At 40.8% G+C, this 72,089-nt stretch overlaps 3 protein-coding genes across 8 annotated transcripts in view; all 3 read right to left on the reverse strand.

Moving 5' to 3' along the window:
* Positions 1–3,041: 3,041 nt before the first annotated feature.
* Positions 3,042–14,235, reverse strand: rpf2 (ribosome production factor 2 homolog). Its single transcript, XM_079375499.1, has 10 exons — positions 14,143–14,235; positions 13,142–13,274; positions 12,679–12,716; positions 9,843–9,882; positions 7,747–7,828; positions 7,595–7,671; positions 7,393–7,492; positions 4,764–4,866; positions 4,542–4,686; positions 3,042–3,398 (listed from the first exon to the last, which is right to left on the reverse strand). Exons 1-10 carry the CDS (start codon positions 14,163–14,165, stop codon positions 3,174–3,176), a joined length of 966 nt encoding a protein of 321 aa, XP_079231625.1. The 5' UTR covers positions 14,166–14,235; the 3' UTR covers positions 3,042–3,173.
* A 4,459-nt stretch (positions 14,236–18,694) lies between these two features.
* LOC306843823 (mitotic checkpoint serine/threonine-protein kinase BUB1-like) lies at positions 18,695–46,014 on the reverse strand. 2 transcript variants are annotated; one of them, XM_079375502.1, is made up of 25 exons: positions 45,627–46,014; positions 44,038–44,097; positions 43,810–43,951; positions 43,531–43,727; positions 43,169–43,215; positions 42,998–43,080; positions 41,649–41,689; positions 41,343–41,518; positions 37,968–38,098; positions 36,648–36,889; positions 34,159–34,199; positions 33,925–34,041; positions 32,015–32,116; positions 31,051–31,132; positions 30,898–30,967; positions 30,628–30,802; positions 30,467–30,539; positions 26,242–27,095; positions 24,534–24,683; positions 23,691–23,791; positions 22,655–22,816; positions 20,468–20,625; positions 20,213–20,390; positions 19,384–19,490; positions 18,695–19,304 (listed from the first exon to the last, which is right to left on the reverse strand). In XM_079375502.1, exons 1-25 carry the CDS (start codon positions 45,647–45,649, stop codon positions 19,109–19,111), a joined length of 3,708 nt encoding a protein of 1,235 aa, XP_079231628.1. In that variant the 5' UTR covers positions 45,650–46,014; the 3' UTR covers positions 18,695–19,108. The 2 variants fall into 2 exon arrangements, with proteins under 2 accessions (XP_079231628.1, XP_079231629.1); XM_079375503.1 differs by having other exon boundaries at positions 41,657–41,689; positions 45,627–45,790.
* An 18,055-nt stretch (positions 46,015–64,069) lies between these two features.
* Positions 64,070–72,089, reverse strand: part of LOC306843824 (uncharacterized protein) — a 14,840-nt gene continuing 6,820 nt past the window's right edge. For 2 of the 5 annotated variants that reach the window (XM_079375505.1, XM_079375504.1), the window contains 2 exons: positions 69,376–69,432; positions 64,070–65,931 (listed from right to left, as the gene is read on the reverse strand). In XM_079375505.1, the coding sequence (XP_079231631.1) occupies positions 65,060–65,931; positions 69,376–69,432 (929 nt within the window). In that variant the 3' untranslated portion in view covers positions 64,070–65,059. The remainder of the gene's footprint in view (positions 65,932–69,375; positions 69,433–72,089) is intronic. The other 3 variants (XM_079375507.1, XM_079375506.1, XR_013781869.1) reach the window with 2 other exon arrangements.

A 72,089-nucleotide genomic window follows, 5' to 3' on the forward strand; every position in this document is an offset into this window, starting at 1 on the left:
TAACTCAACACACAGCCAACACACACCCCTAAGTGAAAATGTCCAAATTGGGCCCAATAGCCATTTTCTCTCTTATGTGTTAGTGTTACAAGGTCTCAGGTGTGAATGGGGAGCAGGTGTGTTAAATTTGGTGTTATCGCTCTCACTCTCTCATACTGGTCACTGGAAGTTCAACATGGCACCTCATGGCAAAGAACTCTCTGAGGATCTGAAAAAAAGAATTGTTGCTCTACATAAAGATGGCGTAGGCTATAAGAAGATTGCCAAGACCCTGAAACGGAGCTGCAGCACGGTGGCCAAGACCATACAGCAGTTTAACAGGACAGGTTCCACTCAGAACAGGCCTTGCCATGGTCGACCAAAGAAGTTGAATGCACGTGCTCAGCGTCATATCCAGAGGTTGTGTTTGGGAAATAGATGTATAAGTGCTGCAAGCATTGCTGCAGAGGTTGAAGGGGTGGGGGGTCAGCCTGTCAGTGCTCAGACCATACGCCGCACACTGCATCAAATTGGTCTGCATGGCTGTCGTCCCAGAAGGAAGCCTCTTCTAAAGATGATGCACAAGAAAGCCTGCAAACAGTTTGCTGAAGACAAGCAGAATAAGGACATGGATTACTGGAACCATGTCCTGTGGTCTGATGAGACCAAGATAAACTTATTTGGTTCAGATGGTGTCAAGCGTGTGTGGTGGCAACCAGGTGAGGAGTACAAAGACAAGTGTGTCTTGCCTACAGTCAAGCATGGTGGTGGGAGTGTCATGGTCCGGGGCTGCATGAGTGCTGCTGGCACTGGGGAGCTACAGTTCATTGAGGGAACCATGAATGCCAGCATATACTGTGACATACTGAAGCAGAGACTGGGCCGCAGAGCAGTATTCCAACATGATAATGACCCCAAACACACCTCCAAGACGACCACTGCCTTGCTAAAGAAGCTGAGGGTAAAGGTGATGGACTGGCCAAGCATGTCTCCAGACCTAAACCCTATTGAGCATCTGTGGGGCATCCTCAAACTGAAGGTGGAGGAGCACAAGGTCTCTAACATCCACCGGCTCCGTGATGTCATCATGGAGGAGTGGAAGAGGACTCCAGTGGTAACCTGTGAAGCTCTGGTGAACTCCATGCCCAAGAGGGTTAAGGCAGTGCTGGAAAATAATGGCGGCCACACAAAATATTGACACTTTGGGCCCAATTTTGACTTGTACTCACTTTTGAGGCCAGCGGTTCAGACATTAATGGCTGTGAGTTATTTTGAGGGGACAGCAAATTTACTCTGTTATACAAGCTGTACACTCACTACTTTACATTGTAGCAAAGTGTCATTTCTTCAGTGTTGTCACATGAAAAGATATATTTACAAAAATGTGAAGGGTGTACTCACTTCTGTGAGATACTGTACATATATTTATACACTGCAGTGACTTGATGTGTGTTTTTTTGTTCCTTCAAAAGAAATGTAATATTCACGTAAGAACTGAATATTTGCGACACTAATTTACTGTGCCAACTAGATTAACCATTTTGCATTTAATGACTTATACGATAAACTAATGACAATGTTTTGAGGGGTAAGACTATTGCACGGAGAACTAAATAATACACACTGAGCAACATGACATTAGCAACTGATAATGTAGGAAAACACAGACAAATGTACATAATCATTTGCATGAATGTACCAAAGCAATTGCAACTTGACAAAAGAATGAGAAACTGCTTTTATCATGTGCACAAGTGACTAGATGAATTTCATTTCTGATCTGAGAAATGCACCAAAGTGTTGAAATTAACATCAATAAATTCCGCAGAAGTATTGTTGATTCTTAATTCACGTTAACTAATGAACCTTATTGTGAAGTGTTACCATTTATATAGGCTAAATGTATCTGTATACAAGAAAGCCACAATATCAACTACTAATAGGAGGTTTCCAGCCGACAGCAAACATTTCTTTTGTCTAGTATGTCACAATATAATGTAAATCTGGCCCTGTATATGATACTGATTTGTGTTGCCAAATTGGTTTGGAACAGTTGTTGAATAAACAATTAACCTGAACTGTTACGCCTGTCTATCTGCTTGACTGATAGTTTTATTGATCACTGAGAGAGCATTGACTTGGTATGATGTTGGTTCAATAGAAAAATGATTTTATTTTTTAAATAGCTTGGATGTAGTAAGCTACTTTTGCCATGTTGCTGTAGCTTAGCTTGCTACATTTCCCAGGGCTGGAGCTTTAGTGTAGTGAAGCTTCATTTAAAGAAGAGTAACTGTTAGCTTACCTCACTACATCTTCCAAGTAGCTTGCCCAACACTGATTGTAACGAATAACGTAATGGAATTAAAATCTGAGAAATCTGAAAAGGCCAGTAGTAGCTTGCATTCCTGAAAATTAATGTCTTTCGTTTAACTTTTTTTTTCCATTGTAAACAGTTGGCAAATATTTCTGAATGGTCTCGTCATGTTTAGCTGATTACATCTTCAGCTCTCAAGTCTCGTGCAGCTCAGGGTCTGTGAATCCCCTTCTTCGATTTGATTGGCTGTTTCAAACATTTTGAGATTGAAGAGTGTTTCTGAGTCAGAGCACGCTGTATTAATTAGATTTTGAATCAAACGGGCTATTCATCTGGGCCGATGGAAGGATAGCCTATACGTACATTAACTACAATTCATTTTATATATATATATAAAAAGCTCCAGATGGTCAGTCCGACACTGGCTGTGAACAATGATGTCTGAAGGTCAGTGATGTTGCTATAAACCAGTTCAGCTCATCTGATCAGAGGATAACACTAAAACAATCAACTCGTTAACAAAGCACATTCATACTCACTGACCCGATGAACTCGGTATGATCTTCTCTCTAATATGATTCAATAAATCACAGCTAAACTGAAGCGGCTTATTAACCAATCAGTGAAGAATCAAGAGTGTTGAGGCTTTATAATCACACACATGAACAGCCTGATGATAATTAATACTGAGCACAGATGCAACTATGACAGCAGAGAAAAACATAAAACAGATGCCAAGCTTAGAATATGAATTAAATGCATTTTATTGTATAGGAAAGTCTAAATGAAATTTCATTAGGTCAGAATCTTAAACTAGCAGGAAACACAGTGGTTGATAGTTAAGGGCTAAGTGGACAGGTCGAGTCGGTGGAAGCTCGTCTCAGGCGTCTGCTGCTGCAGGAGGATCTTGCAGGACAGTCTCAGGCGTCTGTAGTTCTGTCCGCGGTGCTTTGGCCGCCGGCGTCTCGGCCTTCTGCTCTCCCCTCCTCTTCCTCAGGCCCTTCATCTTGCGCGTCTGGAGCTTGTCCAGGTTCTGTTTCTGCATGTGCAAGCGGCCCAGTCTGGTGCCGAAAGCATCATGGGAAATGTTCTTCTTCTTCTTGGGCTGCGAGTGAAACAGAGGCAGACGATCAGGACGAGAGGCTGGAGAAGATGTTTTACTCGCTGAGATGAGGTTTGATTTTAATCTACAGCATCAGATCTCTGTTCATTAACCTGACACTCAAACAGCTCTACGAGGCCAGGGACTAACACTCTCTGCTTTTATTAAATTTAATACTAAAAGCAGTTTTCGTTTGGTCAAAAAGCATGGAATTCCGTCAGCGCCACCTGCTGTCAGAGACTGGATTTACAGAGACTCACATTCAGTCTGTGTGCAGTTTCTGTCTGGACTCAACACAGACCGGATCTACATGCCCTGCTGTAATTTAGACCGGGTGATGAAAACAAGCTCATGGATTCTACATTTAAACAATTCAGATAAATTATCTAGAATTATTTATGGAGCAGATAAAATACATATAATCAATTATCATTTTGACTTGACCCTTTTCTTTAACTCTTTCCCCGCCAGCGTTTTTGTTTTAAGTTGCCAGCCACCGCCAGCAGTTTTGATGATTTTCACCTAAATTTGACGGCCTTCAGAATATTTTCTGCTATGAATATATGAGCATATTACATATCAAAATAAAGAACCAAGCTGCTTTTAATAAAAAAAAAAAAAAAAAAAATGTATTCTATCTTCATGTGTTCATGTTTTATCACCACTTGAAAGCACATAGGTTTCATCAGAAATACAACATTTCCAACATTTTTTCACCTGTAAATAATTATGAATAACTGAAATTGCATTCAATAAACAGAACAGACAGACACACACACATATAGGCTACATACATACATATACATACTGTACATACACACACGCACGCACATACACACATATACATACATGTATATAGATCAACACGCGCACACACACGTGTCTGTGTGTGTGTGTGTCTGTCTGTGAGTGAGTGAGTGAGTGAGTGTGTGTGTGTGTGTGTGTCTGTGTGTGTCTGTGAGTGTGTCTGAGAGTGAGTGAGTGTGTGTGTGCGTCTGTGTGTGAGTCTGTGAGTGAGTGTGTGTTTCTCTGTGTGTGTGTGTGTGTGTGTCAGAGTGAGTGAGTGAGTGTGTGTGTGTGTGTGCGCGCATCTCTGTGTGAGTGAGTGAGCGTGCGTGTGTGAGTGAGTGAGAGAGTGTGTGTCACCTTCACTCCTCTGGGCTGTTTGTGGGCGGTTCTGTACAGGTCGTCTGAGGCCATGTGGCTTCTCCTCAAGACGAAGTCAAAGGAAGGGCCCATGTCCTGTAGCTGTATCCGGGGCGTGCGACAGCCGGACTTCTTCAGCAGCACTCTGTGAACACAAGCAGAGCGTTAGGAGAGCGTCGCTCGTCCAGATCTGCAGCCATCTGACAGACCGAGGGGTTTTACTTGTAGCTGCGCATGTAGATCCTGCCCTCCAGCGCCGTGAAGTGAAGCACGTGCTCTAGTCCTGCCAGGCGCACCGCTGACACCCGCGGCCCGCAGAAGAAATCTGACACACAGAGAGAGAGAGACAGATTGTATGACCATGTGCATCTCAACAAGCAAGGAGTGAAAGTCTTCGCCAGAGTGATGAAAAGCACAGCCACTTGGAAACACACCAGAAAACAGTAGAAACTCCAACAACAAGAAGCCCTCATCCTCCAACAGAGCCCAGAGCAGCCACCGGACCACCATCACAACACAAGAGCTACACAGCAGCAGTTCAACGACCATAAAACCCTGCAGCTGCTAAACTCAATCAAACAAGACGTCTGCTGAACACCGTCTGCTCCAGACTCATGATATAACTCGCACATACTTACATATACACACACACACACTTTACTGACAAACCTATTCATGAAGTCTTTTAAAATCAGTTGTTGGAATATACAGGGTCTGCACTCTTCTACTTTCGGTAACAAGTCTGCAGACCGAGACTTACTCAGCAGTGTAACAGATATGGACATTTGTATCTTTCATCAAACGAGGTGTTGCAGTAATGAGGCTTTACATTGTCCAATAGGACACAAAGAAATTATTGTTACTTCATTTAAAAATTCTAAAATTAAATATGGCCATGACTTATTTGGTACAAAGACAATTTGAAGCACTTGATAAAAACTGTTAAAATTTAAAATGCATCTATCTAAAACTAAACGTATAATGCAAATCAGTCATATCACAGCATAAGCTTGACCTCTGTGCTCTCTATATTCCAGCTCATGACTCTCTATTACAAACAGCAAAGCTTTCTAAAGGTACAGACTCACATCTTACACTTTCAGTCAAGAGGACATATTCTCATATGTGGAGACTTTAATGCCAGGACCGGAAGAGAAATTATGTAAATATTGTAGATAATCACATATCCAGCGACACCACTTTTCATTCTTCATTAATTATCACACTAAGAAACAGCTATGATAGTTTAGTCAACACCAATGGAAAACAAGTGTTAAAACTTCGTAAAGGTTTAGGGCTACACATCATTAATGGCAGAACCAGAGGAGATTCACTCATTGCTCCAGATTAGGAGCCAGTATAGTCGATTACTCAGTTACAGATATTGATCCAAACTTTATCAATGCCTTTATAGTTAGACCTCAACTTCCCATTTCTGACCACTGCCAAGCAGTCCTTTACCTGAAACAGTCATGTGACAGGGTCAGCACTCCTACACCCAAACATGAAAAACTGTTCCCTTTAAAACCAAAACTCAGTTGGAACCAATCTAATGCTGAAAAATTCAAAGAAAACACGAGCCAGTGAGTGAGTGAGTGAGTGAGTGAGTGAGTGTGTGAGTGAGTGAGTGAGTGAGTGAGTGAGTGAGTCAGTGAGTGAGTGAGTGTGTGAGTCAGTGAGTCAGTGAGTGTGTGAGTCAGTGAGTGAGTGAGTGTGTGAGTCAGTGAGTCAGTGAGTGTGTGAGTGAGTCAGTGAGAGTGTGAGTCAGTGAGTGTGTGTGTGAGTGTGTGTGTGAGTGAGTGAGTGAGTCAGTGAGTCAGTGAGTGAGTGAGTGTGTGAGTGAGTCAGTGAGAGTGTGAGTCAGTGAGTGTGTGTGTGTGAGTGTGTGTGTGAGTGAGTGAGTCAGTGAGTGTGTGTGTGAGTGAGTGAGTGAGTCAGTAAGTGAGTGTGTGAGTCAGTGAGTCAGTGAGTGAGTGTGTGAGTCAGTGAGTGAGTGAGTGTGTGAGTGAGTGAGTGAGTCAGTGAGTGAGTCAGTGAGTGAGTCAGTGAGTGAGTCAGTGAGTGAGTGAGTGAGTGTGTGAGTGAGTGTGTGAGTGAGTCAGTGAGTGTGTGAGTCAGTGAGTGTGTGAGTGAGTCAGTGAGTGAGTCAGTGAGTGAGTGAGAGTGAGACAGTGAGTGAGTGAGAGTGAGACAGTGAGTGAGTGAGAGTGACTCAGTGAGTGAGTGAGAGTGAGACAGTGAGTGAGTGAGACTGAGTCAGTGAGTGAGTCGGTGAGTCAGTGAGAGTGAGTCGGTGAGTGAGAGTGAGACAGTGAGTGAGTGAGAGTGACTCAGTGAGTGAGTGAGAGTGAGACAGTGAGTGAGTGAGAGTGAGACAGTGAGTGAGTGAGAGTGACTCACTCACTCACACTCACTGTCTCACTCTCACTCACTCACTGAGTCACTCTCACTCACCGACTCACTCACACACTCACTCACACACTCACTCACTCACTCACCGACTCACTCTCACTGACTCACCGACTCACTCACTGACTCACTCTCACTGACTCAGTCTCACTCACTCACTGACTCACAGTGAGTGAGTGAGAATGAGACAGTGAGTGAGTGAGAGTGACTCAGTGAGTGAGTGAGAGTGAGACAGTGAGTGAGTGAGAGTGAGACAGTGAGTGAGTGAGAGTGAGACAGTGAGTGAGTGAGAGTGAGTCAGTGAGTGAGTCAGTGAGTGAGAGTGAGTGAGAGTGAGTCAGTGAGTGAGTCAGTGAGTGAGAGTGAGTCAGTGAGTGAGTCAGTGAGTGAGTCAGTGAGTGAGAGTGAGTCAGTGAGTGAGTCAGTGAGTGAGGTCAATCACCTGTCAGCAGGTTCCTCAAGCGCTGGTGCTCCCTGTCAGTCTCGAACAGCTCCCCGGCAAACACCAGCAGCGGTTTGGTGCCCTCGGGACACGTGTCCGTCTTCACACACACACACACACACACACAGAGAGAGAGACAGAAGCTCGGGTCAGACACGTCACACACAGATAATGATGCTCAAGAGTCATCTCTGCAGTGTACCTTCAGGTTTCTCAGAGACACGAAGCTCTCGATGCCCAGCTCGAACATGTCCAGCAGGTGGAAGTCAAACAAGCGTCCTGCAAGTGGCACAGACACAAGTCAACACAAGCTCTTCCTCTAACACCACCTCACCTCTGACCGCTCTCACGCACCGAATATCAAATTATTGGGCCTCTTCTTGTTGTGCGAGCCGAACAGAAACAAGGAACAGTCTGATTTCTTGGAGAAGAATTCCTGCAGGAAAGCAAACAGATGACTGTTAGGTGCTGAGGAGCCCATATGAGGCTTATTACGGTCAGAGCAGGGCTGTGCCATATGGACAAAAATTATCTTCATATTTTCTGGGATTTTACCGATAATGATAATTAGACGATGTTTTGCTGAGTGTGTTATTGTGCTGGTATCTTAAGAACTACCGTGGACTGCTGACTCCTGAAGTTTTTGATATTCTTCATATTCTGTGTGCTGGTGAGTTCACACTGATTAGAAATTAATCTTTTCCAATCGGTTTAAATTGATTTTTACCTTTTATAAAGCCTTTTTTTCCTAAAAGTGTGCTTCATCTTTTGAGTTGAATTTTTACATTTAATCGGACAATTAGAATAATAAGACATTTGGGCTGTTATCGAGCAAATTAAATCAGTATCAATAAAATTCATCTTTGCACAGCAGAGGAAACACAGAAGCTCATCTGTAGAGGCATTTAGATGCGTTTAGACAGTTTAATGCAGATCAGAGCAACACTTAAAGGGACAGTCTCCAAATTTAATAAGTTTCTCAATTTTAATGAGTTTATTCTCAACATTTTATTTAGACTTTTTTCTCTATATTTAACGACTTTAATATCAAGATGGTTTTATTTTTGTATTATTGCCTGGCCCTAATCCTCTTTTGTAATACTGATATTTGAAATTTTTTTTTTTTTTTAAATGAAAAGATACTGTGAAATTAAAACCGCCAGCAGGTGGCAGCAAGTCACTGTTAATAAGTGAATCATTGCGACTGAACCGAATCATTTAAACAGTTGATTCATTCAGGAACTAAACATCCTGTGTAAGTTATGTTCAAATAAAACAAGCTCTCACACAAAAATATTAAATTTTATTTTAAATGACAAAAGCATTTCAATTAAGATATACATCGTTAAATTCAAAAAGTCCGGCTGTACTTAATGGGTACATTTTTGTGTTCTTTAAGCACACCCCTGTTCCCATTAAGCATGAAGTGAATGAAGTGTCATGCAGCATCTAGACTAGTCCACGTTCAGCTAAATAACACATTCAAAAATCAAATAAAACAAACCAATTAAACATTTGATTCATGGGGATGAACACAGAAACTAGCCTCATTATGAAATGGATGTAATCTTATCTCTAGTCTCTTACGGCTGGAATACATGTGATTTCTGCTCTGATTTCCACAGATTTACAGTCTGGAGAAGATGATGCTAGTTACCAAAGATCAGAGCCAGTCTGTAGATTTGAGTCGACATATGAACAACTATTATTAACAATATCTATGAAATGATACTTTTTCTTATTGATGTCACACTGAAGCTGTGATTTTCATAGTAGTGTCCTTTAAGCTCATCTTAATATGAAATCTTTCAAAATTACAGCGCTGTAAAACCACAGACCAGCAATAAACTGTTAATTAATAATATTATGGATGTAAAAGTACAAGCCAGTAATGCCTGTGCAGTAATATATTAGCGTAGCACACAATCTTCTCCAGCTAGTCAGCTAACTGTGTTCTGGAGCATCTGTTGATAAAACTATCTTTTGGATCTAATGTAATTATTTCCCACATCCATGCTCCAGGTTATAATATGCAAAAGTCTGAACATTAATCTCTTAATTTTACAATAAGTAGTGAAACTTACCCAAAATAAAGGCTTAAACATCTAAAAAATGCACATTTAAGGGGCTCCTCTTTTGGTGAAAGTTTTTAGACAGCTTTCAAAATGGCCGTCAGAGAGTGAACACATGGAGACCCGTATCTACGTGTGCAATGATCTGATTGACTTCAAATTATAAGAGGTATATAGTAACAGACATATTGGTTAAGACATCAAGTAGGATAATAAATATTTTTTTATTTTTATAATCTGATCTCAAAAATGGAAGTGTGCTTAATGGGTACGTTTACCCTACTCGATGTCAAATCGCTCATCGTTAAAACAACAGTTACGATGTTAGACGCTATATATGGCACAGCCCTCGGTGAGTGTCGTGAATTATGAGCTCACCAGCGCCGTGGAGTCGTCGAACGGCCGCACCATGTTCTTCCTGACAACACAACACAACACAATCACAATCTCAACCACAACCTCAACCACAACCTCAATCACAACCTCAATCACAACCTCAATCACAACCTCAATCACAATCTCAATCACAACCTCAATCACAACCTCAATCACAACCACAACCTCAATCACAACCACAACCACAATCACAACCTCAATCACAACCACAACCACAATATCACAACCTCAATCACAACCACAATCTCAATCACAATCTCAACCACAATCTCAATCGCAACCACAATCTCAACCGCAACCTCAATCACAATCTCAACCTCAATCACAACCTCAATCACAACCACAACCTCAATCACAACCACAACCTCAATCACAATCTCAACCACAATATCACAATCTCAACCACAATCTCAATCGCAACCACAATCTCAACCGCAACCACAATCTCAACCACAACCTCAATCACAACCACAACCTCAATCGCAACCACAATCTCAATCGCAACCACAATCTCAACCGCAACCACAATCTCAACCACAACCTCAATCACAATCTCAACCTCAATCACAACCTCAATCACAACCACAACCTCAATCACAATCTCAACCACAATCTCAATCGCAACCACAATCTCAATCGCAACCACAATCTCAACCGCAACCACAATCTCAACCACAACCTCAATCACAATCTCAACCTCAATCACAACCTCAATCACAACCACAACCTCAATCACAATCTCAACCACAATATCACAATCTCAACCACAATCACAATCTCAACCTCAATCACAATCTCAACCACAATCACAATCTCAACCACAATCACAATCTCAACCACAACCGCAATCTCAACCGCAACCTCAACCACAATCTCAATCGCAACCTCAACCGCAACCTCAATAACAATCTCAATCGCAACCACAATCTCAACCGCAACCACAATCTCAACCGCAACCACAATCTCAACCACAACCTCAATCACAATCTCAACCTCAATCTCAACCACAATCTCAATCTCAACCACAATCTCAAGCTCAATCACAACCTCAACCACAACCCCAATCTCAACCTCAATCACAATCTCAACCACAATCACAATCTCAACCACAACCCCAATCTCAACCACAACCCCAATCTCAACCACAATCTCAACCAATCACAACCACAATCTCAACCTCAATCACAATCTCAACCACAATCACAACCACAACCTAAATTTCAATCACAATCTCAACCACAACCTCAATCACAATCTCAACCACAACCTCAATCTCAACCACAATCTCAACCTCAATCTCAAACTCAATCTCAACCTCAATCACAATCTCAACAACAATCTCTATTACAACCTCAATCTCAATCACAACCTCAATCTCAACCACAACCTCAATCAATCACAATCTCAACCACAACCTCAATCAATCACAATCTCAACCACAACCTCAACCACAATCACAACCTCAATATCTATCACAATCTCAATCTCAACCACAACCTCAATCAATCACAATCTCAACCACAACCTCAATCACAACCTCAATATCTATCACAATCTCAATCACAACCACAACCTCAATCACAACCACAACCACAACCTCAATCACAACCACAACCTCAATCTCAACAACAATCTCAACCACAACCTCAATCTCAACCACAACCTCAATCACAACCACAACCTTAATCTCAATCAATCACAATCTCAAACACAACCTCAATCACAATCTCAACAACAATCTCAATCACAACCTCAATCTCAACCACAACCTCAATCACAACCTCAATCTCAACCACAACCTCAATCTCAACCACAACCTCAACCACAATCAATCACAATCTCAAACACAACCTCAATCACAACCACAACCTTAATCTCAATCAATCACAATCTCAAACACAACCTCAATCACAATCTCAACCACAACCTCAATCACAACCACAACCTTAATCTCAATCACAATCTCAAACACAACCTCAATCACAACCACAACCTTAATCTCAATCAATCACAGTCTCAAACACAACCTCAATCACAATCTCAATCACAACCTCAATCACAATCACAACCTCAATCTCAACCACAATCAATCACAATCTCAACCTCAACCACAACCACAATCACAACCTCAATCTCAATCAATCACAATCTCAACCACAACCTTAATCTCAATCACAATCTCAAACACAACCTCAATCACAATCACAATCTCAAACACAACCTCAATCACAATCTCAACCACAACCTCAATCACAACCACAACCTTAATCTCAATCACAATCTCAAACACAACCTCAATCACAACCACAACCTTAATCTCAATCAATCACAATCTCAAACACAACCTCAACCAAACACAACCTCAATCACAATCTCAATCACAACCTCAATCACAACCTCAATCTCAACCACAACCTCAATCTCAATCAATCACAATCTCAACCACAACCTTAATCTCAATCACAATCTCAAACACAACCTCAATCACAATCACAATCTCAAACACAACCTCAATCACAATCTCAAACACAACCTCAATCACAACCACAACCTTAATCTCAATCAATCACAATCTCAAACACAACCTCAACCAAACACAACCTCAATCACAATCTCAATCACAACCTCAATCACAACCTCAATCTCAACCACAACCTCAATCACAACCTCAATCACAACCACAATCAAAACCTCAATCTCAATCACAACCACAACCTTAATCTCAATCAATCACAATCTCAAACACAACCTCAACCAATCACAAGCTCACTCACAATCACACCACCTTGAGCTCAAGCTGCGGCGGCGCTGCACTCACCTCTTGTAGAGCACGGCGTTGGGTTTCTTCAGCGCATACTGAGAACAACAGACAGACAGACAGATGAAGAAACACACAAGCAGTGAAGGAGGGAGCATCTTAGAGCTGCTCCATTAATCAAATGTGATTGTCATGAGCATCTCGTCAGTAAAGCAGGTTCTGTGATTAGTAGTAAATCTCCATCGCATGCTTTCAGATGCAGCGGTATTTAATACACCGAGCCATAGTTCACCGACAAACTATACAAAAAAATGCAGATGATTTAATGGCACGATAATGAAATCGAAGAAATCGTTCATGATACTGAATGTTGTTTGTTCTGTGTAATATACTGTATGCTGCTGCATCTGAAAGCAGGTGAGTGATGAAGATTTACTACTAATAACAGAACCTGCTTTACTGAAAGATGCCCCTGACAGACAGTTTCTGCCTGATCGTGGTCTCTGGTGCAGCGGCGTCTCACCACGTCCTTCAGCGCCTGAGAGACCGTCTCGCTGGTGTTCCCTCCTTTGATGATCATGGTGTTCTTCTGGCCCTCGATCAGCTTGGGCTCGCGGCTCTGCAGGAAGCGTTTGGAGCGCCTGGTCTTGGCCTTCCTGAGGAGCCACACACAGACCATCAGTCTCTACACAGACCCTGCTGCTCTTCTACGGTCCCTTCACCTCACAGAATCTCACTGTATTCTTACACTCGCAAGTTATTCCCTTCATACGCTTTTAAGTGAGGACATCAAAATAAGCTCAAGTAGGTACACAAACAGGTTTATTTCACTATATTAGTGAGCCCATCTCAGGTATCTTTTTTCTTTCAACTTTATATTATACACTACCAGTCAAAATAATTATAGAAATTAATACTTTAATTTAGCACGGATGCTTTAAATTAATCAACTAAAGTGATGATAAAGATATTTATAACATTACAAAATATTAAAGAAACCTGAAAAAAATTATACTCCATGGTTTTCAGCATTGATAATAATCAGAAATGTTTGTTGAGCAGTAAATCAGTATATTATTATGATTTCTGAAGATCATGTGACACTGAAGACTGGAGTAATGATGCTGGAAATACAGATTTGATCATAAATTACAGTTTAACACACATTCAAATAGAAAACTGTTGCTTTAAAGAGTAAAGATATTTCACAATTTCACTCTTTTTGCTGTACTTTAGATCAAATAAATACAGGCTTGGTGAGTAGAAGAGACTTCCAAATCTTACTGTTCAAAAGCTTTTGTATTTATGTCCTAATCCTTAAAGCAGAAACATTCCCAGAAACCCGAGTTACAGGCGTTTAAAGGGATTTTATTATGAGGCCACATGGTAATAGTCCCGGTGTTGTGTAAAGAGCCTTTAAACAGCAGTGTATCTCTGATACTGCTCCAGAGAAGAGACCAGCTCACTAACTGCAGGTGGACAGAAGGACGCTAGTAAACGTGAAGTGTTGATCAGTTTACTCACACAATCCCGTCCCGGTGCGCCATCGTGTAACTCTGGATGCGGCGATGGGAACACGTGAAACTGTGTAGAGAAGCCGGACAAACTACACCCGCTTCCGGTGGAACCCGGACGTTTCATAATAAGAGTTGTTTTCTTCACATCACAACTGTCCTTTTCCAGACAAATGAAACAGGACTTTCCTTTTTAAGCTTCAAATAACCAAATTTAATAGGAAATACGTTAAGGAGTGAAAAGTAAAACCATTTCGTGAAACGTTGTTTAAGTTACTCCTTCCAAAAATCACTGGAACACTTTTATATCCTCATGAGAACAAGACAGAAACGTTTTGTGAATTTAGTATTTTTTTCATGTCGTTACATTGTTTAAAGCATAAGATGAAAAAAGTCATTTCAAATAATTACATTTTATTGATGCTATATGCATATATCATATGTTGTGTTTGTAGAGGACACAAGCACTCAGTTAAAAATAAATAAATAAATAAAATGGCATGAATAGGCCAAATATATATATAAATAAATAAACACATAATCTGATTATATATAGTCTACCCACTTTTACTTCATTATTAAAACGTTGAAGGTTTGTTTTACTTTTCTTAGTTTGTGCTTGATAATTAATAATAACAGAAAACATTAGTGTTTCCAGCGTTGGTCGTAAAAGTCACAGCAACATTTTCTCTTTGATTAGACATTTGATTAGGCTTTTGTCTTTTAGGATGCGTTTAATTTCCTTAATTTGAACATTTCCAGCACTGTTTTTAAACTCTTAGTCAAGGAATACTGTATTCATTATCAGAGGCCTCTTGAGGGGCCCTTCATCCACCAGAACCAGGCAAGGTGTCAGACTTTTATTTTGTAGTAATAATAAAATATGCTGTGAGCTTTGTAAATAGTTTTTAGCAAATTTGATTGACTTTTTGTCATTTTTTCTCTTTTTAGATCCTATTTGGGAGCGCCTGCATGTGCATTCAAAGCAAAGTGATAATGCGTCATATGTTCCGGCATCACAGGGGCCCCCTCAGCCCGGGGCCCTGGGCTAAGCATAGGTAAGCCCGTGCATTAATGTGGCCCAGATTACAACCAAACAAAACATTATAGCTCCATGTGTAGTACCTGGAGTCTGCCCTTTTGAGAGTGCTAAACGATATTTATATCAGCACTGACTCTGGAGACTCTGTGGTTCTCATTCCTTTAGATTTATCGGCCGCTTTTGATACCGTAGACCACTCACACTATTATCCAGACTAGAGTCCTGGCTGGGCTCTAAACTGGTTTCAGTCATACCTGTCGGACAGGAAGTGTATAGAGCAGCTGGGTAACTCTACCTCTATCCTGTGGCCTTCTGCAAGGTTCTCTCTTATCTCCTTCTCTGTTTTCTCTCTACATGCTACCTCTGGGCTCTCGTAAACATGGTTTGTCATTTCATTTCTACGCAGACGATACTCAAATCTATCTACCAATCAAAAGAGACAATTCCGCAGTGATTACCTCTCTTCTGCAATGTTTAGAGGAGGCTAAGTCATGGCTTGCCCAAAATGTCCTCTTCCTAAATGAAGACAAGACCAAAGTAATTGTTTTTGGTTCTAATGAGAATTCTCAGTATATAGTGTTTATCTGTTTTTAGATCACCACAGGTGCGAAACCTAGGTGTTCTTGTCAACCAGCACTCACTCCAGAAATGGCTGTTCATGCGTTTGTCACATCTCGGCTAGATTACTGCAACTCTTTATATTGCAGAATATCTAAATTGCACGTCTTCAGCTAGTCCAAAACGCTGCGGCCAGACTTCTTCTGAGGCGTCGCAGACATGAACACATCACTCCTGTTCTCAGATCTCTTCACTGGCTGCCGGTTCATCAGAGAACACACTTCACAATCTACTCTTTGTGTATAAATCTTTACATAGCCTAGCTCCTTCATTTACACACTGCATCTAGAAGCCTAAGCTCTTGCGACCAGGCTTTGTTGGTAGTTCCACATCAAGCGTAGAGGGGAGCGTGTGTTTGCGGTGGCAGGGCCACGACTTTGGAATACCCTGCCTTTAGAGATTAGAATGGCCCTGTTTTTAAGTCCCTGCTAAAAACCTCCTTGTTTTCCTTGATGTATTGATTGCTGTTTTACTGTAATTTCAAAACGGGTTGTTCTTTTTTCTGGCTTGTTTTCTGTGTATGTTTTTATCATTTTCTCTCCTGTAAAGCACTTTGCTCAGCCGAGTGGTGCTATACAAATGAACAAAAATGAACTTGAACACCTATTGTATCTCTTCTTCTTCTGTCAGTCCATATAAACATACAGAAAAAGTTGTGAAATTTGGCACAGGGATAGAGCACAGTCTGAATATTAACTCTCACTCAAACCCTCTAGCACCACCGACTGTCAGAAGATGCCCTCGTGTTTGTTAATAACATGACCCTTTTGATCCTTACGGGCTAGAAAAATCCTTTGATTCCTTGGCTCAAGACGATTAGAATGACAGATCCCCCCCAAACTCCATACAGTTTGCACAATGTCACCTAAAAAAAACTTGGAAATCAAGTTGATCAGTCTGTTTCCAAATAACGTGCCAACAAATTTGTAGAAGCGCTTGCCAAAGAGGATGTGAGGCTATATCTCCGCAATGCTTTATGTATTTAATGTATTTAGACTAAATAATGTACCTGGTGTGTGTTATAATAGCCATGACCTGAGGCTACCTGCACAGTTTGGGCACAGCACCACCTAGTGGTTGGGAGATATGAAAATGGCCATCTTAAACTGGTCTCTTTATATTCAGAGCAGCATGCCGAGTCAAATGGTACCCAATTTTCTTTTTCTTTTTTCAAAGGCTTGATTGTGTTTATGGGGTCCAGCGTAACGTGTTCATTCATGATTTTAAAAAACAAACAAAGAAACATTATTTTAGCATATTTCACCTTTATTCTACGCCGCTGTTTCAGTTCTCTGTAAAGCGGTCTGTTGAGTTCCTGGTTTTATGAAGCCCCTCCCTCAGAAATACACAATGTGTTGTGATTCGCTAACCATCTAGTGCACGTTGTCCAGAAACATCACGCCTACCCAGCATTATGAGTAGTTGCATGTTCCCCAGGGCAGGGTTTATGTAAACACTGGGGTTAGTGATGTCCCGAACCTGGGAAGAAGCTCATTGTAGTCCCTACCTGCCTTTTTTGTAGTCCTTAAACAGCAATTTCTTCAAAAGAAATATCTCACTTTGCATTGAACTTTGAGCATCGTAACTTTCTAGACGTTGCTTTTGCTGTAACAGCAATAAAAGTAAAAAACAAATGAAATCATAATCAACCACCCCTTTAATGTTTCTGTTTGTCTTGTCCCGCCTCCTAATTTCCATTTACCACGCCCCCTTGTTTAGTCCTTGTTTGCTTGATTGTGTTCACCTGTTCCTCATGTGCTCTGCTCCTTTATATTGTGCTTCTTCCCATTCTTTGCTTTTTACGTTTGTCTCGTTCTTATCCGTTTTTGTTGTAACATCTGGTCTGTCTTGTCTTGAGTATCCTGTTGTTTGTTATCTCGTGTTTGGTCCTGTATCCAGAGTTCTCCTTGCTGTCTGGTTAATAAAAAAACCCTTGCCTGCTCATTTGCATCTGGGTCCGATTTCTTGTATTTCTTGTTTTCCTTCACCACATTAACACATTTGATAGCATGATTCCAAACTGCATCTGAGACTGTATCTCTGCAAAGCTTTGACATACTGACACCAAACCTTGTGATATTTTCACCTCACACTAACACACCACATCAATTTGAAACAGCGCCGCCTATTGGTCAAAAGTGAGAAACTATTAAATCATATTACTAATGAATGAATTTATGATTTTAAAGCCAGTTTGAGTAAAATCACCTTAAAAGGTCTTATTTGTGTGTTTGGTCTGATCCGCCATGCTTTGCTCCTCATTCTGCTTCTGTTGTGCTTGACCCCTTAATTGCAGCTATATTTAAAACAAAAATGATGTGCATTTAAATTGTCATTTTATAAGTCTACAGCAAACGTTATTACTCCCAATGACATTTAACGCTGCTGTCAACTCTGCACTCCGACAGTTGACAGAAGAGCTGCAGAGATATGGAAGACACTGTATATTATGTCCTTATCCATTTGACACAAAACTGTTACACAATTAATTTTTTTTAAATAGTTTTTTGTTAATTTTTACAATGACTAAGGAAAACTCCAGCTGCGTCTGAAATCGCTCACTCATCCCTATCTAGTGCATGGCAGTCGAGTGGACTATAGTTGAGTGGACTATATCAGAAGGAGTGAAGGAAATGAAGTGACCGGACTCGGAGGGTGACGTGTACACTGCGTGAGACTTGGCTGTTGCAAGCGTATATCTATGGTTGCAAAAACATCTTCGTCACAATATGTGCTTTTCTATTACATCTACCTCAATATAGAAAATAATATTAATAGCAATAACACTTAAAATTACTTTATTGTAATCAGCTTTGTGGTTTCATTGATGGTATATTATTTTGTAATAGTTCATAATCATGAAATACTATTAAAATACTGTCAACCAAAATAAACTCACATTAACACGTTGATAACTTTATTGTTTGTAGCATGAAAATGAAACTGTTGAAACTCTCCCGAGCAGCGTTTTTGCTCAGACAAGAAGACAATAGCCGTAGAGTACCCTCAGGCGACCGTTAATTGGACATCAGAATGAATACGCTACCAACAAACATTTTATCATCAACAGTGTAATGTTGTGTGACACAGATGAACTGCAAAAACACAAGGGGGTATGTAAACCAAGATTTATTGAAATATACAAAAGGCTTAATTTACTTTTTTTACAACTTAAAATCTAGTAAAATGAAAGTAGCAATGCAAAACAGAGATCAGTCGTGTCACAGAAAGTGACCTGTTTGAATGCGGACCGAAGCTTCTGGAGCCGGAGCATCATCTGCGTGAGGAGCGGGCCTCCAGGACCTGAGCCGGAGCATCATCTGCGTGAGGAGCGGGCCTCGAGGATCTGCACCACCAGCCTGTTTTTCAGGCCGCGCAGTTTGCTGCTGTAATTCTGCTGCAGGACGGCGTTGAGTCGCAGGCGGAGGCTGCGCAGACACGGCAGAGAGCTGCAGTCCGGCACGTTCAGCAGCGTGTGGAAGAAGTCCTGCCATAGATCAGCGTGAACGTTCCTGACACACAGAGAGAGAACCAACATTACGCTCGCCTCAAAACTACTGCATCACATCATCCAGCATGCATCCATGTTACCTTTTGAAAACTCCATTGGTTCTCCAAATGCCACCTTCCTTTTTAACTTGCATGTACGTCCCAAACATCATACAGTGGACCGTCCCCGCAATGCCGAAATAATCGGTCTGTTAGAAAAGCAGGATGAAGGCATGAGTCCAACAGAAACCATTCAGTGTGCGAATCTCAAATCACATTAAACCATGGTCTGCCTGAATACTGGACTCTGATTGGCCGGCAGGTGTGCATTAAAAGCATGTAATGCACAGGTAGGTCCAAGTTTAATCACCGTTCTCTAATAATGTGCTGCACACACACACATTCAGGAGCACAGAAACGTGTCAGTGCTGCCCTGCCACTCATTAATATCTTTGATACTGAATCCGTTATATTTCTCAGTGATTACCTGCATCTGATACAGCCTTCATGCTTCAGATCAATCTCATATTCACAATAAAACATTACTATGAATGTCTGATAGGCTTGAAAACCTCTTAAAACTACATTACGTAACAAACAGTAGTATTTTTAAAATATGACAGATTTGGGCGTCCTCCATGACACTGGCTGTAAGAAGTAGCGCCAGCAGTGGAGGAGCTCCATCATCACTCTAATCATCACACTCTTACCAGCCAATCAGATTTGAGAAAAAATGTTGTATACACTTGTTTAGATTTAATTAATCATTAGTGTTTGCACTTTTGGTCATGTAATTTGTAATCAGTAGTGGACTACAGTTTGCACATCTAGCCAGCAGTGGGTATCATAACAAGAGTCTGTGTCACGATGCACATTGAGAACACAAAGAGCTGATTTACACCAGCACAGCAGCACAGGTAATGCTGCTCACCTGATAGGTCCAGGGTCGGCCGCTCAGCATCTCCACACACTGGAAGCCTGAAGTCATGCACTTGGCAGTGAACGCAGTGCCTTCTGGGAAGAGCGTCATGTCGACGCTCTGCCCCAGATCGATCAGAGCCAGGCCGTGCTCCAGGTTATCCTGCTGGAAGCAGTCGTTCTCCAGGAACCTGAGCGGGAGCAACAGCACACGTCATTCGCCAGACCGCCGGCCACACTCCTGCAGTGCATGCTGGGAAACACATACCTCTCTCCCAGTAGGAAGTTGTCGGGCTTGATGTCGGCGTGTATGATCCTGGCCTGATGCAGCTGCTCCACCATGTGCAGGATGCAGACGGTGAAGTAGAGCACCAGCGGCTGCGGCATCACCTTCTCGCTGCGGCTCTTGTACAGGTTTATAGCGTTCTGGAGGACGAGGAGCAGGGCTTGTGTTTTGCTGGTGTCGTGATGAGCATGCACTGATCTGCACACTTCAGACATGGGGCTGACTGACATCAAACCACACTGTCTGCAAAGTACACTTAAAAACCTGGGTCTGTGAGAGAGCCTGATTTTTAAGACTCGTGCCTCTTCAAGAAAAGCAGTTGTTTAGAGGAGGAAATAAAATTAGAAATATCTACATTTTTGGTCGTTTAGCTTATTTCAATGCTCGTTTTGTCTTATTTGAAATCATTTTAATCATCTTGAGGCCCCCTGGTTGAGAACTGTGGCTTTTGTGGGGAACCATCTGATAAAGAGTACATGCATTCATGAGCAGCTGAATATCAAAACACAACCTTTTTGGCTACATCAATATATTACGTGAATATAGGGGCGATATGACCACACTCTTATATCACGATAGGAGTCATTTTATATCATAATAGTTATTTTTGCTTTTAATATGGTTATGATATCAGTTCTTGATAACATAGAATTTTCATAATTCGTGTCACCAGTGTGAATATTACAGAAAAACTTAGTCAAGCCTAAAAAAATTAAAAAAAACTCACTAAAACTCACTCTATGGGACATTAATGTCTGCACTCAACTACTATACTGTAAATACTGTTACATTTCTATCCTTAAATTTATCTTGTCTATTATTATACTAAGTGCCTTTTTATTTTATACAGTAATGTTATACTTTTACTACATTTACTATGTTCTGTGTGCTGCTTTCTTGTTTTACTGCTGCTGGCCTCTGTGAGCTACCAAACAAATTTCGTTGTATAACTACAATGACAATAAAGTCTCTTTACTTTACTCTTTACTTTAAAAGATCATTATAGGCAACACGCCAAAAAAAAAAGAAAAAAAAGAAAAAAAAAAAGAACTATAATAAATAAATGCTACATTGTATAAATTTAATCAAAAACACTGCACAATTTTCACTTTCAATTAAATTTCTTCTTATAAAAGTTAAACAAGCAGTGAGAGATTTTCTCTGACGTTGTTTGATTAACATGAATGGCAGAGAGGAGGAATATTAGGCAGCTTCCCCTTTAAGACCGAACATCTGGATCCAATATAACTTGCTACAGTTAGATGTGCTCTTTCTTTTTCAGCTGTTTACTTTCACTGGAGGCCTAAATGACTGCTTCCCAGGATACTTACAAACATGGACATTGATACCTGTGTGTATTTATTTTTGCTTGATTGTCCTTGAACAGTTAATCATTTAAGGTCAGGAATCGGATACTTGTTTTAAAATTAAATGTCAATTCCGCCTATCAATTCCTGTGTGCGCATCTTTTGTTGTTGTTGTTGGATAAAAGGGGCTGTTAAAAATATGTCTTTGAATCATTCATTCAAGAGATTCATTTAAAAACACTGATTCATCCAGTAATGAAACAAGTCAATCCTGAGTGAGCCACTGAATCATTCCATTCATTTATTCCATGAGTCTAGTTGTCTAATATTTTTTTCTTCAGAATTGAGAGAGAACTTCAACCTTCTTAACCCCCTGCATAAACAGAAACAGGAATGCGGGTTTGGAGGCCTACATAGACGAGAGATTGTGCGCAGAGGTTAGAAGATATCCTCATTTGTACAACTGTAACATGAAAGAATATAAAGATATTTATATGGGTTTTAACTCGTGGCGAGAGATTGAACAAACACGGGCCCCGTTAGGCCAGAAGAGGTATTGCAATTTGGAGCAAAGCACATGCATCTGTGTACGAGTCATATTAAGTATACTTTGCAAGGCTGTGTGCATGACTGTACAAAAAAAATAAAAAATCGCAATACTAAATGTGTGCAAACTGTGATGTGTGTGCATTTTTTGTGACCACGGCGCACAGCAACCTGACGTAAGAGCACAACCGAGACGATAGTCCAAAACCTCCACCGGTTAACAGTGTCTGCCGGTATATCTCCCACCCCTAAGTGAATACACCATGTTTAAAAGCCTGTGTTGGTTACTGGCTGGTCAGTGTTGTGCATGCCTCACCAGCAGTGTGCCACAGTTGTGCAGCTCTCCGATCAGCACGCTGCCATTGGTGAAGAGGTGTCCGGAGTATATGGTGCTGAACAGGTGCCGCACACTGGGCTGCAGACGCGAGTTCAGCTGGCTGTCGATGTAAAACTCCCACGGGTTTGCTGGCTTCTGCACCTACCAGGAACACACAGAAGCTATAGCTGCTCTCTGATCACAAGAAAAGACGCTACTCGCTTGTTTTCTACCAGAACATCATGCTGCAACATGAGTTTAGGGCCGTTTACACTGCATGGCTCAATTCCGATGTTTTCCTCTCATGTTGAGATCTGGCACACGACTGTGTAAACAAATGAAACCTCTCTAACAGAGTAGCAGAGTATTAATTCTGTTCATTTGTGTTAAATAAAAGGCGATCTGACACTGAAATGTGTTGCTTCTGTAATCAGGCTGAACGACGGCTCATGCACAGAAACGCTTCAGTCCTGTTGTGGAGACTCTCCCCATTCATTCCACTGAAACCACTAAATAAAGCACACTCGATCATGTCCCTGCCCTTCATATACAATCACTGATCAACGCATTTGGTTTCAATGAGTAAAAACCAGAAGCTGTAACATGCTTAACAAATATCAACCGCGAGTATTCTTTCAGCAGAGCTGTGTACACAACCACTGTCCTGAAGAATCTGGACTAAAGTAATTTGATGCATAGATGCAACTACTGTATTAAAACCGTTTCTATAAGAATTCCATGTCAATAACAAAACTCTGTATTTTGACGTCATATGCTATGTTTGGTTTGTTTCACCAAGTGCAGTGTAAAATGCACACATCAGTTACAGGTCCCTTTGAAAAGAAATGCAAGCACGTCATCCAAAAAAAATCAGATATAGCCACAAAATGGGAATTGGTCATTAAGCCCTGCAGTGTAAATGTGATGTTTGTACTCTCATTTACAGTCACTACAAATAATTGACAAGTGTTTTGTGCTGAAATCTCCTCTGGGGTCAGTAATACCTACGGATCAGGTGTGTGTGCGCTCTCATTACCTTCAGGAAGAGTTTGTGTGTGCTGGTGAGGTTGGTGGCCTGGTACACCGTGGCAAACGCTCCCTGTCCAAGAACACAGTCCACTCGCAGAGACTCTCCGGCTGAGGGACACACAGGGACAAGCGTTACGTGAGGAGAGCTGTGCAGCCCTCAGTCTGGATCAGAATATTCTAGAAATCCCATGTTTTGTTATCCAGGATCAGGAAACCCATCTTACTTTAGTGCCGGTTTTTCAAAGCAAAACTGGATTGGATCACCCTGATCCAGATACACACTTTTTCAGATTTCCAAATCTGGATTATTAGTGCTCTACGGAGCCCCTAAAGGGACATGATGATGATGATGAGGAAAAAATGCCAGTGTGTTGCATTGCACTTACACAAATAACTACTTCTGACTGGTCCATCTCTGATGATTGTGCCAATGTAGTTCACAATCAGTGTTTTTTTTTAACAAAAGTATCTCAATCTTACTAAATTGTTTTGAACGATACAAACTGAGGATCTAAGCCAGATCAAAACCAAGATTGGATTTTGTGATCTGATCCAAATTCAGAAACCTTTTTTTCTTTTGAACAACCCATTTTTAAGATCCGATTCAATCCGATGGCCAGAATTTAAAATCACGAAACCATCTTAAATTGCACAAAATATTTGACAATTTGTTTTTCTGTATTTTTGATCAAATAGATACAGTCTTGATGGGCATAAGGAACTTAAAAAAAAAACCCATTAAAAATCTTACTGATCCCAAATTTTTGAATGGCAGACTTTGAAACGGTTCAGAGAAGATGAAGCTGCTCATAGGAGTGCTGTGTGCCCTGAGGTGAGGCGCTGCTCGTACCGATCTGGACGGTCATCTTGGGCGTGATGGTGGGCAGGCGGCCGCTCCAGACCGTGAGGTTGGGGTGAGAGGAGAGAGGAGGCTGCAGGTCGGACAGCAGAGACACCATCAGCTGCTCATCCCAGGGGTCAGACAGCAGCTGGACACAGCCTGCACAAACAAGCACACCGGAGCTGATTCAGAACCACCAGCTTCTGTCTCAAACAGAGATCATGATTCTCAACTCAACAAAAGGGCTCCCACACAATGTTCTCTCTAAGCTGAGCTCGACCACGCTCTTCTTCCAAACGCATTAAGTGATATTAATAGGACGCAATGCATTAAATTGCATGTTAAACGTTTTCCTCCCATAGAGAATCATTTAAAATACAACACATAATATAGCTTCTGGACAAAGACAATGTGTAGACCGTTTATTCTGTTTGGAAAATTAGCCTGGGGCGTTGAGTTCTGATATGTCGTAGCCACGGTGGGATCGGAGGCCAATGTTTTGCGGTATGGGAGGAAAATACTATATACATATTCATTATATTAATAAACTGTATATTGAATTTGATATTTTAATAGATTAAGCCATATTAAGTGTTTATGGTTTTCTACGGGAGGAAAATGCTTAACAAGAAACTTTACGCATTGCGTTCATATTCTGCTGTTCTGCCACGGATTTGCGGATCTTTTCTTTTTCTCCTACAGATGACTCGCAGGACCCTGTTCGTTATTGCACTCAATTAGTTTTAATCGTTTAAGCACCACAGCGTCTCGTCTCCATTGGCAACGCAAGTGACATCGCAGATAGCGGCGATTGCAAGTGACATTGTAATTTAATTGATTTTTTCTTGTCTTCACCACCTGGCTACTGTTGAGAGATGTTGAGAGATTCAAACTAAATATAACCAATAAACAGAACAAAATAAAAAAGACTGCAAGTGACGTCATGCGCGGAAGCACAAGTGTCTGAGAGTGCAAGTCTGCAGCCAGACCAACCACTGCATTTAAATCATGATCCAAACAGATGCAGCATGAGCAGTTTTTAATCTAAATTAGATTGTATGACTTCAAAATTTGAAGCAAAAACAGAATGGTCTGACTTCATAAAAATCTGCATGAAATGAAACGGCAGACGAGCTGAATGAGACGCAGATTCGGTCTCTGCCAGCAGGTGGCGCTTTAAGCGTTTCCATGGTTTCCACTGTAAACAAAGCAGCACTGCACTTATGAACTTTAATATGCATTATACAGAGGCAAGATGAAAAGAAAAATACCATCTAAACTTTTCTAAAGATAGTCAGACATGCATTCATATAAGCTCCGACTCCAACTGTATCGTGATTTGTTTAGCATCTCAACCGGCTTGAATCGTCACGTATATGAATCTATTTTCAACCGGCTCGCGATTAATCGTTACAGCCCTAACTTTCGTCCCAGTATTTCTGTGATAATATGAATGATTGTAAGACAGAACTAATACTGTGTAGTTGAAAAGACTGTTTGTGAAGCTGTTTCTTACCTAAACATGCTAACTGCTCTCTCAGTGGCAGTGGCAGTGCTAACACAGATCTCAATGTTCCGGTATGACTTTTACAAAGATTTAACACACAGGCCAACCGTTGTCCTTTAGAAGTGACACTGCGTGTGTGTGTTTGAATTGAGATCGCAATCTTTATGATGAACCGTGCGTGACGCCGGCTCATGTGTGAGTTACTCGTACCTGCTCTGGAAGTGTCCATGGGGCTCGTGGGAGCCTCTGCGGTCCTGGAGCTCTGCGCTGGGCTGGCCATCACATCCAGATCCGCTTCACTCGGCCGCTGAGGGCTGCTTCTGCAGAACCAGTCTATACCTGGTGCCGGGGCTGGACTCGTGGGCTCCTGAGCCGGTTCAGGGGCTTGTTTCGGACTCATCAGGAGAGACTCGTGCAGCGCTTTCAGCCCTGATTTGCGCCGCTGGAATGTTTTTTTGGGAAGCAGAACATCTGCCTCCTCCAGCGCTGAGAGCACATCTAAATCCCGGTCTGCCACGGGCTCGGGGTCCATTGCCCACAGCAGGTTCGTCTCCGGAGGAGTCCTGGGGCTCTGGTAGATGGTCCAGGCGGGCTGGGTGGCTTCAGAGACTGCAGGAGGACTCTTCATGACATCGAGATCTGCTTCTACTGCGAGAGTCAAGCTGCTGGTCTGGAACCAGTGTGGTTCCGGACTCATGGGGACATGCTGGTTCTCCTCCGATGGCGTCTTCCCCGACTGGCGCCTGTGAAAAGAGCTCTTGGGCAGGAGGAGAGCACCAGCTGCGTCTGGATCCCACGGAGCGTCCGTCTCTTTCTCTGGGCTCTGATAAACGCTCCAGCTCGGCCTGGCGCTGCTCACCAGGGCCGTGTGCTCGGGGAAGGACAGGGCGGCCAGGGGAAGTCTGCTGCTGCTGCATGAGCTCTGGCTGTGCTGGGCCAGAGAAAGCCCTTGGCTCGGCTGAGCTAACGACACTCCTTCCCCAACAATAGTGCCCTGAGCGCGCATGCTGCACTCCACCAGCTCTGATGGCTTCTCCTCCGCCGGACTCTGCTCCATGATCGGACTGCAGGCAAACCAGACACCGGCCATCAGCTACAGCAGAACACTAGCACTGCTATGATATTAAAGATGCACAGAAATGTTCCTCTGAAACAGTTAGCATATAGATCTAAAGGCTGAAATCAGTAGCAGTGACGTTTCATTAGCGTCTCTCTGATGGTGTTTTGGCTGTCAGTGTCTATTTTGCGCACACAACATGGATAAACTACAACAAGTAGACATGTCCGCTGTGTGACACTAGTGCTGGACTGACACCATTCATTTCTTATTTTCAATGGAATCAGATGATACGGATTCAGAAACAGAACAACTTACTGAAATGAATAATCTCTCATGTAATCACTCAATCAACCGCAGAAAGACTTCAATAAACAGCTTGAGATCAATAATGTCACAGTTACCTCAGGAAAGCCATTCCATGACCATGAACTCAATAGTTTACTAAAAAACCCTGTAGAGAGAGGATTTTGATAAATATGCACTATATTACAGGGCTCTACATGTGCGACTGAAAGCTCCTGCGTGTGACTATGAGAAACTATCTAGGACCCCCGGTGGACTGACCCCTGACCCGATCAGCGTATCTGTGTTTGTGCCGAGGGAGCTTCAAAGGTATCTAACGTACTTGTGTGTTTTTGCAGCGTTGAGTAATGCATCACAGACGTATTCTCTCATTATAACCCAGAAAAGCGTAGATGGAGTGTAAATAAGAGATTCATTGTGCAGCGTAAGGATCGGTGATTATAATGCAGTGTTGTGAGATCGGATGAACTAAGACGAGCCACAGCTTTTAATGATTATTAAGGGACTTTGCAAATGTGATATTAATTTAATACAACAGTTCAGTTTAATAACAGTTCATTAATCAAGAATTTAATATTAAGTGACTTATTGTCTGACTACAACACTTTCACCTTATTTTGCTCTATTTCATCAACTAAAATAGTCCCAGCCAAGCTGCTGCACATCTCCATTCCAACACAGCGGTGTTTCGTTTATAAATGAACTGCGTTTTTAAACGAATCTAGTGAGTCAATGATTCAATTACCCATTCATAAAGACAGTCTACTTCATTCCTGAATGAATCAGCCGTTCGAACGAATCAATTAAATGAATGATTCAGTGATCAAATCAGTGACATACCGCCACCTACTGGCAGTTTAGTTTAATTTTTAAAGTATCTTTTCTGTTATTTAAATCATTCAAAAATTGTGCATTTAAAACATTAACCTCAACATGAATGTATTGCACTAATGCAACCTCTGAGCCTCATTAAACATCTGAAAATACACCTACAAGCCACTCGTGTGTTCTTCTGTAGTACACATTTATTCCTTAAATACTGATTTCATTTGATTGGTATCTTATTCTACTTGTTTTTATTCTGTTGTTTTAATTAGAAATGATAAAAAGCTTATTAATATATTTTTTGGAATTTGACACGCTTTTAATAAAGTTAGAAAAATGGCATTACAAAGGTAAAATCAAAAATCCCTTTGAAACACTTTTGATCAGCTCCTAATGGGAAGGTTCATCTTTGATCAGAATTTTTGAGGTGCTCCTACATTTTTTAAATTAGGAGCACAAGAGCTCCTAAAAAGAAAAGTAAGCGTAGAGCCCTGTATTACATATTATATTTTCACTTGTTCATTTAATGCATGTTTGAATAAACCTGTCCCGAAAACAACTTATTATAGCCACTGTTTAAATGTTTATATTCCAACAACAAACTGAAGTAGAAACAATTGCATTATTAGAAAGTTGATATAAACTTAAACTTGGGTGCCTTGTATACAATTTAAATGTCCGCACAAGTTTTTATTAGAGCATTTATTATTAAATAGATTTGTATATTAACTTCCCAGGGAAAGCAAGAGCTGAATGTAAAAACTGTAACTTGAATGCATTGTAAGTCGCTTTGGATAAAAAGCGTCTGCTAAACACGTTAATGTTAATGTAAACTTAACTGATTAATAAATAACATTTATCTTTGCTTTCAGCACAGCTGAAAGGCAAGCTGGAGGGTGGGCGAGGAGAGAGGCCTTTAGGTGGCTTTTTTTCCCCATAACGGGTACATACTAACAAACCCAGCGACTTAAAAAAAAAACAAAAAAAAACCTTATGATTGAGTTGTAAGATGTCTCCAGAACTGCCCCGTGAGCGTGAGGTCTCTCTCCCGGCGCAGTGTCCCTCTCTCAGCGTCTGTTCTGAGCAGCGAGCGGCAGAGAAGCAACGCTTTCAGTTTGCCTTAATAATCAATAAATCATTTACAAAACAGTGTTTACAAGCACTTGTCACTTACTGACTGTTTGGACTTTTAAATATGAACATAATTCATCTGTTAATATGCGCAGTTTATTACTCAGACGCAGGCAGTGCCCTGAATGAAACAAAACAGTAATATAGCCATAGTAAATGTGAACAGCTTTATTGGGCATTCAGTTGTGTTACAGTATGTGACAGTTCATAGAGTAAAACATCTGAAGTGACAAAACCCATCTGAACGCAAACTTCAGCAATGACGTCATAAATATGCAAATTAACATGTGACGTCTCCACAAAATCCTGTAGGAAACACTGGATAGGGTACTTCAGTTGGTTTATGTACGCTGTTACAGTTATCATCATGTAGCTAATGCTAGCCTACGTTGTTGGCTTTTCATGTTGCTCTGAGCAACTGCCATGCTTCGCTCATTTACAAGCCATGATGTCTCTCGAGGGAAAAAAATATTGCGCTCGCCTCGCAGGGTCGTAGCTCATTTTCTCATGGGCGGGCAAAGCAGAGAAAGGGGAGGTAACCTTTCCCCGTATGACGACATAAGAGGAAGATTCCAGATCGGGCCATCTGAGCTTTCATTTACTCAAAGGAGAAGCAGGATACCCAGGGCTCGCTTTACACCTATCGCCATTTCTAGCCACTGGGGGACCATAGACAGGCTAAGGGAACTCATATTAATGTTAAAAAACCTCAAAGTGAAATTTTCATGCCATGGGACCTGTAATTTAGTGGATGCAGTCATCAGTCTCGGATTTTTATTTTTATTCTAATTCTGTGCAGAAATGTTTAGCACAGCATACTACTTAACATAAAAATGGGCATTTGCAAGGCTTCCGGCGCCATCTGCCAAACACTCCTTTATGCTGCTTGAGATTCTAGCTGTTGCTAGATTTTAAATGATCAAACACACAGGTTTGCAGCACAAAACGTTTTGCTATTATCTTTTTGCTAAATAAAGCCAACTACTATTATTCATCTTCCAAATTTATAGGAAATAGCTTACTTCCTACTCGCAAAATAAGGCAGATACGCTACATTATGGACCACATACAAGTCTTCTGTATGCGTGACATGCTTGAGTTCAGTGAGGATGATACCTGAGTTTGGTGGGCTGTCGTATGTAGGGGTTTTCCTCCGAGCCGCTGATGGCCCTGACCCCTGCGGCTTCCTCTGAGAGAGCACAGATCACACCAGATCAACACAGAGCACTCAAGAGTAGCAGGGTAATAAGGCTGTGTGATACACAGCAGCTGAATACCTGGGCCCTGCTCCATGTCCCATGAGTGCGGCGCATGAGGGTGGAGCGGTGTGGACACCAGGTGAGCAGACAGGGCGAAGTCCCGGGTGTGGTTGGGACACGGGCCGACAGAGACGTTACGCGCTCCCCACATGGTACTCTCATCCGTCATAGACTCTGTGCTGACTGGAGTGTCCTAATAAAGACAAACAGCATCAAGCAGGCAGCACAGACGGGCAATGTCAGCTGACTACTGGCCTCTTTGACTCTACAGCTGAGAACAGAGCTTACATTGGCTTTGGACACTGGGATCTCCGTCAGCACTCGGCTCAGTGGCGGCTCGCTTCGGTCCTGGCCAGAACTGAAGGACAGATGGAGAGAACACGGTCAGAGCGTCTTACAGAAAGCATTCACATCCATGCATGAGCGAAGGCCTCGTCTCACCCTCCATTCTCCTGCTCATCTTTGTCCTGGTAAATCATGAATGGAGTCGTGCTGGGGGTTTTAACACATGAAGGGGCACTGCCTGAACAACAACACAATCAGTGCATTACAACCAGCAGGACAAACTTAGTTTCTCAAGCAGTAGGGATGTAACGATTAACAGCGAGCCGCTTGAGAATCGATTCAATTGTGAGACGATTCCAATTGGCTGAGAAGCCAAACATATTGTGATTCAATTAGTGGTAGGAGTTTATATGAATGTAGAAAAGTTTAGATGGTATTATCCTTTCATCTCTCCTCTGAACGATGCATATTACAGTAGTGTTCATAAGCGCAGCTGCTTGGTTTACTGCGGTAAACACTGTATCATTGCTGCTGATAAGCGCCACCTGCTGGCAGAGAGCGAACCTGCGTCTCATTCAGCTCTCGTTTCAGAAAAAGCCTTAGTTTGTTTATATGAAGAGATTTCTTGTTTGTGTAACTTGCTTTTTTGATTTGGGGTTTGTTTTAAAATTTCAATTTAGTTTTGTTATATTTCAATTTCACAAAGAAACGTGCAGCAATAGCCTTATGAAAGAACACTTTCTCATTTACTGTATAATGTCTTCAACCTCACTTTGTAAAAAAAACTGAGAAAATCGAATTATGAAATCAAAATCGTGAATCGAATCGTGAGTTGAGTGAATCGTTACATCCCTATCCAGCAGGAAATAGCTTGCAAAATGCAAACATTTGTTCAAAGTCTGGAGCCCTGGACCATACGTATATTAATAATGTATTAGCCGCAGCAAAACTGTTGTGACTGAGAAATAAAGTCGTGTTGTGTTGAATCAAGATCACAATCTTTTCACAATGAATCGCGCATCTCTAATTAGATGAATTAGGGATGTGCAGGTACAAGGCTGAAGCGCGCGTGTGTGTGTGTGTGTGTGTGTGTGAGAGAGAGAGAGAGAGCAAGACATACTGATTCTGCAGCTCTTTTCAAAACTATCCTCCGGCAGAACGGCGCTGTTGAACATGGACTCCTGGAGCAGGGTGGGAGCCTGAAACATGTCCATGATCACACCTACAGAACAACACACATCAACCACAACAGTCACGCGGAAACACAGTGTCATCTCAGGAGTGTGTGTGTGAGACTGACGGTGTGAGAGAGTGTGTGGCTGAAGATGAAAGAGAGAGCCTCGCTCTGCACGACTCTGAAGTCAAATGCCTGCTGTATGCGGACGACCTGGTTCTGCTGTCCCCCACAGCCGAGGGTCTCCAGCACAGCCTGGCCCTGCTGGAACAGTACTGTGAGGAATGGGCTCTGACGGTCAACCTGGACAAAACCAGAGTCATGGTGTTCCAGAAGAAGGCCAGCTCTCAGGGAAGCAGATACCAGTTCAGTTACGGAGGAGAAGTCCTGGAGCACAGCACCAGCTACACTTACCTGGGCATCCAGATCTCTGCATCAGGGGGCTTCAGTCTGGCTCTGAAGGTCTTCAATGAGAAGACCCGGAGGGCATTTTATGCCATCAAATCACAGTTTGGCCACTTAAAACATGGATTAAATTATATCCCGCAATCATTAAACAAATTCTACTGTACAGGTGTGAAATTTGGGGACCAAGAACATTTTAAAAATTGGGATAAAACTTCAATAATAAAAAAAAAAACTACAACTATAAATTATCAAAAACATTTTAGGGGTCCATAGAGGTACGTCCAATGATGCCTGCAGAGCTGAATTAGGCTTATACCCCCTGAAGACTGAGATCCAGAAGAGATGTGTTCAGTTCATCGATCTGATCCTGATTCAATCTGATATAAAGCCCTCCTCACCAATGAAACCTCAGCAGAATCTCATCCTCTAAACACACTCGCTCTTTAGCCAGTCCATAAAACCCAGCTCCTCGCTGACTACAGCTTCAACCCCAAAACCATTATTAAACAAATTGACAAAAATCTAAAAGACACTCATGATGAATCTCTAAAAATACACTTTGACCTTCAAAATAAACTCCAATGCTACTCAACCCTCAACTAAACTTTCCAATTATTTATTCATTAAACCATTTAAAGAAAGAAATCCTCTATCCATCTCTAAGTAACCATGATTTAGAAATAGAGAGAGGAAGACACAGACAAACATGGCCAGAGCGAGAGCAGAGGATCTGTAGACACTGATCTACAGCAAATAGAGGACGAGAAACACTTTCTGCTGATTTGTCCTAAATATCACAATGTGAGGGACACATTTCTCCCCAGATCTGAAGCCCTGATCCCATCATTTACTGAACTTAGTGATATTGAGGAAATGCCCTTCTTACTTGGAGAAGATGATAACAGCTGCACTAGCTGCTAAATATGTATTAACCATTCACAATGATAGATGTTACACATCATTAACTTCAAACTGACTTTATCTCTTCATTTATTTATTATTATATTTATTATTATTCATGTTGTTGTTATTTTTTATATATATATATATATATATATATATATATATATATATATATATATATATATATATATGTTAATGCTTTGGCAACATTGTGTTACAGTCATGCTAATAAAGCTAAATTGAATTGAAGAAAGAGTGAGAAAGAGAGAGTGTGTGTGTGTGTGTGTGAGAGAGAGAGAGAGAGAGATAGAGAGACAGAGAGAGAGAGTGTGTGAGGACACAAATGTGTATAATGACATGGGTATGACATAGTTATTACAAGGAGAAGGTGATTTATGAGGACATTTCCCCATGTCCCCATATTTCAAAAAGCTTATAAATCATACAGAATGAGTTTTTTTGAGAAAGTAAAAATGCAGAAAGTTTCCTGTAAGGGGTAGGTTTAGGTGTAGGATTCACAAAAACAAATGAGTGTGTGTTCTTACCTAAAGCCTCGCGTGTGTTCACAGTGGGAGAAGGAAGAGCCCGGGACGGTGTGGCATGAGCAAAACCCAGAGACGTGTTTGGAGTGACATGAGAGTGATTGAACCCACTACATGATGCTGAGAGAGAGAGAGAGAGAGACATGTGAGTGATTGAACCCACGACTACATGATGCTGAGAGAGAGAGAGAGAGAGAGAGCTCTAGGGTCAGTGTGTTCATGAGGAGACATACTCACTGTCTGCAATCACATCCGAGTCTTCCCGAGCACACGCCTCACTACAGACAGAAACACACATTACTACTCCAGCAACAGATCGTCACAAGAGTTTGGGCTTCAGTCTCATCTTTGCCAAATATTCTTATACTTTCACAAAGTGCATTCAGTTTTGCGGTACAGAAGCAAATGTTTACTATTTCAGCACACATCAGTACTTGCTTTTTGCACCAAGACTCAAAGTACAGTGTGTCGAAAAGGCAAATCACATCAGAAACAATGCAATTATGACTAAAATAACCACCTTGAAAGATTTGCTATAGGATGTTGAATTTAGATTTAAAATTCTATATGTAGACATTCATGAGTCAAAAATACACCACAGGTTTTTAAGGCAGGATCATGTTCAACGGACTTTCATGTTGGGATTTAAGTAGGGGTGTGCACGAATTAGTCAAATATTATATCTACAATAATTATTCAAAAAACAAAATGCTATGGGAATTGTGCTAAAATGTTGCTTTGGTGACTATAAATGTAGTAAATCACTCATAAATCCTGAGCATGCTAACTGTGTCAAATGAAACTGAGGAATCATATGAAATACAAACATCGGAATGTCATGACCAGTCGAATGAAGAAAAACGGCGGCACATGATAGCTTTCAATGGGAAAGCCACATTTTTTGCACAAAAAAGCACCAATAAATCAAGTTTGGTCAAAAAGCGCCACTCATCACTGTCAGTTTTCAGTCAGTCAGCCATCCAATCACAGTGAAGGAAGAGCGGGGCTAGTCCCACACCGACTGACTGTCACCTCCATTGTTGTTCAGTGGTAGTACAAGTAGGAGACGTTAATACTGATATGAAAAATAATGCATGCAACATTTCATACGCGATGCATCTGCCACATTAGGCTACTTCAGCAGCTCTTCTGCATCACTGAGTTTGATGGCTTTTTTCCCCCAACAAGAACACGGGAAACAATGCAAACAGGAGAAGCACATGCTTCAAAGCCACTTCAAAGGGCTTTGCATGATGGGAAACATTGCATCCCACAGCACAACAACCTGAGCCCAACTTCAGTCTGCTCATCACCGTAATTTTAGCTGCGTTTGTAGTCGGCGCTGCTAGCCAGACCGATCAAACACACAGACCGGGCCAGGGACAATCATTTAAAATAATAAAAATGAATTTGAAAATACAACAACGTTGTGTAGTCTGTAATGCTATAGACACAGCTATACTCATTGAAAGAGTTATTAGTGATGAAATAATTGCTTTATAGCATGTGTGTAAGACTCTAACACAATTATACAGTTAATCTGAGCTGTGCATTAATTTGAGAGATGACATTATGGGAGAGCACAAGATATGCAGATAACGATCTCTAAGAAACTTTAATTAATGCTGTCACTTAAGCAATCTGCTTCAAATATAAAATTAAATGAATTGCTAATTACAACATTGAAATAAACATGTAAAGCCAGTACAAATACTAGAAATCATGAATATAAATACCTGGGAATCGTGTAAAAAATAAAAATGACAAATAAATTAAAAATAGTGCACATTTCATTTATCTATTATACCATTTATATAGTTTTGTTTGCTTGTCTGTTTCCTTATAAAAGTCCAGAAATGTGAAGTTTTCCGTCAGGTGTCTGTTTTAATGATATGATGTCATTACGTCGCTGTCTTGCCGCCAGCCAATCGCTGCGTTGCTGATCGTGGTTTTGAGTATTGATACATCGGCCCTTTCAGAAAACACGAGAACACGCAGTGATCTTAGACAACTTAATCCAGATATTTGAATCTAATCCACAAATTCGTTTGAAGAACCAAATTAGCCAGAGATCAGTTATCAGGATTAGAAGATCCAGCATCCTTCAATTAATCTCGGATGTAATAAACAACGTACGAAGAACGGGCCCCAGGCACGTGCCCCAATGAACAGTCTATATTTTTGAAAAATGCCTATTCCTAGTTTTAAGACTATTTTGCCAAGACTAAGTTACTGAGCAGTAAGCCAAACTTCCCTATTTTTCTATTTTAAAAAAAATTGAGTCCTACAATTTGTAGTATAATTTATAATTTTGTGATTTGAACAGTCTGTTGTTTGTTTTATAATCTAAGGTTCAGAAGGTACACCTTGGTAATGTAGAACATGACCTAGACTCATAAATTATATATTTGACCCCACAGCCCTTCAATTTGCTCATTGATCGGTGGACAACACTGATGTGACAACTCTTGCACTCACGGAAGTGTTATTACAGATTATGGATTCTGACGGCACCCATTCACTGCAGAGGATGCACTGCTTAGCCAGTGATGCAGTGACACATTTCTCCAAATATGATGAACAAACCCATCTACATCTGGGATGGCCTGAAGGTGAGGACCTTTTACTGTAATTTTAAGTTTTAGGATGAAGTGTTGTGTTTCCATAACCCGTGAAGCGAGTAAGTGCAGCTGTGTTAGGGCAGATGATGTGTGGTTGGCACTCACGGCTCGGGGTTGTCGCTCTGGATCAGGGACGTGCTGTGGCGTGGCACTGCTGTGCTCTCGGGTGCTCTGTCCGTCTGTCCCAGCAGACTCTGGCAGGCTGCACTGGGTAACGGAGCCGTCAGTGGATGGCTTGACTCGGCCACACTGCTTCCCCGTGTCCCAGCATACCCTGCGGAGAGCTCGGTCTGGAGCCTGGAGGACCACACCAGCTCAGGGGCTTCAACCTGCTGTAACACCGCTCCCTGCACATTATCATAAAGACAAAACAACATTCAAAGTATAATTACTTCTACACTCTCTGAAACAACTTCTGCTAATGTAACCAAGAACTACATGTGTGGAGGAAGAATTAATCAAGTCAACTTCATTTGTGTAGGGATGAAGTTTTTCAGTCATGAGCACCTGGAGATTTGGTTTGGTGCTCACACTGTGACCCATTAAAAGGTTAGCTCACCCAAAAATGAAAATTCTGTCATTAATTACTCACCTCTGTGTCGTTCCGAACCCGCAAGACCTTCGTTCCTCTTCAGAACACAAATTAAGATATTAATGATGAAATCCGACAGCTTTCTGACCCTCCACAGACAACAAAGACAGTCAGATTGTTAATGTTCTTACCAGCTTTCTGTGCCTTGAACGTAGTGCCCTTGTTGTCTACAGAGGGTCAGAAAGCTCTGAGTCCATCAAAAATATCAATGTGTGTTCTGAAGATGAATGAAGGTCTTGCGGGTTTGGAACGACATGAGGGTGAGTAATTAATGAAAGAATGTTCGTTTTTAGGTTAACGATCCCTTTACATGTAACTATCAATTTTTTTTTAATAAATAACAGTAGTAATAATATAGGTTAACTACAATACTATTATTGTACTTTATTTTAAAATACAATGCTAATATTAATCTCATTTCTGTTTTATATTAAGCATTTTCAAACCTAAAATCAGCGAGCTTTTTATTTAGGAGTGTTGCTGGCCAGTATTTATACACACTGCTGGTTTTAGCAGCAATGCGCAGCCTCGAGTCACGCTCAGTCCCCATGGATTTGTTGTCAAAGCCAAAAGCAAACCGGCTATTTGACAATATTTGTGTTTATGTAAGCGAGCTTGTCTTTGTTTTGTTGTGTTTGTCATTAAAAATAAATGGACAAACCAACCCTTCATAGTAAAGTAAGGGGGAAATCCACAGATCTTTCATTTTATTCATTCATAAGCCACACACATGTAATGTAATAGTAACACCGTGTTATTGATCGGTGGGAGACTGTCCTCACCGAGGCATTATTCCCGACAGCAGGGTGTGTTAGTCAGCACGAGATATTTACCGTAAGAGAAGCGGCTGCTGGATTTCTCTGCTCTGCTGGCTGTAGAGTCACGTTCTTCTCCAGATCATCCAAGAGCTGCTTCATCTTCCTCACCTCCTCTTCCTCTTCCCAAAGCCTGTGCTGCTTCTCAGCTGATCAAACAACAGTCATTACAGCAAGCAAATAAGAGATGGAAGAAAAGATCTGCACAGATACAGGTTCTACTTGGTCCTCGTGAGGTTCCGTGTGTAGCCAACTACAGGTGTAAGTTCCACTGAGCTCCATTTATAATGACAGAAACGCACGCCACAGGAGGAGACTAAACACCGTTTAGATCCGACCCATCGGTAGCGTATGCAGTGCAATTTCACACAACCTGTCGATAAAGTGCCCATCAACACTACAATAATCCACACATCAATAAACATCTTGAAGACATGTTTGTAAGAAACAAATCCATCATTAAAATCCCCCTGTAAAAATTGTATCCCTTAAAACTCATCTGTCAAAATGACATTTAAATGTTTTTACTTGTGAAAATGTTCTCATGCCTTGAAACAGCTTGAATGACAAGTCAAGTCAGCTTTATTTATAGCGCTTTTAACAATACAGATTGTGTCAAAGCACTTAACAGTATCAAACTGGAGGATAGAGTGTCAGAAATGTATAATAATAAGATTAAACACTCAATTTTCAGTTAAAGGCATTTCATTGAGTTCAGAGATCTCATTGTCTAGCTCAGTTTAGTTTGAATAGTATCTGTGAAATCAAACTGACGATAATCGCTAGAAATCAAGCACTGAGCAAGCCAGAGGCGACAGCGGCAAGGAACCAAAGCTCGCTCTGTGAATGTATGAAACTACACCCTGCTCTATTTTATTTTTGGTTTTGTGCTGGTAATACTATTGGTATATTTTGCATGCAATTTATAAGCTAATTTTTACTTTGAGAAACAGGGAAAAAAACACGTTGCATTTTTTACAAATGGCCAGAGGCGGCGTAATACATCGCTGCTACATTACCATGATAACACTGACTAATAACAATAATTGTGCAAATATCAAATTAGACACACTGGTTGATCTGCATGTTGGTATGGTATGCTAATGATAGGAATCTATCCCTTGATGTGATTGGTTATAGAATTTTGCGACGTAGCAAAAAAAAAAAAAAAAAGCCCGTTTCAAACCATGTTTCTGGGACAGCCTTTGGTAAACTACAGTTTTAAGGAGAAAATACTCGTCAATTCTGTTGATTAAAGGATTGGCTCATGGTTTGTCTAAATACCACATAGACCAGGGGCAGGCAACGCCGGTCCTGGAGAGCCGCTGTCTGGTAAAGGCTAGAAGGGATATGTATGGCGCTACCGAGCATGCGCACATCAGTACAGCGCAATTTGTCACACTGTACGACAATAGTTACTACTTTCATTCCTGTAAGGCAGGGGTTGTCAAAGTCTACATTCAAAGGTCCAAATCTGAATTTTCATCAGTGTCAAAGGTCCGGAACAATTGGTTATTACAAAACGTGTTTTTAATAAACATACATAACATATAACAAATAAACACTCATTTAAAAAAAAAAAAAAGGTTCCCTTTGCATTCAAAATACTTTAATAACAAGTGCAAAAGTGGCAAAACAATTAATTTAAGTGTCAGCAGTAGAAGTCGACCTATAATGTTTTTTCTCTGGCCAATGCCGATATTTAGAAATCAGGGCAGCCTATGGCCGATACATGATGCTGATTTTTTGGGCCGATTTTCTCTTTTTTTCCCTTTATATCAAAAGAGAGTTTGCGTAAATGGTTATTGCAGGGCACAAGATAGTAATAGTAGTAGTAGTAGCCTAATTCATAGTAATAATACATGGCTCAAAACTTAAGCACCTTCTCAAAACAGTTCTGAAGCATGCTTTTTTGTTTATGTTTGCTGACAGACACCAGTGTTTCCCGCAGACTAGCAAATGCAAGTTGATTCTCTGCCAGCAGGAGGCGCTGTTGGAGCGTGATATATAGCTGTTTCCCCGGTAACTGTAATCAAATAAGCGCTACTTTATCAGCCATTACAGGAAAGACCAAATGAAAATTAGCATCAAAGCTTTTCTGAAGAAAACGGACGGTTCTTTTAAAAGATACAGTCATATAAAAACACCCTCGCAGCATTTTATTTTTGAAACGCGCAGTGCTCAGTTTATTCAACGAAGTATAAGCCTTTTGGAAAATCTATTTGTAGCGGTCAGTTTTGATATTGTGACAAGCCGCCACAAATAAATGTATACACTGGGCACTGCTATAAGACAAATTGCCATAATATAAGTGATAGCAAAACAAAACAAAAAAATTAAAATATTAGCGGTGAAATGTCGCCCGATTACGTCAAACGTCATACGCTCACTGGATGTCATGATGACAACGTCATGAAGGAAAAGTTTCAATATCTCGCCTGCAATTTCGGACCTTCTCCAAAAGACATAAAAAAATAAGAATAAATAAACAAATGATTTACAAGTTTAACGTGCGTTTATCGAAGTAGGAAATATAATTAGTGTTCTTGAAATATGAAATAGAAGCGGGTCCGGATTGAATTCCCTCCGGGTCCGGATCCAGACCGGAGTCCGGACTTTGAGAAGCACTGCTGTAAGGGGTAGGTTTAGGGTAGGTGTAGACGTTAATAAAACAATCTAATTAGGTATGCAATTGATTTAATTGTTCATTTCCGGTTGGAGCTGTATCCCTTCTAGCCACAACCCCGCTGTCCTGTAGAGTCTAGCTCCAAGCCTAATCAAACACACTAATCAAGCTCTTCAGGATAACTAGAGCTACAGGCAGGTGAGGGTTTTTCAGGGTTGGAGCTAAACTCTGCAGGACACTGGCACTGGCACACAGGACTGAGGTTACCCATCCCTGACATAGACAAATAAACAACAAATTAGATTTTTACTACAGGGGGACTTTAAGATGTTTTAAACTAAAATACAATTCCATAATCACTCTTCCTCCAGTGAAGAAGTCCATCTGCTGTTGTCTCTCGCATCAAAATCCAGCCATATATTAGTTTAGATCTGTTTTGTCTTGTAAACGCTGCTTGATCTGCAGATTTCTCTCCTGATTCAGACCAGAACACTTTTTCACTGGAGGAAGAGTTATTATGGATTATGGACTCGTATTTGAGTTAAAAACATCTTAATGCTGGATGCGTTTCATCTTTTGTCTTCTCCAGATGTTAACTGATGGACTGGAGTGGTGTGGATTATTGTGATGTTTTTATCAGCTGTTTGGACTCTCATTCTGACGGCACCCATTCACTGCAGAGCATCCATTGCTGAGACACTGATGCAGAGACACATTTCTGCAAGTGGTTTGATCGATGCATGTGTAGTGTGGGAAGGTCTTCTCACCCAGTTGGCGCTGTTCCTCCTGTTGGCTACGTTTAGCAAAGTAGCGTCTGGCTCTGAGCTCCTCAAAAGACAGCTCCGATCCCTCACACTGCAGCTCATTCACACAGTACATGGACACACTCTCCACGCTGCTACCGCCGGCCGGCCGGACCGGGTTATTCTCAGAGCGCGAGATTCTGAGAATGGGGATCATTTACAACACTATCATCATCATCAACACTGCACAAACCTCCACTGAACCTCAGAACTGACAGCGGAGGGGTTTGACATGAACTATTGGAAATGAATCCAGCGTCAAACACTTACATGCGTACCATTTTAGGAGCAGGAGAGGACACTTCCGGATCCTGCAACAACAACAACCTCACGCTTACTGAAATGCTGTGGTTAAACGGTAAACACTTTAAGGAGGATGGAAAACAAGTCTCATAAAATAAGCCAATGCAACTTGTGCAGTGTTCTGAAGGCATGTCATTTGGTTTGGTCAAAAATGTAATTAATCAATCAATTAGCAAAGACCTTGACTGCACTCACTGCTCTCCTGTGCACGACTGCATAAAAATAAAAAGCACACTACAGCATCATCAACAGATGTCCAAAAAACAACACATGCATGAAGTTTGTTCCCCCAAGATGAAATACACATGTTTTCTAGTGCAAATGCCTCTCAAATCAAGATCAATTTACTTCAAGCAAAATGATTAAATAATGTCTGTTTGATGAGAAACTGACACAAAATGGGTTAATAATAAAGCAAATCAAATTAAAAAGTTTTCATGCGTCACTGGCAGATATTAGTTCTTATTTTAAGCATAAACTACTTAATGTTGTTCAGTTTCTCAGAAAACAAGACTTCATATGTGACCCTGGAGCACAAACACAAGCGGTCTTAAGTCGCTGGGGTATATTTGTAGCAATAGCCAAAAATCATTAGGATATATATATTAAGATCATGATCCATGAAGATATTTAGTAAATTACCTACTGTAAATATACCAAAACTTCATTTTTGATTAGTAATATGCATTGCTAAGAACTTCATTTGAACAACTTTAAAGGAGATTTTCTCAATATTTAGATTTTTTTGCTCCCTCAGATTCCAGATTTTCTAATAGTTGTATCTCAGCCAAATATTGTCCGATCATAACAAACCATACATCAATGGAAAGATTATTAATTCATAAAAATGACCCGTATGAATGGTTTTGTGGTCCAGGGTCACATATGTTCAGTTTGAAGCTCAAGTAAATGTGTCTTGATTTAAGGATGTTAGATATTTGTACTGGAAAACAAAACAAAAATACTGACAAACATATTCATTTTCTTTGTTTTTGTTTGTAGTTCATGCATAAGTTTGTGCCATGACTTCATAAATCTAAAACTTTCTACTCTGATTTAAGAAGAGCAAATTAAGACTTTAAGATCTGCTTTTTGGCTTCAGCTGACTAGCGCTGAACATCATATTTCCCTTTCCTTTGCCCACACCTCAGAACTCCCAGCGTAATACACCCCTCTTTTTGTTCCACACACATCAGTCATGCGGCTTTGAACGACACGCAGTTAAAAAATTTAAATCACAGTTTTTTTGATTGAACCGTTACTTCAACCTTAACGTTGATGACCTGGAGATCTGCAGTAGCAGACGGGAGCAGTACCTTGCGCTGGTCTTGAGCAGCGTCTCTCTGTCTGGGGTTCTGGTTCACCAGCTGGGAGTTCTGCAGAGGCTGCCGCACATGATCTGAGTCGGTCAAGAGACAGCAGGGTACAGGTTACTCTCCTCGCTCACAGCATAACCACTGATGGAGCACAAGCACAAGCTACTCTACCTGATGCTGCTGTCTGAGCACTCACAGACATCCGGGCCTGCAAAACCCTGCAAACACAACACAGCTCAACAACACATATCGAGGGGCTCAGTATTTTTATTATTGAAAGATGCATGCATTTTGAAGGGATAGTTCAGCCTCATGTTGTTGCAAACATGTATTGAGTTTCTTTCTTCAGTGGAGCACAAAAGATGATATTTTGAAGAATGTGAGTGACCAAACAGTGGATGGTAGCCACTGACTTCCAAAATATATTTTGTGTTCAAAAAACACAGTAGAAATGTTTTTTATTCCTGGGTGAAGCGAGGAGTGTGAACTCCTCAGCAGAGGCTGATGTTCCCGGGCCGTTCTGGCTCACTCACATGTACTGCTGCAGCACACTGTCCTGTGGCTGAGCCTTGTTCTCCTGAGCTCTCTGGTACACCATCTCAGCCTGGGGCAGCTGGCCTCTCTTCTCAAACTGACAGGCCCAGTCAACATAGAGCGCCGCCGTCTGCGTCCCCACACCCCGGCCGTGCAGATAGCTGTACACCTCGATGGGATCACTGCAGAAATTGGCCTGCACAGAGAGGAAGCACTGCATTCATCTCCAAGAGCAAATCTTCAAAGCAGTGACTGCGAGCGAATGCGAGTGAACCTACACATCTGATGCAGTGAGCGACGTATCGCGGGTCGTTGTGGTATTGCTCATCTTGAAGGAAGGTCTGCACCAGGCGCTCCAGCACCACAGACATGCCCTTCCCCTCTTCCAGCGACAGCTTGCTATCCAGAAACTGCACAAACCTGTCACAGCACAAACCAGGCGCGTGTAACAGGCAGAAACTGGGCTCATTTTAGAACCATAATAAAGACATTAAAGATGTTCTTACTTATCCCAAGGATCTAGCGGGTCATCTCCAGCATAGCTGCGCACGCTCACCTCAAAGGCCCTGGAAGTCAGATGATGAACAGGAACACATTTAGTCAATTAGCAGATGCTTTAATCCAAAGCGATGTACAAATGATGACAATGGAAGCAATCAAAATATATATATATATATATATATAGTATATAAGTGCTTTCAAACGATTAAATCGCATTCAAAATAAAATTTGTTTACACACGTGTGTGTTCTGTGTATTTCTGTGTATCTACTTATTATGTATAAAGACACGCATATACAGTATATACATACAACAATTCAATATACGAAATATATACAATTTGTTTGTTTTTTTGCATAATTTCATGTACAGTATATATGTAAAGTTCTTGTACAGTATGTCTAGGCAACTAGATATACTAGTTATAGTATATAACTACTATTTTTAGTTTTTCTCTTATACTTGCATTGTTGTATGTTTATCTTATGTTTAACTAGTATGTAGCACCGTGGTCCTGCGAGACCTTTTCGTTCCACTGTATGTCCACACATGTAGCAGAATGACAATAAAGCTCAACTTGACTACAGTATAAAATTATTTATTTTTGTTTTATGCCAAAAATCATTAGGATATTAAGATCATGTTCCATGAAGATATTTTGTAAATTTCCTACTGTAAATATATCAAAACCTATTTTTTTTGCACCCTCAGATTCCAGATTTTCTAATAGTTGTTTCTCAGCCAAATATTGTCTAATCATAAACCATACATCAATGGAGAGATTATTTATGATGATACAGTATACATCTCAATTTCGAATGACTGGTTTTCTGCTCCAGGGTGACACACACACTCTCTCTCTCTCTCTCTCTCTCTCTCACACACACACTCACTCTCTCACACACACACACACACACACACACACTCTCTCTCTCACACACACACACACACACACACACTCTCTCTCTCACACACACACACTCTCTCTCTCTCTCTCACACACACACTCTCTCTCTCTCTCACACACACTCTCTCTCTCTCCCTCACACACACACACACACTCCCTCACTCACTCACACACACACACACACTCTCTCTCTCTCACACAAACACACATTTTTTATTTAGGAAACGAATAGAGAGCAGGTTTTAGAGGGTCAAGTCAACAAATAGATAAGATAGAATTAGAATAGAGTGCTAGAGTTAGGGTCAAATGAAGATGGAAGAGGAGTGTTTCTTGAAGATGTCTCAGGACTCAGCTGCTGGGATTGAGTCGATCGAGACATTAGGACCAATGACACAAGTCTACAGATGTGTCGGTTTACTGTGTGGAGCACTCTTGAGGTAATAACTCTTTATACAGCATACTGTAAACATCCGAACACTGTGTGAATACACCACAGCCAGCTCTCATACTGTACTAGCGCTTCAGGAAAACACCAGCACACAGAAGCAAATCACACAACTCTGTTAGACACATGCCATTATTAAAAACAATCATGTGAGAAAAACAATAAACGAAGTGAAGGGGACCTAGAAATCATAAACAATATCTTGGCTAATACACTCTCTGACATGCTAGCATGCTACTTACTGAAAATAAGAGTTGATGTCCATCGCTTCTTCCTGTTGAACACAAAAAGTCCGAGGATAAATGTTTACGGTTAAACTAGACTCATTTAAAACTCTGTAATAAAACTATTAACCCCTTAGAGCTGAAGATACTGTCTTTTTTTCATCGCTAACTAACCCCGCTCCGATAACTGCATGTTTGCAACGACGGGTTGTTTTCAAATTTACCGCTTAGCCAATAATATCCTTCATGAGGATCAAAGGCCAATCAGAGTCCGACACAGCATTGCGTCACATTAACCGCCCTTCGCGCCTCGCCCCAATGCTCTGGTTGGCTAAGAGCTGAAGCACACGCGGCCTGTGATTGGACAGACAGGACGTCGATCATAAAGTCCAGACAGTTCAACAGTAGTTAACAGCAAATATACGTCTCTGCGGAACAACAAGAAGCTGTTTCCCAATTATTGGGCATTTTCCAACCATCCAATCAAAACCGTACGGAAGTCTTTCAGAAGCGGAAATGCGTTATTATTATTTCTCGTGTTTTCTTGATTTTTACTATTATCGATATCGCGACAGTATTTATGTCAAAATAAAATATGTGTATAAAATACAGGCTACAGTACCTAGTTTCTTTTTTTTTTTTAAGTGTTACATTAAACTACTGCGAGATCTTTAATATGGAATTCTTTCATAAACCAAATTTCCCGTTATGTTATAAGATACAGATCTTGTATATAATAGCCTGTGAGTGTGTATTATATTTTATAATATTCTCTCCTACCTGCATGCAATTTTTCTCTAACTGTAAACCTTAAAAGCTAAAAGTATTAAAAATGACTTTATTACTCAACTATTTATAATTACATTACTGTTATATTTTCGTTTTGTGTGTGTGTGTGTGTGTGAACAACACAACACAAATCAAGCTGCAACGGTGATTAACAAGGAAAATTAATAGCAATTTCCAATAAAGTTACCAAATCCTATTGTAAAGCAATGGTGAAAATTATTGTATTGGTCTTTCTCACCTGTATTTTTCAAAATATTGTATTTATATGTAATCAGAAGGAAACACGATGCATTAAGAGCCGGGGGTGAAAACTTTTTGAATTTGAAGATCAAGGTAAATTGTACTTCATTTGTCTTCCAGGAAACATGCAAGTAGCTTCTGTTGCTTCCAAAGGGCAGTATTAAATGGAAAAAAAATTATATTTCTACAAAATAAGAAAAATTTGGACATCTTCATCCTGTTCAAAAGTTTTCACCCCCCGGCTCTTAATGCATCGTGTTTCCTTCTGGAGCATCAGTGAATGTTTGAACCTTTTTTAATTGTTGTGTTTGAGTCCCTCAATCATCCTCAGCGTGAAAAGATGGATCTCAAAATCATACAGTTACTGCTGGAAAGGGTTCAAATATGCAAAAGATGCTGGAAAACTGAAGATTCTGCAGGACCTGGAGGATTGTTCTGAAGAACAGTGCTCAGTTGAACTGTTCAGAACAAACAAGGGACTCATGAACAACCATCACAAAACACAGTATTAAGAACCAAGGGTTCCTAAACTTTTGAAGGGGGTTATTTTAATAATTTCAGCTATTCTTTTGTCTTGTGGACTATATGTAAACATCTTTTATTGAAAATATCTTACTCAGGACAGTACTAAATAAAAAATAACATGCATTTTGCATGATCTCTTATTTTGTTAAAATTATTCACATTTTCACAGATTCTGCAAGGGGTTCCCAAACTTTCGCATGCCACTGCATGTTTGCCTGTAGTTAGAGCTGCTTATTGATGTTTTATCAGCGCTTTATGCTATTGTGTGCATCTCTACTCCACTTTCCTGCAGTCTGTACACATTTTGACCTCCAGTTACATCAGTTCCGATCTGCATCTCTAAACTACACAGCAAGCTGGTGATGTAGTGTGGCCATATCTATAACACCAAACAAGAGGAAACCAGTGGCAAAACATATATTAATATTAGTGCTGTCAAATGATTAATCACATCCAAAATAAAAGTTTTTGTTTACATAATATATGTGTGTGTAATGTATACATAATAAATATACACAGTACAAACATACATTATTTGAATGCAATTAATCATTTGACAGCGCTAATTAATATATACTGTTAGAATTAGTATAGGCCTACTTGTTTTTATTATAGCCCATGATAATTACTACATTACAAAAACATTGTAAGAATTCAAATGTATTAAAGTTATTCCACTCCTCTACTATTACATCTGCACTATCATGATAATGTTATGGTAGCACACGGGCTGCTCTACACCACTGCAGTTTAACAGACTACAAATACTCTATCTGATAAACATTCATCTAGCTGACCCTTGGTCTAAAATGGCCAGTTTTTAAGGGCCAGTGCTTGAAGTCAATCACCAATAGACTTTCTTCCCATTTCATGTTTTTAAATGATGTAAGCTTAATTTCTCCATTTCCTTCTTTTTGTCAGCTTTGTGTATGGACATGACTGTATAAAGGCATTTGTCTGGTTTATCAGCTGAGCTGGGATGTGATGGAGCGCACCGTGAGCAGCAGGTGAAGCTCTGCAGGGATCTCCAGGATCTGATGCTGCTGTGAGCAGATGGGTTCAGATGTCCATCCAGAGCAGCATCACTAACTACTGGCCTGGCACGAAGAATACAGCGCTTTCAGTCGTTTTTGTGCATCCATGTGAACAGGATCGATTTGACAATGTTGTCGTATGCAAAAATACAGAACTTCAAAAAGACAAAGTAAAAGCTTTTCTGTTTTTAGTACAATTGTCATGTAAACATACCTTTATGTTACGTCCTCATGTCAGGACACAGCAGTTGTGTTTCTTTTCTAGATATTAATGTATCTTTAGTGTTTACAATACTGCTCAGGGTTTTTCTTAAAGAAATTTAATAATTTTATTAATCTAAGATGCATTAAAGGATCATATGATGCGATTTCTTGTTTTCCTTTTCTTTAGTGTGTTATGTAGCTGTTTGTGCATGTTTACTATCAGCAGAGTTACAAAGCTCAAAGTCTCCCACAAAAGATTTATTCTGTCTAAAAGAGAAGGCTGATCCAGCTAAAACATCTCATTCAAACACGGCCCACGTGTCTACGTCACGATGTGACGGCGATCCTGGACTTTCTAACCGGAAGACCTCAGTCAGTCCGTGTCGGCCACAACACCTCGAGCACTACAACACTGAGCACAGGTGCCCCACAAGGCTGTGTGCTTAGCCCGCTGCTCTTCACACTGCTGACCCACGACTGCACTGCCAAGTTCAGCTCCAACCACATCATCAAGTTTGCTGATGACACAACAGTGGTAGGTCTCATCAGCAACAACGATGAAACGCACTACAGAGAGGAAGTGGCACAACTGGCTGAATGGTGCGGCACTAACAATCTGTCCCTCAATGTGGAGAAGACAAAGGAGGTTGTGATGGACTTCAGGAGAAACTCCGTTGACCACCCCCCACTGACCATCGACAGCTCGACTGTGGAGAGAGTCAGCAGCACTAAATTCCTGGGGGTGCACATCACAGAGGATCTCACCTGGACCACCAACACCATATCACTCTCCAAAAAGGCACAACAGCGCCTACACTTTCTCAGCCGGCTGAAAAGAGCAAGTCTCCCTCCACCCATCCTCACCACATTCTACAGAGGCACCATTGAGAGTGTGCTGACCAGCTGCATCACTGTCTGGTACGGGAACTGCAGTGCTGCTGACCACAAGACCCTCCAGCGGACAGTGAACACAGCTGCAAAGATCATCGGTGCCCCTCTCCCCTCCATCCTGGACATCTTCCTTACACGATGCTCCAGCAAAACCAACAGCATCGTGAAGGACCCCACCCATCTCTCCCACAGTCTCTTCCAGCTCCTACCATCAGGAAGACGGTACCGGAGCATCAGAGCCCGCTCTGCCAGACTGCTCAACAGCTTTTTCCCCCAGGCTGTGAGAGCCCTGAACTCAAACCACCCCGCCCCCCTCTGAAACCCCTATCTCCTGAAACATGGACCACCCCCCATCCCCAACCTTACCACACCAAAGAAAAACTGTATGAAACTTTTTTTTGTGTAATTGGAAGTGTGCTACACACAGGTGAGTGGGCTGTACAAACCACCTGTAGTAACACACTCTCCTCTATGTGCACTAGACACTTTACACACACTGCTGCGTGTACACAATCCCACAAAAGACTCAGCAATATATGTATGTTTACATGCTCATGCACTACAAATCATCCTGCACTGTTCCCCAACCAGCTGCTGACTCAAATGTCTCTCTTTGCACATGTACAGTATTTGTGAAGCATTCGTATAGTTTGTATTTTTTCTCTCTTATATTTTAGTTTGTGTTGGGTAAATATTTATATATATATATATATATATATATATATATATAGTATACTTATAGTTAAAATCTGTCAGTAGGTTAGTTGTATACACATTTACATTTAGTCATTTGGCAGACGCTTTTATCCAAAGCGACTTACAATTGGGGAATACAAAAAGGGATTCATCTTGAAGAGGCAATCGGACAGAGGAAGTGCTCGTAACACTGTATAGGTTTATAGTGTTTTTAACTTCATTGTTGTATGTCTGTATTTATGTAGCACCGTGGTCCTGCGAGGCACGACTTTTCGTTCCACTGTATGTCCCCACATGTAGCGGAATGACAATAAAGCTCAACTTGACTTGATATAGCCCAGACAGAACAACAAAAGATGAAATTTCTTGCGCTCGCTTGGTAAGAGGCACCTGCCAATAGCCCTTCAGCAAGTCAAAGTTGCAGATGAACTTGGCGGATCCAACCTGGTCTACACAATCTTCGATGCGAGGTACAGGAAAGCAATCTGGTTTAGTTAAACTACTTACTTTACGAAAATCTGTACAGAATCGAACGCTACCGTCTGCCTTTCCTACTAAAATTTACTTCCTACTAAATTTTTAATCAATTTCTATATCGTTTTTAATTCCTTGTATTTTATTGCTGTGATTATTATTTTTACTATTTCACATTCTTTTATGTAAAGCACTTTGAATGACCACTGTGTATGAAATGTGCTATATAAATAAACTTGCCTTGCCTAAAAGGCATGGGGAGGCCCAATCAGAAGACAAAGACACCGCAAGATTATAGTCCTGCATCTACCAAATTTCTCTTTTAATCAATTCCTGTTTCTCAGGCGAAACACAATAAAAACACTGTTTAATTGGCTTTGCATCCCCCACATCAATATCATGTTCAACCCAATCAGTATGAGAAGGCACATTGCCAAATAATTCGGGAAAACTACGCAATAATTCACATAACTCCTGACATCTTACCGAAGACAGATGGTGGAGTGAATTCAAAATTCTGTAATGACTCTAAATTTAGTAGCCGACCACAAAGCACACAATCATCTGGTGAGAGGGTCTCCTCTAAACTCACATTACCCCTACCAACAGAGGCTACAGAAAGGGCAGGATGCGAAGGCATTATCTCTCCCAAGGGCTTCCTTTCGGTTTCATAATAAGGTTTCAATATATTTACATGACAACGTTTAACAGATTTTCTTCGTGATGGCATTATAACTTAATAATTTTCGTCACTCAATGTACGTTGTACTACAAAAGGACAGTCAAATTTAGCCTCAAAAGGGGAGGATACAATAGGCCGTAAAACAAGCACTTGATCACCTGGGTTAAACATTCGATGCTCAACTGTGCGGTCGTGTAATCGCTTCATGTTCCCCTGATGTTTCTGTGACGACCCCTGTCATTTGTTCATGGTATTGCCGCTGAGCCCACAAACTATTTTGATTGACAGCCGTTTGAAACCTGTTCTCTATCAGACTCCACTTGAGCCAGAGAGGCGGCTTCGGTTTTGGACTTTTGGTTTGGTTTGCTTTTGCCCTTGCACCTCAACACTGCAGTATACTACTTACATCCATGCATTTTACATTACACACTCTGACCTTACTGATGTTTTCCAATCCATGATTGTTTTCTTTATTTCTTTCATGTGAATCTAACCCTTAAATAAATGATATTTTGAGTCAACAACTTGGTTTCACGTGTGTCCTGTTTATTGCTTCCTTTGAGCCATGGGTCATAACAAATTGTGGGCTCGTCCTTGTTTAATTTATTTTGTTAATTGTGTTTGATTTTGAATATTGTTTGATAATGGTGGAGACACGCGTGAGTTAGTTTGTGCCAGAGTGAATTAGTCGCCATGCGAAGTCGCCAGGTGGTAAGTAATTATGTTGTGCAATGTTGTTTGAATGAGATTTTCCCTGTTAGGCATAGCGGCATGTTTCTTTCGCGACGTGTCGAGGTTGTCGTTTTCCTGTAGTGTTGCAGTGAACGTGGGTAGTAGTATTTATCTCAGGAGCACATCTGTGGCATTGAAGGCTGGTTTTACCAGTTGAGTTTTTCACCCAGCAGGTTATAGTGCGTAAGTACATGCTTACATGCAGTTTATGTAAATTGGGGGCAGTCATGGCCTAATGGCTAGAGAGTTGGACTTGTAACCCGAAGGTCAGGGTTTTGAGTCTCAGGTCCGGCAGGAATTGTCGGTGGGGGGAGTGAATAACCAGCACGCAGTACCACGACTGAGGTGAGACCCTTGAGCAAAGCACCGAACCCCAACAGGATCTGGCTGCAGTCTTGCACTTGCACTCTCAGAAATAATCAATCAATAAATAGAACAAAATAAGAAAAGACTGCAAGTGACGTCACAGTGCAAGTGCAAGTGCAAGTCTGCAGCCAGACCCTTCTCCCGAACCCCCAACTGCTCCCCGGGCTCTGTGTGTGTGTTCACTGCTGTGTGTGTGTGTGTGCACTTGGATGGGTTAAATGCAAAGCACAAATTCCGAATATGGGTCACCATACTTGGCCACATGTCACTTCACTTCACTTCACTACCTCATAAGCAGTTTAAGGTGCAATTTCTAACCACTAGGTGGTAGTGTTGTTTTAAATTCCATTGTTGTTTAGTTTGGTTCTTTGGAACCAAACTGGGAATTTAATAAGAAATTAAGTATTTTATGTGAATGTCTTTGGAATAATATTTTGAAACATGTAACTTAATCTACCTCTTATTCTTTTTCTATTGTAGACCAGACACTCTCACAAACAAATACCGAATTGATCACCTGTAATGTCCATGTACAGCTGTGTATCTTGGTTTAAAAACAACTTCTGCACTGAGAGAAATTAAACTCTTTGAACAAAACTGATCAGACCCTGTGTTTTGACTGACAGGCTTGGATATCCAGCCTTGAGGAAGGCTAGATATCAGACCTCACCTAATACAGTCCTTTTAGTCATACTTCAGAACAATGTATTTACAAGCGGTGAACCCACATCCTACTGCCATCTCAATACAGCTGTGCCAGTTCTGATACTGTGAATCATCAGATTGTCCTGTCTGCCATCACCGGATCTGCACTCCACTGGTTTGAATATTATCTCACAGGTAGGTCTTTCAGGGTTTCCTGGGGAGGAGAGCTATCCAAAGAACATCAACTTTCCACAGGGTTTCCTTGGGGATCAGTTCTTCACCATACACACTACATCACTGGGTCCCATTATACAAGCACATGGTTTCTCCTACAAAATTCTACCATTGATGACACCAGGGGCGTAGATTACGCGGGGGACGTGTCCCCCCCACTTTTTATAAAAACTAAATTCGTCCCCCGCACTTTTTCATTGGACAGTTGTGTTCTCGACATGTTGAGGTTTTAATGGAGCAATGTATATAAATGCAGAATGATTTAAAATTCAAAAAGACAAGATAATTTATACATGACGTTTACGTTTCCATGGCAATCAGTCACTCAGTTTGTGACGTCACGACATGCCCAGGCTCGCGCCCGCGCTGTATATCCATCATTCATTATTCGGTCGAGATGAGTTCAAAGCGGCAAAAAACTCTTCACTCCTTTTTTACGAAGAAGTCAAGCAGCGTAAGTTGGCATGTGGGATCCGAATAGTGTTGCACGGTGTTCAGTGACTCTGCCTATTGCTCTTGTTGAATAATTAGCCAGTTTTGATGTTCATTATATGGAGAAATAGAAAAGCTGCCTGGACAAACATGCACTTATTTATTTTCAGTGTATTTTTCCGTAACTCTTTTGTAACGTCTTTTATTTTAACACGTATGTATGTTATCAGAACCCTTCAAATAAAAATAAAGATCATGTTGAACTGAGATTTTACAGCGTTTGCAGCATTGTGACACTCTGCCAAATCTACATGATGTATTTCAATCAAGTATAGCACTGATCTGATACAGGACCGATCTTCATTAGGGCTGCTCTGTCATTAGTGCTAATCTTTACGTTTTTATGTGTTGTCAAGAATCACCAAGAAACAGTCAGCCTAGGTTTGTTAGAGCAGAATCAGGACGACACACAAGAAAAACACACTTCACAGATGAGAAGAACTGATAGAGTGGCTTTTAACACCTGGCTGTTTTTACATTGTATAAAATCTATTAATACACAAGCGTTTGTAGGATTATATATGGACCAATCATAGAAAACACATAATTAGTCAAATATAGAAAAATAAAAAATAACATTAGTATGATGAACAACTTCTCAGCTATCATTTTTAACTACAGTAGGTCATTATTAGCTTGCATATTGGTTGTTTATTAGTACTTAAGCACATATTAATTCTGTATTCTTCATGATCATATTCTGCATCCCATAATCCTAAACTTAACAACTACAACGACTACCTTACAAGATATTAATAAGCAGTAAATGAAGAGTTTATTGAGGCAAAAGTCATAGTTAATAGTGAATGTGTTTATCATTCTAAAGTGTTAAAAAATAATGTAGGATACAAATGATTGGTTATTGTCCAGCAGTGTACTTAATGTGTTATGTTCTTCTGTATGTCACTATTCCCTGTATGTACATGTTTCAAACACTACTTTATTTGCTGTAGACAGAGGCAGAAGTGAATACAGAGTTGAGAGTGAATGAGTTTCAGTGAGGCTTCAGAGGTAAAGATTATTTACAGCATTGTCTATGATAAGATATGTCTTTTAACATAGACTAATCAGACTAATGTATAATAGAACAGAACAGAATAAAGGAGTATGTGAATGTGCAAGTATCCATTACTGTGTGCCATGTACTCTACATACAACACACACAAAATACAATCTGAAATATGTAAACAATAGTACCCTTATAAGGACATCTTTGTAACTTATACTCAAAAAGGTGCATATTAGTACCTTAGAATACCAATATGTACCATAATGACTTTTGTACCGTTTGACTTATATTTCACTGCTGGTTATACTCTGTATAATGGTGTATGTGGCGAATAAAAATCTTGAATCTAATGTACAACTATGAAACTTTTTGGGGTAAATAAGGTACAAAGATGTCCTTTTAAGGGTACTGTCCCAGTGACAAGCTGTTGTATTTCTTTCTTTCTTTTTCTTTTTTCTCTCTTTCTTTCGTTCTGTTTTATAATCATATATAATAATATAATCATAAAGCATATTAAGCAAAAAGGTAATTAGACAAGGGTTAACTGAAAAAAAAACAAACAGGTATAACACTAGACATTCCATCCCCCCCACTTTTGAAATGATGGCTACGCCCCTGGATGACACACAGCTCTATCATTAATTTCAACCAGACAATCCAATAGTAGCTGCACGGATCTCAGGCTGCCTGACAAACATGCATGGATGAAAGAACATCACCTGCAGCTCAGCCTGGCAAAGACAGAGCTTCTCGTTTGCCCTGCCACTCCGACTCTACAGCATGATTTCATCATCCTGCTAGGTTCATCAAAAAGTATTCTTTGGTGACCAACTGACCTTCAAGGACCATATTGTAAAGACAGCTCGATCATGCATGTTTGCATTGCACAGCATCAGGAGGATCAGCCCCTTCCAGACAGAGCATGCGGCACAACTTCTTGCCCAGGCACTTGTCACTTCTAGGTTGGACTATTGCAATGCTCTTCTAGCTGGACTTCCATCATGCGCAAACAAACTTCGACAAATGTTTCAGAATGCAGTGGCATGACCGGTCTCCCATGAACCCAAAAGGGCCCACTACACACCTCTCTTTATCTCCCTGCACTGGCTACGTGTTGTGGCTCGCATCAAGTTCAAGTCATTGATGTTTGCGTACAGAATAGCCACAGGTTCAGCACCCTCCTACTTCCTCCTCACTCTTATGAATCTACACCCCCTCCATAAGCCTGAGATCTGTAAGTAAGCGATGCCTTGTGGTAACATCAGAGAGAGGCATTTTCATTCACCTTGATGATCATCCAAATGATCATCCAACACCTGCAGTAATTAACAGAACACCCCACATGTTATCTGACAGCAACACTAATTTAATCCTATACCCGACCCATTTGACAAAAACCGCAACCCGAACCACACCTGCATTAAATATCCTACATGAGGTAGAAAAAAACTCATTTATTAAAACTTTTGTTCAAATTTTGAGATTACATACAGAAAGCAAGCAAAGAGCACCCCCTTTAATATAATCACTACAGCGGTCAATCAGTGGCAGCGTGATTGGCTACATAGCTCAGCGTGTACTGGACCGAGTCGAAATAGTCTTGGTTATTGATAATAAATATTATTCCACCGGTTTCATCAAATATTAGCGGTTCACCTGCGTGTACCCGCCCGCATTCAGGACTCTGGCTTCCCCCTTGTGGACAACGTAATAGACAACTCTGGTCCCAGAGAGTGATTGTAAATTAAATTTACATGAAATTTCATTCTGCATCTTCTGAGATTTCATTGTAATCCTTCTCATAAAGTCACTAAATTAACCATTAACTGCTCACCTGACTGCGTTGCCGTCTGCCTGTGATGTTAGATCGTTGTTGAGAGAGAACAAGAATGTATTGGAAATACACTTACCTGAGATGATTTTATATATATATATATATATATATATATATGAAATATATGATAGTATTCTTGAAAAAAAATCTTTTAATGTATTATTGAATAAAATGTTAGTTAATTATCAAAAAGAAAGAAAAAATGAATAGCCATAATATGGACTTTGATAAATGCTGTGATACTCATTGCTGATTTCACCGTTAACTCTTCACTTGAACAGTTTATGTTGTTGTATATGGTATCATTGTAATCCTTGACCATCAAAACATAGGGGTAGACATCACCTTTTCTGTGTTATGTTTGGTACAGGAGATGACACAAAATACATAACTTGGTTATGGCAGAAAGTAAAATGGTCGCCATGGCAACCACAAGGTGTTTTTGCGATGGCTACATTTCTGAAAATGTTTAGGGCCGCAAACTATAAAACTGAGATCATCATTATTGGTACTCCATCACTTACCACCAAAGTTCCCGCTAACTTTACTTGTGCGATTACTGGCACTTTAATTGCTTCATCTAGTATAGTTAGAAATCTTGGTGTTATATTTGACCCCTCTCTTTTATTTCAGTCTCACATTAACTCTGTCTAAATTAGCATTCTTTCACTTACGACGAATTGTCCAGCTCCGTCCTTTAATTAGTACTAATGATGCAGAAACTCCCATTCATGCTTTTGTTCCATCCCATCTTGATTACTGTAATGCCCTTTTAATTGGCTTGCCTGCTATCTCTATTGCTAGATTACAGTATATTCAAAACTCATCATATTCTCACTCGCACTAAGCGTTCGGCCCACATCACCCCTATTCTAGCCGATCTGCATTGGGTACCAGTGGCCTATCGTATCAAGTTTAAAATTCTCCTGCTTACTTTTAAAGCTTTGAATGGTCTGGCTCCTTACGATCTTCGCAATCTGCTCCTCCCCTATTCTCCACCTAGTTCACTGCAGTCCTCTGATTCTCGCCGTCCCTCGGTATCGCCTCTCTTCCATGGGTGGCAGATCATTCAGTGTTGTTGCCCCTAAATTATGGAACTCTCTACCCAGATCACTCTGCCTTGCCAACAGCCTGTCGGAATTCAAATTGATGCTCAAAACGCACTTGTTTTCAGAATGTTATCTTTCTTAGTTAACCTCTGTTTTTTTGTCTTATTTTGTATATTACAAAAAACTTTTTTTTGAAATGCAACACCCCCACTCCATCCAGCACACCTGTGGAAAGACTGTTTAGCGTAGGAAGATTCTGACACCAAGAAGAAACAGACTGTACAATACAAGGTTTGAAAGGCTTCTCCTGATGAGATATCAGGACCAGGATATCAAAGACCACATTCTATTAATTGTTGTTGCCAGATACATTGTATACTACTGTATAAACTTATTTCATCAGCAGATTAAATGTGCTGGTACTCGCTGGCCTCTTTTTCCCCTGCCAGCATGCTTGGTTGGTTCTGCTTGAGCCATGTTGGAGATTTTACTGTGTTGAAGGTTATTAAATAAAATAAGTTGTTTAAAAAGTGTGGCTTGTCATCAGATTGAGCCAGTTGTACTCTTCATTTACCTGTAACTTATGTATTCACAAAGTGCAAAAATTTTACAATTACTAATTTTTGAGGTGTAATGGAAAAGTAATGTAATGAGTAGTGTAACTAATTACTGTTGGCTGGGAGTAATAAGTAATAATAGTACTTTTTAAAGGAGTAACTAGTAATGAGTAATACAGGTCCTTTTCAAAAAATTAGCATATTGTGATAAAGTTCATTATTTTCTGTAATGTACTGATAAACATTAGACTTTCATATATTTTAGATTCATTACAACACAACTGAAGTAGTTCAAGCCTTTTATTGTTTTAATATTGATGATTTTGGCATACAGCTCATGAAAACCCAAAATTCCTATCTCAAAAAATTAGCATATTTCATCCGACTAATAAAAGAAAAGTGTTTTTAATACAAAAAAAAAAGTCAACCTTCAAATAATTATGTTCAGTTATGCACTCAATACTTGGTCGGGAATCCTTTTGCAGAAATGACTGCTTCAATGCGGCGTGGCATGGAGGCAATCAGCCTGTGGCACTGCTGAGGTGTTATGGAGGCCCAGGATGCTTCGATAGCGGCCTTAAGCTCATCCAGAGTGTTGGGTCTTGCGTCTCTCAACTTTCTCTTCACAATATCCCACAGATTCTCTATGGGGTTCAGGTCAGGAGAGTTGGCAGGCCAATTGAGCACAGTAATACCATGGTCAGTAAACCATTTACCAGTGGTTTTGGCACTGTGAGCAGGTGCCAGGTCGTGCTGAAAAATGAAATCTTCATCTCCGTAAAGCTTTTCAGCAGATGGAAGCATGAAGTGCTCCAAAATCTCCTGATAGCTAGCTGCATTGACCCTGCCCTTGATAAAACACAGTGGACCAACACCAGCATCACTGACTGTGGGTACTTGACACTGGACTTCAGGCATTTTGGCATTTCCCTCTCCCCAGTCTTCCTCCAGACTCTGGCACCTTGATTTCCGAATGACATGCAAAATTTGCTTTCATCTGAAAAAAGTACTTTGGACCACTGAGCAACAGTCCAGTGCTGCTTCTCTGTAGCCCAGGTCAGGCGCTTCTGCCGCCGTTTCTGGTTCAAAAGTGGCTTGACCTGGGGAATGCGGCACCTGTAGCCCATTTCCTGCACACGCCTGTACACGGTGGCTCTGGATGTTTCTACTCCAGACTCAGTCCACTGCTTCCGCAGGTCCCCCAAGGTCTGGAATCGGTCCTTCTCCACAATCTTCCTCAGGGTCCGGTCACCTCTTCTCGTTGTGCTGCGTTTTCTGCCACACTTTTTCCTTCCCACAGACTTCCCACTGAGGTGCCTTGATACAGCACTCTGGGAACAGCCTATTCGTTCAGAAATGTCTTTCTGTGTCTTACCCTCTTGCTTGAGGGTGTCAATGATGGCCTTCTGGACAGCAGTCAGGTCGGCAGTCTTACCCATGATTGCGGTTTTGAGTAATGAACCAGGCTGGGAGTTTTTAAAAGCCTCAGGAATCTTTTGCAGGTGTTTAGAGTTAATTAGTTGATTCAGATGATTAGGTTAATAGCTCGTTTAGAGAACCTTTTCATGATATGCTAATTTTTTGAGATAGGAATTTTGGGTTTTCATGAGCTGTTTGCCAAAATCATCAATATTAAAACAATAAAAGGCTTGAACTACTTCAGTTGTGTTGTAATGAATCTAAAATATATGAAAGTCTAATGTTTATCAGTACATTACAGAAAATAATGAACTTTATCACAATATGCTAATTTTTTTTAAAAGGACCTGTATAGTAGTAGTAGTCCTTTATTGTCATTAGTCACAAGTACCAGTGAAATTAGCCATCAACATGAGGAAGGTGGGGAGAGAAAAATAACACCCAGACTATACTCCTTTAGGAGTACAGTGTGAGAGCAGGAAAAACACCCCAGCAAAAAAGCACAATCAATACAGCATAGACACACGACTTTGCAACAGGGAAGGTAATCCAGCTCCGGCAAGCAGCCATCAGACTGGCGATACAAAGCGGCAAAGGCGAGGGATCGGGGGTGGGGAGGTGAATGCATATCTGTATATATGTTCGTGTGTGTGTGTCTGTATGTAAGAGTTCGTGTGGAAGGGGGGAGGAACACGAGAGCGTCTCACTGCAGAGCTCTTCCCGGGGTTGTTTTTTCCAACAGCGGCCTTGGCCGAGGCCAGTGCTGGTGTGGGGGAGCCGAAAGAAGATAAGATTGCGATTGTTTGGTCTTGGGGCGAGTAGCCGCATTCCAGTTTTCACGGCTACTCTCTTTGTCCATTCTGGTCTCCAAATCCATAAATTTTCCTTTTCAAAGCCGTGAGCTTCTCCGTGATGGTATCCATATTGCGGTTAATAGTCCCAGTCTCAATGCTGACCGCTCTGCCCACTGCTTCAATCATGACGGGCAGCCTTGTGAGGCTTTGGACAGCTGTTCCCGTTTCCTGAATTCTTCGATAACCCAGGGCAAAGCCTAATCCAATCAGCAGAAGACCTGTTATCATGGTTCCGAATAGGTAGATATCTTCAATGTCCTCCACGGAAAGAGCCGTCAGACACACGACCCGCCACCTTTCCCATGCGTCCATCGTGTAGCCAGCTGCGAACGTTCCGGCAGGGCAGTCAGGTTCCCCCGAACCAAAGCTCGAGAAGATGGTGTCAATTGCATTGAGAGACCAGTTGATCAAATCCATTATTTCCAGTTTGGAGAGCAGTGCAGAGAGAGTCTCTGAAGTATTAGACAATAGACGAGACGAGAGAGCAAAGCAGGGAAGGTAAGGGGAGGAGAGGGAGAAAAAAAAAAAAAAATGCGTCCGCCTTCGTTGAGAGCCAAAGAGAAGAATATTAATAATATATTATTTTTTTTGAGTAATGAGCCCAACACTGCATGGGACATAGTACAATAGCATGCATCCTCTTACACAAAAGTAAAAAAAAACTAGAAAATGTATCTAAAGAGCAGAGTAATGTATTTGTTATTAAATATAAAAACTTAGCCTAAAATAATACACCCTTTCATAGTAATTTTTTTGTTATCATGACAAATTAGTTATTTATGTACAGGGCACCAAAAGGCACCCTACAGTGATATTGACCCACCCATTTCCTAAGCGTAAGCGACCCCACCATAAAGTGACGTTGGACCCTGAGCCTCATAAGCCTTACTGATCCCAGAGAGAGTAAGTACTGCCAAGGACAGACTGCCCTCAAAGAAGTCCCATGTTCGCTCTCCATTTGACTCTGGGTGATGGAAGCGTTGTACAACCTGGGCCTATACTTCCCCCTCAGCATGCACCCAAACATATTTACTGCTGTGATAGTGGACCCACACACTCAAAAGAGCACTTCTCCTACACTCATTGCCATGATTGTCTGTTCCCCAACCCTGGTGGCGACCTGCCAGGCGTAAAACTCACACTGTTTGCCACTCGGCTACAGGATTGGAAAGCCATCCCAGGTGTGTCATGTTGGGTCTTAAAGAACATGGAACAAGGATACTTGCTTCAGTTCACTCGGTGGATCTTGGGCAGGATCTTAGTGCAGCGTCTTCTGAACATCTGATTAGCCAAGAGTTCTCTGTCTCCCAGCAAGCGAGTCACCTGCTTGGGGACAGTTATCTACTTTGCCTGAATGAGGGCCTGAATTTCACTGGAACGCTTTGGTCCATCTTTGGGAAGGCAGAGGTAGACCTCTTTGCCTCAGAAGACAACTCTCACTACCTAATACGTTTCTTGAGGGAACAAGATGCTCTGGCTCATGAATGGCCCAGTGCTCGCCTCTACATCTTACCTTCGATTGCCCTGCATCCTCAGGTCATAAGATGGACTGGGGAAGTTAAGTGCTCGGTCCTCCTCGTGGCCCCACTCTGAAGTAATCAGATGTGGTTCCCTTAGCTAATCCAGCTGCTATCAGCAGCCCCTCGGGCAAATTCTATTGAGGAAGGGCATTCTCTTTCAAGTGTGAGGCATCCCCAGCCTGAGTTGTGGGGTCTTCATATTTGACCCCTCCACCGAAGTCTTTACAGCTCCCTGTGAGAGTGACTAACACCATTTTGTAGGCTAGAACTTCCTCTACAAGATGCTTCTATGCCCTTAAATGGTCAGTACTGTGCCAACTTCAGACTTATCTGTAGTCCTGAGGACCCTGCGAGGCCCTGCCTTCAAGACGCTCCAGTCAGCCGATGTAAAGCCCCTGTTGGTTAAGACCACCCTTCTTCTAGCATTAGCGTCGGTCAAGCGGGAGGCCGATTTACATACACAGTCAGTCAGACACTATGAGCACAAGTCATCCCCTCTTATCTCTAATTCAGAAGAGGGGCAGAGTCCAAATCCACCCTGCCTATTTTAGGCCCTTACACCATGTCCCAACTATACACTAAGCAACGCCACAAACAGGCGATAAAAGGTATCTTTTCCATGTTAATCAGAGGTTTTGTCCTAACTATCCGCAACAGCACAAAATATCAATTCTAGAAACGGTTTCTATTTCTGCGACGAAAACAACATTAAAACTATGACAATGATGATCTCAGGTACTGATTATGTGCTTTATTCAAAGTTGAACATGTCTAAAGTGAGTTTGAATATCATTTTGCATGACCTTATAGCCATATTGAAAGCAACAATAGATAGTTTACCTAAGATCCATCTTAAAGCTGCAGTCTGTAACTTTGTTCAAAATTTGTGAATCCATTTTCAAAACCGTGTTTTGTTTTGTTCTGAATCACTACGGTACACCTATAATAAGTGTTTATATACGGACTATTTAGACTGGTTCGGGTAGGTAGCGCTGCGGAGTAGCCCGGTACCTGCGTGATTAATCATAGACAAACAGAGAGAAGTAGCTTGATCTACAATGTTCTTCTGCAACATGCACGCAGTTCTGATTATTAATCGCTAGAGCGCCAAAAGTTACGGACTTCAGCTTTAAAGAATTGTAAGCAAAGATGTACATTAAAACTGTGAACTCGTTGTGAACCAACAAGTGTATTCCATAAAGGTGGTATCAGTCAGTATGTACATTCAATAATGTTAAAAGTCGTGGGGAAGTCGTGGCCTAATGGTTAGAGAGTCAGACTTGCAACCCAAAGGTTGTGGGTTCGAGTCTCGGGCCGGCAGGGATTGTAGGTGGGGGGAGTGAATGTCCAGCGCTCTCTCCACCCTCAATACCACGACTGAGGTTCACTGCTGTGTGTGTGCACATTGGATGGGTTAAATGCAGAGCACGAATTCAGAGTATGGGTCACCATACTTGGCAGTATGTCACTTCACTTAATTCACTTCACTTAAAATTCTGTCATGTCTGGTTGTCTTATCGCATCTGGAAACCCAAATTGCTTGTCGCTGGAATCTTGTTGCGTCGCATGTAGTTAGGACACAGTGTTAGAGCAGCTCGTTGTTTGTTTCGGAGGCCACTCTAAAAGGCTGCCCAGACACAAAACAGAGAGCTTACTGTGTGCTTACCGTGTCCTCTCGGAGTGAGGGCTCATTCCACCAGAGGAACGACCTCCTCCTGGGCTTGGTCCAGCAGAATTTCCATCGGCGCTTCCCATCACATATAACACGGGACAGACAACAACAAGACAGACCGTTCGAAAGGAGCGCTCCAGTTACTAATGTAACCTCGGTTCCCTGACATAAGGGAACGAGTTTTATGTAAGCTGCCATGCTATAAGGCTGCAAGCGAGTCATCAACTGTCGCTATCAGTTGAAACATTCTGACAAAATGGTGCTCAAAGCCGAGGAGAAGCAATGTTAGCATATGAGATGTGAAAGGAGCAGCATATATACACACACATACATGTCCTCTCTTTGTTGAAACAAAAGTAATGCATTAAGCGTAGAGCAGAGAAACATAACCTAAAGTATCAATCTTATCAAGCTAGTACTGATCTGATACTAATACCAACGCTGGTATAGATACTATCGATATTAGGATCTATCTGTCCACTGCTAGAAGAAGCAGAAGAAGGAGGGTTGCTAATGTAGACAAACTCATTCAATCTCAGTCGTGTGTGGAGTAAAATATAGTTTATTAGGCAAATTAAAGCTTCATTGAAAAATTTAAAAGCCCAAAAAGCAATTATAAATGGCTTTTAGATATTGAAATTTAAATGATAAAATTACTTTTTCCTCAAATACAATCAGCAGACAATAAAAGTTGTTGATAAAATATAAAAAGATAGCAATGTATTAATAAAAACTAACATTTAATAAGCATTTAATCAGCAAATATGGAAATGAGCGAAGTCAAAATTAAAACTAATCAGATGGAACACCCTCTCCTACTGACTTAAAAGTAGGAATGGCCATCTATAAAATATTAATGATATTACTATTCTTACGATTCTGTTTATGAAATATATTGAATATGATATGAAACAATTGAACATAATATGAAACACAAAAGAAAGCACAATGATATATTGAATACAACTTCTGGACATTCTTTGGGGATGAACTATTTGTAAAGGTGTAAATCGCATTTCAAGCGCAAGAAAAACATTATTTGCAGCATTGTACGGTTGCTCGTAAGTGTAATTCATGTATTGTGAAACTGCAGATTCATGCTAGCGCAAAATAAACATGATCTGCATTCTTATGACTTCAATTTTTCCGAGCTTACACTTTTGGCAGTTTTTTTGCAAAAATATGGTCAAAAGCACTGCAAGCCTGTGAACAGAGATTTGTAAGCGAAAACAACAGTTTAAAGAACTGCAAAACGGATTGACTGCGTAGAACCAATCTGTATGTGTAAAATAACAGACTGTGAATCAAATTACCTTCATAGGAACTCAACCATCTTGGAGTTGACCTGAATCTCACAGTTCAAACTGCTGATTTTGAAGATGAACTTTATTCACTGTAAAAACTTTAGGTTTCTTTGTCTTGACACTTGTAATGACAGATTTATCCAGATGATTTTTATTGCTTGATGCATTATTGTGTTGCATTTGGTGATGATGCAGCATCAGACCTGAAAGTGCTGGATCTGAAGATAATCTACTTACTGTGATGTATTTTTGTATGTGTGCGTAGAGCAGAAGATTGGTTGAAACACTTCCCGCACGCAGTGCAGTGATACGGTTTCTCTCCAGTGTGGATCCTCTCATGCGTTTTCAGATGTCCTGTATGAATGAATCTCTTGTCACAGTGTGAACACATATAAGGTTTATCTCCAATATGCATCCTCTCATGCATTTTCAGATGTGCTGACTGATTGAAGCCCTTGTCGCAGTGTGAACACATATAAGGTTTTACTCTAGTGTGAATCCTCTCATGTGTTTTCAGATGTGATGACTGGTTGAATCTCTTGGCACAGTGTGAACACTCGTATGGTTTCTCTCCAGTGTGAATCCTCTGGTGCAGTTTTAATCTGCTTACTGTAATAAAAGTCTTCTCACACTCAAAGCACATGTACTCTTTCACACCAGTATGTATTTTCTGGTGTATTTTCAAACTTTGTAGCAATGAAAAACTCTTTCCACACAAATGACATGAATGTGGCTTCTCCTCAGTATGAACTGTCAGGTGTGTCTTCAGGTTTGAAGCCCACAAAAACGTTTTGCCGCACTGATCACATGCGTACAGTTTATCTCCAGTGTGGATGATTATGTGTTTCTTAAGGTTTGCTGATTGTGAGAAACTCTTCCCGCACTGATCACAAGTGAATGGTTTCTCTCCAGTATGAACTCTCACGTGACATTCAAGATGAGGTTTGCATGTGAATCTCTTTCCACGCTGAGTGCAGGTGAAAGATTTCATGGCCCTTCTTTTCTTTAATTCTTTCTGTTTGGGTTTTTCTCCACTTTTGTTTTTTTGTTTATCCTCAGCTTCATTCAATTCCTCTTTCTCCTCCCTGTCTTCAATCAACTCTGAAATAAAAGTAAAAGGGCATAAGAAATTGAAAGGACATAGAAACGAACATCAAAAAGTAGACAATTACATCACAAAATTTGCAATTTCATAAATATCCTTTCTTGAAACGTTCCATGAATGAGGAACACTGATCTTCAAATTATTGGTTTTAAAATATTACAGGCACAAATCTCATTAATGTGTTTGATCAACTACATGAAGGATCTGAGGATCCTTAAATACAAACTGTGTTGCATCAAGAGAGTGACCATGCATTAGGGCTGGGTAAAAAAACAAATGATATCTCGATGTTAATTGATTCTCATTTTTACGGAACGATATTCATTCTTAAATCCCAAGAATCGATTAGTCTAGCCTGTGTTCAGTTAATGGACGAAACATTGAAGGCAGGGCTCGACATTAACGCTTGTCCGGGACAAGTGAATGTTTTGGTCGGGCAAGTGAACGAGAAATTTACTAGCCCAATCGGACAAGTAACTTGAAAAAGTCTATACAAAAAACAATAATAACTGCCTTTATTTATGATATAGCCTTTGTTATAGGGGTGTGCGATATATATCGTTGGCGATAATTTCGTAATTGTTGTTTTATCGAGTGTTACTGCAAGAATCAAAACACACCTACAGAGTGAAATACATTACGTAAAGTCGTCTAAGTTAGACTAGCTCACCTGCGAGTGCGTTCTTTCACTGCATGATTCAGTTTTATAATGCAGGAAGAATGATCAGAAAATTCAAGATATGGCAGAAAAAATTTATATTTATATAATTTCATATAGTTTTAAACGAAGATCGAGTGTCGTTTTTTTTGCTCCAAAAACCATAATGATTACAAATGTAATTTTATAACAGTTCAATAAACAAGAAGTTAACATTGAGAGACTTGCGTTTTAGACACCATATTTACTGTTTTTGCTCTGTTTCACCAACAAAAATAATTCCAAACACAGCCACAGCACTGTTCTGCGTCTCTGAGCAACATGACAAGTGTTTCGTTCCTGAATTAATCAATCTGAATGAATCAACCGTTTAAATGATTCGGTTCAGTCACAATTAATCACTTATTAACAGTGACTTGATGCCACCTACTGGTCATTTTAATTTCACAATTACAGTATTTTTTTTTTTTTTTTCAAATATCAGTATTCAACATTTTATGAATCAAAACATTATTTATTAATTTGTAATTTGACTCGAATCAGGTTCTTCTTATCGAAGCATCGAATCGTCAAGTATTCGGGGTCACCACTAAAATAAGTAATGTAGGAAATATGCTTCAAAGACTGGGAAAAATAGGGATAAATAAAAAAAAAAATCTGTCAATGACTTGCTGACGTGCACAAAACCAGCCATGTATTGGACCTGTAAATAACGTCTCTACAGAAACGATATATACAATAATATGTTATTGTATACTAATATTATACTTATAACTATTATATTATATTATATTATATAGCTGTCTGGAACTCAGCATTAGGTGAACATTTCAATAAACGAGCGTGTACATTTCAGTAATTGACAAATGGATAACGACTTCTAAGTAGCACTTAAAGCAGGACTACGCATGATTGTGTTAAGTGCATTTTTGGGAAACGCACGTGAAACAATAATTAACATGAAATGACTCGTGGGAAACGAGTATTGGGGTGGTGATGGCGCAGTGGATAAGACACATGCCTTTGGTGTGAGAGACCCGGGTTCGAATCCACTGTGAGACACCAATGTGTCCCTGAGCAAGACACTTAACCCCTAGTTGCTCCAGAGGCGTGCGACCTCTGACATATATAGCAATTGTAAGTCGCTTTGGATAAAAGCGTCAGCTAAATTAATAAATGTAAATGTAAACACTCTTAAATGGCAAGATCAATCGTTATCATGAAACCCGGCCCTGGCTCTTCCAAACTTTATAATGGCATTGGGCAGGTGGTTGTGTTCATCTGTCCAAAAGAAGTCCGAATAAAGTGCATCCATCCATAATTAAAAGTGCCTCACATGGTTCTTGGGGATGAAGAAAGGCCTCCTGTAGCAAATCAATGCGTTTTTGTAAGAAAACGCTCTACAGGGCAACCATTTACCATTTAAATTAATGCGTGCAACTATCAAAAAATATTTAGGAGCACCAGTGCAACTAACCCAATCAGCATGTGATTTCTGATTTCGTGTTTTTGCTGCAGTGTTTGCAGTAGTGTCTCGCAGATTCCTTGATTGATTCCTTGAATGCAGTGTTAATCAGAATCCACTCACTGCTCAAAATACTGGAGTTCTGTTCATTGCGGAGTTAAACCATTATAGAGGTTGGAAGAGCCAAGACCATTTTTAATATAAGCCCGATTGGATTAGTCTAAATGAAGAAAGTCATATATACCTAGAATGCCTTGAGGGTGAGTAAATCATGGCCTAATTTTCATTTTTGGGTGAACTTAACCCTTTAAATACACTTTAGAGGTCTTCCAAAAACTTTTCCTGGGCCTGGATACACTGAAACTTTAAACAAAGGTTCAGAGACTAAAAAATTACCTGATTACATAGATTATTGTCCATAGTCCATGTGTTGTATAATTGCAAAAATGCATTTTGGTTGGGTGTTGTTATCTTTAATGTTAGGTTTTAATTTTACTCAGCCTCAGGCTGTTTAATTTTTGTAAGGCCAAGTAATTTTTGATGAAATTTGTTTCTTTGTAAGTCTGCACATCCACAGTTCAGTGGCTAAAATTTCTATTTATTTAACATGTTGTCATTTGCAAAGTATACCAGGTTGAGATAAAGGGATAGTTCACACAAAAATGAAAAGCCTATCATCAATTACTCACCCTCATGTCGTTCCAAACTTGTAAGACCTTCCTTCATCTTCGGAACACAAATTATATATACACTCACCTAAAGGATTATTAGGAACACCTGTTCAATTTCTCATTAATGCAATTATCTAATCAACCAATCACATGGCAGTTGCTTCAATGCATTTAGGGGTGTGGTCCTGGTCAAGACAATCTCCTGAACTCCAAACTGAATGTCAGAATGGGAAAGAAAGGTGATTTAAGCCATTTTGAGCGTGGCATGGTTGTTGGTGCCAGACGGGCCGGTCTGAGTATTTCACAATCTGCTCAGTTACTGGGATTTTCACACACAACCATTTCTAGGGTTTACAAAGAATGGTGTGAAAAGGGAAAAACATCCAGTATGCGGCAGTCCTGTGGGCGAAAATGCCTTGTTGATGCTAGAGGTCAGAGGAGAATGGACCGACTGATTCAAGCTGATAGAAGAGCAACTTTGACTGAAATAACCACTCTTTACAACCGAGGTATGCAGCAAAGCTTTTGTGAAGCCACAACACGCACAACCTTGAGGCGGATGGGCTACAACAGCAGAAGACCCCACCGGGTACCACTCATCTCCACTACAAATAGGAAAAAGAGGCTACAATTTGCACGAGCTCACCAAAATTGGACGGTTGAAGACTGGAAAAATGTTGCCTGGTCTGATGAGTCTCGATTTCTGTTGAGACATTCAGATGGTAGAGTCAGAATTTGGCGTAAACAGAATGAGAACATGGATCCATCATGCCTTGTTACCACTGTGCAGGCTGGTGGTGGTGGTGTAATGGTGTGGGGGATGTTTTCTTGGCACACTTTAGGCCCCTTAGTGCAAATTGGGCATCGTTTAAATGCCACGGCCTACCTGAGCATTGTTTCTGACCATGTCCATCCCTTTATGACCACCATGTACCCATCCTCTGATGGCTACTTCCAGTAGGGATGTGGTGGAATGGGAGCTTCGTGCCCTGGATGTGCATCCCACAAATCTCCATCAACTGCAAGATGCTATCCTATCAATATGGGCCAACATTTCTAAAGAATGCTTTCAGCACCTTGTTGAATCAATGCCACGTAGAATTAAGGCAGTTCTGAAGGCGAAAGGGGGTCAAACACAGTATTAGTATGGTGTTCCTAATAATCCTTTAGGTGAGTGTATATATAATTATAATTAAGATATTTTTGATGAAATCCGAGATCTCTCTGACCCTCCATAGACAGCAAAGGAGATGAAAAGTTCAAGGCCCAGAAACGCAGTAAGGACATTGATAAAGTGTTTCAACTGTATTTGTTGAATACAGTTATTTTAGTTTGCTTTGCAAAAAGTATTCTCGTAGCTTCATAAAATTACAGTTGAACCACTGATGTCACATGGACCATTTTAACGATACCCTTGCAACATTACTGAGCTTTGATCATGTTAGGACCCTTGCTGTCTTTGAAGGATCAGAAAGCTCTCGGATTTCATCAAAAATATCATAATTTTTGTTCCGAAGATAAACGGAGGGAGGTCTTAGAGGTTTGGTTCAACATGAGACAGTCCCTCCAGTTTTTCGCTGAATACAATGTAAAATAAACAAAATGTCGCATTTTTTGTGATCCTGCATAATTCATAATTTAACTGCAAAAAATTATAATAATTAATTACTAAAAGACCTCACATAAAATTATAATGATCTAACTGAATTATTTTGCGTTACGTGGATTCAGAAGTTGTTTACGTGATGAGGTCTGTGTATGTGAGTGGTCTGTCAAGAAACAATGGCGGCAAATTTGTCTCACCTGCCTCCTCACATCAGTGCCCAGGACCGGGCTAAGCAATATCCCGATATACTGCACGAGCAGGGGCGGCGTTTCCATATGTCAGGTGTGCCATGGAAAATTATCCAAACTTCATATCTCTATTATAATTCATTATTATTATTTTAAATCAGAGGGTTTGATATGATAAGCATTAAAAAGAGCTTGCTCATCTCTCAGCGAAACCTCGTAACTTCACCCTGCCTCTATTCAGATTGATGCGCTGCGCACAGCCTGGACGAGACAGATCTCAGCTTTTTCGCAATGAAAGGGTAAATAAATAATTGATGTTTGAATAATACAGTGTTTTCTTTACTCAAACACTATGTCTGTAAAGGCTAACGTTTTTGTGTGCTTGAAGAGCAGAGAAGTAGGTTATTTGCCGTCTAGCCAATATACTTTACGTTTTAAATATCCTGTGCATAAGCGCTTAATTTGAGATTTTGACCAAGTGTATTAAACAGAAAAAGAAAAACTAAGCGCCCATATAGCTACAATAAACGTTATATAACCTGTAAAAGTTGATGAAAGCATATATTGCGATGCACTTGCTGCCTCAGGTAACAGTTACAGCCGCTCTAATGACACTCCATCTCCGTCATTCGCTGGTCAAAAACCTTGTTAACTCCATTTGAACTTGAATTTCATATAATGTTAATATGATATACAGTGGGACAAATAAGTATTTGATACACTGCCGATTTTTCAAGTTTTCCCACTTACAAAGAATGGAGAGATCTGTAATTTTCATCGTAGGTACACCTCAACTGTGAGAGACAGAATATTAAAAAAAAAATCCAGAAAATCACATTGCATGATTTTTGAATAATTAATTTCCATTTTATTGCATGAAATAAGTATTTAATCACCTACCAACCAGCAAGAATTCTGGCTCTCACATACCTAGACATAGTTTGTCTTTAAGAAGCCCTCCTATCCTCCACTCATTACCTGTGTAAAAGACACCTGTTCACACACTCAATCAATCAGACTCCAACCTCTCCACTATGGGCATGACCAAAGAGCCGTCTAAGGACACTAGGGACAAAACTGTAGACCTGCACAAGGCTGGGATGGGCTACAGGACAATAGGCAAACAGCTTGGTGAGAAGGCAACAACTGTTGGCGCAATTATTAGAAAATGAAAGAAATTCAAGATGACTGTCAATCTCCCTCGGACTGGGGCTCCATGCAAGATCTGGCCTCGTGGAGTATCACTGATCCTGAGAAAGGTGAGGGATCAGCCTAGAACTACACGGGAGGACCTGGTCAATGACCTGAAGAGAGCTGGGACCACAGTCTCAACGGTTACCATTAGTAACACACTACACCGTCATGGATTATAATCCTGCAGCATGCGCAAGGTCCCCCTGCTCAAGCCAGCACATGTCCAGGCCCGTCTGAAGTTTGCCAAAGACCATCTGGATGATCCAGAGGAGGCATGTGGTCAGATGAGACCAAAATAGAACTTTTTGGTATAAACTCCACTCACCGTGTTTGGAGGAAGAAGGATGAGTACAATCCCAAGAACACCATCCC

This window comes from Barbus barbus, assembly GCF_936440315.1.
Source record: "Barbus barbus genome assembly, chromosome: 24".
Lineage (NCBI taxonomy): Eukaryota > Metazoa > Chordata > Actinopteri > Cypriniformes > Cyprinidae > Barbus > Barbus barbus.

Coding starts and splice junctions, on each gene's coding strand:
- LOC306843823 (XM_079375502.1), bottom strand. CDS start 45,649: ATGGACATCAACTCTTATTTTCA. Junction 34,200..36,647: donor CAGAGCGACAACCCCGAGCC/GTGAGTGCCAAC, acceptor TTCTGTCTGTAG/TGAGGCGTGTGCTCGGGAAG. Junction 20,391..20,467: donor AACTTCCTACTGGGAGAGAG/GTATGTGTTTCC, acceptor GCTCCCGCTCAG/GTTCCTGGAGAACGACTGCT.
- rpf2 (XM_079375499.1), bottom strand. CDS start 14,165: ATGGCGCACCGGGACGGGATTGT. Junction 7,829..9,842: donor TCGACGACTCCACGGCGCTG/GTGAGCTCATAA, acceptor GCTTTCCTGCAG/GAATTCTTCTCCAAGAAATC. Junction 3,399..4,541: donor AACAGCCCAGAGGAGTGAAG/GTGACACACACT, acceptor TTTCACTCGCAG/CCCAAGAAGAAGAAGAACAT.